At 36.4% G+C, this 72,089-nt stretch overlaps 1 protein-coding gene and 1 pseudogene across 2 annotated transcripts; one reads left to right on the top strand and one right to left on the bottom strand.

Annotated features, from left to right (window-relative positions):
* The first annotated feature begins 2,172 nt into the window (after positions 1 to 2,172).
* Positions 2,173 to 6,598, top strand: LOC143569649 (putative B3 domain-containing protein At5g58280). Its single transcript, XM_077055512.1, has 6 exons — positions 2,173 to 2,326; positions 2,416 to 2,511; positions 3,248 to 3,303; positions 3,376 to 3,535; positions 4,264 to 4,470; positions 6,225 to 6,598. The coding sequence occupies exons 1-6, from the start codon at positions 2,183 to 2,185 to the stop codon at positions 6,456 to 6,458; spliced, it is 897 nt and encodes a 298-aa protein (XP_076911627.1). The 5' UTR covers positions 2,173 to 2,182; the 3' UTR covers positions 6,459 to 6,598.
* Positions 6,599 to 28,675: 22,077 nt separating this feature from the next.
* On the bottom strand, positions 28,676 to 40,666 carry LOC143569650 (protein SABRE-like; annotated as a pseudogene). Its single transcript, XR_013141769.1, has 19 exons — positions 40,527 to 40,666; positions 38,764 to 38,875; positions 38,333 to 38,608; positions 37,751 to 37,968; positions 37,414 to 37,624; positions 37,152 to 37,322; positions 36,999 to 37,076; positions 36,668 to 36,913; positions 34,613 to 36,607; positions 31,966 to 33,712; positions 31,533 to 31,639; positions 31,079 to 31,435; positions 30,639 to 30,757; positions 30,260 to 30,509; positions 29,950 to 30,174; positions 29,735 to 29,874; positions 29,579 to 29,651; positions 29,391 to 29,492; positions 28,676 to 29,305 (listed from the first exon to the last, which is right to left on the bottom strand). The product of XR_013141769.1 is annotated as a protein SABRE-like (transcript).
* Between the last annotated feature and the right edge of the window lie 31,423 nt (positions 40,667 to 72,089).

The raw sequence follows: 72,089 nt of genomic DNA, 5'->3' as shown, positions 1-72,089 counted from the left end.
GAATAAGATGTATAAAATAATTATAATGAATAAAAAAATGTACTTGAAAGTCCCAACGGACATACCCGATACCCACGGGTATGCCCGATACCCGACAAATACCCGACAGGTAATGGGCCGGGTATGGGACACGGTTTACAAACGGGTATGTGCATGGGATTAACGATACCTTGCCCATTGCCATCCCTAGCAAAGAGCTTTAGATTGGTTGAGTTGATGTAATTTTGATTTCATGTAACTTATTTTCTTTTTGCGACTGTCCTCCGGGTTGTGGAGGCTTCCGGTGGGTGTTTTGTCGGTGTTCGTGTTTATAAAGTTAACCGTTCGGAAAATAAAATGCAAGAGCTTAATCAAATTAACCATTACACTTGATTTTTCATTTATCTTATCATTTACCTTCCACCTCTACTCTCGTTACTCAAATTAGATCATTAAGTCTCGCCCATTGACAACTATAAGGCTGATAAAACATGTCTTATCATGTTAAAACAAGTTAGAGACGATACACTTAACACAAGTATCAAACATGAATACGACTCATTTAACTATTTTATATCTCTTATCTATAACACAGTTTTAAGTTTCACGTACAAATTAAGTTTAATTATGGAGCCTAGCATACTAACTTTTGTTATTAAAAAAAATAAAAAAGTGCATAATATACCTTTTTGATTAACAGTTCTAATCGTGTTTTAAATAGGTACCCCTGACTCATTTAATCGTGTCTTAGTTATGTAAAAAAGTACATAAGATAAAAATAAACTTTGGTGTCGCAAGGATCTTATTGGTCCATGTGAAAACTTTATACGAGCCAGAACCTATTCGCAATTGGATACATCATGATAAACGAGAAGATATAGAACGAATATGAGCCGAATGATTGTTTCATTGATAACGATAACTAAATGATTACAAGATGATTCATACATGAATACATACATACTCGGTTAAGCTCGATCCGCCTCGATGTGCACCTCGAGGCGACCTATCATTTGAGAGAGAATCTGGCATGGCAAAAGTATTGAATAGTGTAAGAATGGCACGGATCTCTAGACAACATGCACTAGGAAATGGCTATTTATAGGCAACCCCCATTCGTTGGACACACACTAGCAAATGGGGCTTCTCAACTAGCGAATGGCCTCCCATTCGCTAAACAGACTTAGATAATGGGCTCTCTAGTAGCGAATGAGCTACCAAATCCTATGCGCATGGGCTCCAAGGCTGCAAATGGGCTGTCATACACTAACATCCCTACCGTATGACACTTAGTCTAACAAATGGACTCCATTCACTAAACATGCTTAGCGAATGTGCCATGTTACATTATAATACAATGATTAAACTACCCCTAGCCTATTCAATCAACTGCGAACACTAAATCATGCACTAACAGTCCACCCAGGTTAGAAAATTTAGTTTTTTTTTTCAAAAGATGTGAATTTCTTAGTTTTTCAATGGTTTTACCAATGCTCGGGTTTTTACCGACGCCCGAGTTTCCGCACTCAGGTTTTACTAGCGCCCAACTTTACTGACAACGCTCAGCTTTACCAACGCCATGTTTTAACCGATGTAACAAACATAACCGATACTGGCCGATTTCACATCGACTCACTGTCGTAACGTTCTGGTTTTACCAACGGCTTGAATTTACCGACCTAATAAACGTTATTTAAATATTTTAATTTTTTATATGTTAATTCGACGAAATTATTTTTCAATTTAGTTTTGCTACCGTAATAGAAACATAACAAATACAAACCGAGTTCGTGTTTACATGTCCTCGTAAAAAAAAAAAATTTGAAGTTGTTTAGCCGTACAAGGATCAAAAGTGTCAAGGGACTGAAAGTGTAACTTAGAAAGCTATTCGACCGCCATTTCAAAATTCAAACTTATTCTTTATCTGTCTGTCGAACGGCCTCTCCTCTCTCTGTGCAGTGGTTGTTTACGCCCCCCACTCCTTGACACCATTTCTGGTACGTTAAGCTTATTATTATTATTATTATTTGAATTATTATTATTATTATTATTGTTATTATTATTATTATTGTTATTATTATTTTCTGGCTCAAAACCTTCAAAGGGTTGTTAGGTTCGGGTCGGAACTTGATATTTGCATTTCTAGATATCAGGGCACTTTTTATATAAACCAAATCCGCCTCCTTTTATTTTGACAGGTTTGATGGCTGAGGCGATTGCATTCAACAGTTATGAAGAGGCTCGTAGGCAGCAACTTCTCGAGAACAAAAGGCGGTTCGACGATTTGGGGATCTTTAAAATCTCCAAAACTCTTTCAGACCTCTCAAAATCTGAAAGCAAGTCTAAGGTAGTGACTGACTGACTGTATTTTCCACACTTTGATTGCATATATGTTTGATGACAAATTTTTTTTTTTTAATTATGTGTTTCAAGCAGCAACACCAAGCTAAACCAAAAATCAGAAATGGTCCTGTAATAGAACCGAGGCGTTCAACTCGTGCACGCAATCCCATTGTTTCATATCAAGATGATGTAAGTTTAGTCTGTTGTTTACTACTTTAGTTAATAAGAAGCAAATAAGTTACATTGGATGGTGTTTGCAAGTTCGTTGATATTCTAAACGTGTGATTCACTAACTTGAACTTACTCCAATCATAGTTATCAATAGCGAATAGTGGTCAATACCGACGACCCACCTATACGCTACTTAGTGATAGCGATGAAACAGCAGGGGCTGTATGATGTTTAGCGATAAGGTATTAGAATTTTTTTATTTTTATATTTTTAAATAGGATTTTCATTCACAAAATTGAGTTTTTACGGCGTAACTGGTTGAGTTTGGTGCTCTTTAATCGATTTTAATGCCAACAAAATCAGTGTTTTGATATTTCAAAAAACAAAAAAAAACCTAATTATTGCTATGTCATGCTATTAAGGCGCTAAATACAAAATAGTGGGAAAAGACTTGTACGTTATAAAGCGCGCTATAGCGAGCACTATTCTTGCTATTGACAACTATGACTCCAATTAAAATCACACATAAATATCCAAAGTACATTCTAAAAAACCATTATCATTGCATCCAACATTTCAATAAACATGTGTTTATGTTTGTTCGTTTATTAAATGAACGAACGTAAACGAACTTTCCATTGAACAGTTCACTAAATGTTCGGTTCGTTTATAAGTCTAGAAGCATGATGTAATAGAAAAACATTGCATGAATTCAACTCCATTAAATTTGTTTCTAAATTTCTTGTTTGTACAGGTTGATATAGGTCTCCCAACAATAAGGAGATCAAAATCAAGTTCATCATGGGCAAGGTTTAAACTTTAAATAACTTTAATAAATTTGTGATAACATAAAATATTGCCACTCATTATATATGTTTTCAGTTATCTTGCGAGACCATTGGAAGAAGTTAGAATGGCTTCATATGAAGCAAGGGTTAAAGCAATGAAGTCTGCAGAAAAACTTCAAAGCAATTTGCAGTCTGAATATCCGTCTTTTGTAAAGTCAATGGTCCGGTCTCATGTTTACAGTTGCTTTTGGTTGGTAAGTAACAAACATTTTCAATTACAAAGCTCAAATCAGAAAAGGGATTCAAAATAGTTTAATACTGTAATCAGATTTGCTTTTTTGCTCATGGTTTACCTGATAAATTATGCATAATTTTTGTTTATTGAAAAATGGAAAGAAAGTGTTTGCAGGTCAACCCAACTAGAAAGTGATCAGTTTCAAGCTGCATTTTTGTTTTGACTTGTTACCTTACGCGTGCATAACGACACTTCTAGAATCTAGGAAGTTATAATCTCAGTTACTATTGTAAACAAACTGAACGAACAAAAGCGATTATACGAATAGGGTTTTCTAGTTCGTGTTTGTTCGTTCATTAAGATAAAATGTGTGTTCATGTTCGTTTGTTAACACTATAAACGAAAGGTTCACGAACGTAAACGAGAGAACATAACTGAACATAATAGCTTAACTAGTTACTACAAGTAACTATAAATGACAATGTGCTGGGCCTAAAAAGTCATCAAAACTAGACATGTGTTCATGATACGTACCCACAGATCTGGTCAACCCATTTGACTCAAATAGGACAGTTGCCTATGCCTTAGTCATTTACCATAATTGGAGGAGCTAATTATCTATACCTTCTCTGTTTTTAAGTATCACAGATGTTAAGGTTAGGGGAGTCTATGTTTATGTTTTGGGTTTCTTAACCTTTAATCAACTTATGTATTACCTGTTTGGTTAAATTTTACAAATCTTTAAAGGGGCTACCCCAAAGATTCTGCAAGACTCATCTTCCGAAGTCAACGGTGAACATGGTTCTAGAAGATGAAGATGCGAATGAATATGAAGCAGTGTTTATCAGCTCAAGAACTGGACTCAGTGGTGGATGGAGAGCATTTGCATTAGAACATAAATTGGATGATGGTGATGCTTTGGTTTTTGAATTGGTTCACCCAACAAGATTCAAGGTACATGTTTTATTACTTTAACTAGCTTTAAAACCCGTGTGATGAATGGGATGCTTAAATAAATTAAAATAAAATTAAGCTATATAAATTAAATCATCATCATCATAATCATCGTACTCAGTATATCCCACCAATAGCAAAGCTATGATAGAGTCTGAGGAGGGTAAGATGTAGACAACCTTACCTCCACTCTTTAGGAATAGAGAGGCTGCTTCCGATGACACCCCATAAATTAAATGATTATTATTATTTTTTTTAAATTTATGTCTTATCAGAATATATGGTTTTATAACTTCACCACGTATTCGTAGAATGTTACATTAGAAAATATAACTTTAACTTATATGTGACGTTGAATGAATATGTAAGGATAAAGCTGTTATTCGTTTGTAATTTCTATTGTATTTGTCATCTTAGATCTATAAATATCGTTCATTTAATTTGATCACATTCATCTCATACACTTAAAAGTGTATATAAATTGATTTAATAAAAAAAAGTAGATATGATTTCATCATAATATAAATTAATTTGATTATATGGGCATAAATACTCACATATTTTTAACTCGTATTATTTAGGTATTTAGTTATTTGATGAAATGACTGATTGATATTTTTTGATTACAGTGACATAAATATATTTTTGTTAAAAATAAAAAAATAGTTTGAGCGGGAAATTAGGCTAAGAATGAATCATCAAGTGACGTGTCCGCAATTATTTTCTTTTGCTAACATATTTTTGGTTTATAATTTGATCTTTAAAATGAGTGTAATCTTAATGCTTTGAAAGTTGTCCATCCAGAGTGATTTGTTAATGAATACAACATTCAAAATCTGTTCATTCAAAAATTAGTTTATAACTGTAAGTATATAGTTCTTGTAATGGGTTTCTATTATTTTTAATAACCCATCATAATTTTTCGTTTTAAATTTGTGAAGTCTACACTTTTACTATGTGTTAAAATGTCGATTTCTATTTATAAAAAAGTATATTACTAGATTGTAAAGCAGTTTTTAAAAGCATTTTTAAATTTTTTTACAAGTGACTTTTTTCTTTTTAAAAGAATTTAAAATTTTATCATTATTATGTTTTTCAAATGGCCTTTTAAGACATTAATATAAATACAGGGGTGTTCAGTATTCGAATCGGACTCGAATAACTCGAAATTTGATTCGACTCATACTCGAATTTGACAGTTCGAATTCGATTTTCAGTCATTCGAATTCGATTCGAACTCGATTTTAGTAATCGAATTTCGAATCGATACGAATTTATAATCATAAATTCGTATTCGATTCGAAATTAGAATTCAAATTATACATTTTATTTTTATTTTTTATATATATATATACACACACACTTATGAAAAGATAAACTATATAAATCTTTTGAGTTATAAAGATTTAAAATAAAAAGTTAATCATTTCGGTTAATAATTAATGTAATTGGACATTACTATTTTGAATATTTAGGTTGTGGTAACTTTAAATGATTTATTTATTTTATAGACTTGTATATTTTGTTGTTAAAAAACTCAAATTTATAGTGGCTTTGAAATTGAAATATATTTTTTTAACTAAATTCGAATTGATTCGAATTTGATTCGAACTTCATTTTCGAATCGAATCAAATTAGCTATCCTGAATTCGATACGAATCGAATTTGTCGAATCTATATCATATTACAATAATTAAAGCAGTATAAACCCTTTATGTAATCATTATAACATATTAATTATTTTAATTATGCAGATTTACATAGTCAAAACATCATATGATGATGATGATACATCTAATGAAAAGGAAGAAACTGATGTAACCGATACGAAAGCGGCATCAAAGAAGTGCAAAACGACACTTGACAACTCAGCAGAAAACGTGAAAACAGTCAAGAAACCAGCTACAAAACGCGGCGGTCAACCTGAAAAGTCAAAGGAAATTGTGACGGGTACACGGCGTTCTACGAGGAACCGAAATGGGAAGTGAATCTTAAAAATGGAATTTTAGGAAATTTTGATGTTGAATTTGTTGGTTATTGTGGTCATGGAGTTTCAAACTTGTAGTAGTTGATGGTTTTTGGTTAATTATGTTTTAAATTGACCACACACTTTCATAGTTTTATCTAGTATTATGAGAAAAGATCAAATAAGAAGTTTGGTTTTCTTAAGAAGGTTAGGAAGGAGGGTATTTTAGTCTGTTATCTTAATATTGAAACCCACTTAATTTAATTTCAAAAACCCATTTAATTAAAACCCACTTAAATTTTCACTCATCTCCTACAACTACCACCGTCCACCGCCACCACCTTGCCGGAAAAGTCTTCGAAAATTTCGCCGGAAAATAAAACACTATGAAAAACACAATGAAAAAGACACAATGGAAAAAACACTATGAAAGTAAAAACACAATGACAAAAACACAATTAAATAACACAATGTAAAAAACACAATACAAAAAACACTATGAAAAAATAAAATATAATTGTATAACACAATTTTGTAAAACACAATTATGATAAAGCACACTAATTATGATAAAACACACCTTGTAAAAACCCATGATTTTTTTTTTATTTTTATTAAGCAATATGATACTCATATAAAAGATAAAAAAACACTCGTTTTTATGGTGAAATTGTTTTGAAAAAAAAATGTCGTATAAAAAAGTTATGGACGTTTTAAAATGATGGGAGTATTTGACATGTGCCTTGTATGTGGAGAGAGAAAGTCAACAAATGTGTTATCTCTATTATGCCCTTACCCTTGTTTTACACTTGATCTCTCTAATCTAATCTCAACCATTCAATTCTCAAATAAATTGACAAGATTATTTCATATCCTTCCTAGAAAAACTAATCTTCTTGTTATAACTCAATTATATTATTATCCATGTGTTTCCTTTCCTAATATATTATTGATTATTTTAGCTTTTCTATCAATTGTTTTCTATCCTTAAAAATTTTTATTTATTAATATTTGTAAATAGTTTTTGCTTGACTTTCCAAATGTAGCTAGTAGTACAAATACAAAGAGATTTTAAATCATTATTGGAGCTAAAACAAATGTCAAGGTGAAAATAAAGATGACTCAAGCCATTTTTTTTATGGGACCATTTAGAAATGTAGGAATGAGGTTACTTTTAACAAGTGGTTTCAAGGTGGAGTTTTGGAGCTAATTAAGGAGGATGCGTGCCTGTGCCATTAGTTAAAAACTAGAATGGAGCTGATCAAGGTGGAGTTCTGGTAATGTTTTTTTTTTCCGTCTTTGTAGTTGTTTTGTTGCTGGTTCGTTTGGGTTGGCCCTAATTTCAGCTAACCCATTTGGGCTTTGTTTATAATATACGATAGTTCAAAAAAATAAAAAGAGTAAAGTGTCATTTTCGTTTTTGTGGTTGGGCAAATAATGCGAATTTAGTCTAAAAAGTTTATTTTTTGCATAAGGACCCTCCATGTTTCTCAATTCTTGCCAAATACATCGAAATCACTAACCCCGTTAAATTTAATCGTTAAGTCAGGGATAGACACGTATTTCATTCTTTCTTTATTATAATACTTATTTCAGTAAACTGCGGTTCCGTCCCTGTGGTTGTTCAAATATGCGGTTTTAGTCCAATTGTTTCAAGTTTGCAATATGCGTCCCTATCAAATTTGCGATTTTCGTCTTTATAGTTTCATTTCACTTGCAATAAACCCGAATTTTTTAACACCGTTAAGTTTGGTCGTTAACCCATCTGCGTGCCACTCACGTGATGATCAATTTTGTTGTTTTTCTCCCAAAATAAACCTTAGTCCTAATTCACAAGCCACCTCACGTGAGGGATTAAAGAGTATTTGGAAAACAAGAAAAAAAAGGACAAAACTGCCCTTCACTTGAAGGGCACGCTGGTGGGTTTAACGACTAGACTTAACGAGATTAGTGAAATCGGGTTTAATTGCAAGTGAAATGAAACCATAGAGACAAAAAATGCAAACTTGAAACTATTGGACTAAAACCGCAGATTTAGACAAACCATAGGGACGAAAACCGCAATTAACTGAAATAAGTATTATAATAAAGAAAGAGTGAAAAGACATGTCTCCCCTGACTTAACGATTAAATTTAACGGAGTTAGTGATTTGGATGTAATTGGCAAGAATTGGGAAACGTGGAGGGTCCATATGCAAAATTAATTTTTTTGAACTAAATTCGCATTATTTGTCAAACCATAAGAATGAAAATGACACTTTACACAGATAAAAAAAATAAAAAAAAACAAATCATCAACCAAACATTATTAGCGCTTGAAGCAAAAACTTTTACTTAATTTTGTAGATTTCATATAACCTTATCTCCCTGTATAATAAAAGAAGAACAAGTTTGACACATGTCACCATACCAAGCCATCTGTACACATGTGAACTTGTGAGTCACTTTGCTTATGTGTCATCTATTATGTTTGTACATCTCAGCTCATTTCAATACCTCACCCAAGTCTCTTCTCTCTCCTATTACCATCTACACAACTCAAAATCAAATCTACTATTCGTATCAAGAGTCATCGTCGTCGTTACAAGCATGCACGAGAGTTCGAATTTGTGACAATATTGGACGCGATTCATCACCATTACTTTCAATCGATCTGCGTTTCAATCATGTTCGATTTCTTACTTTGACATCCGTGTTTCAATTTATCGAAACTCAATACATAATCAAGCATTCACCTGAGATTCGTTGGTAAAAAATATAGAATAATAGTTTTTAATGGGTAAACTTCCTATTATTCGGTAGTGTATGAAGATGGCAGCTGCAGATAATCTCCATGTGAATGATTAAAATTTCTTATTGTGAATAAATTGTATACATCATATGTTTTTGTTTACTTCATAAATATGAGGTAAATTTTCTATTTTGTATATGCTTTTTTGTTGACCAACTTTGTGATTGTTAGATAGCATATTTGATAGATTCTCAAAATAAACATCACACTGAAGTATTTGCCTTTCTTTTTGTTGATTACGTTACGGAATTTTATCATCAAATCAAAACCATAACGGACTTCTCAAATATTGGGTATCGATTTCTAATACGTCTCATTTTCATAAATTTTAATGACGCATTTGAAGTTGACGAATGTTAAAATATTGTGTTTGATGACTATTATATTGGTTCTAGATTGACAGTTGACAATTTTAGTCTTTTGTGGGCAACAGCGTGGGTTTCAGTTTTCCCAGGTCGGTTTGCGGGTAAGTTGGGTGTTGTTCGTGTCAGGTTCTGTAATCGAGTTCGAGTAACTCTTATCATATTCCTAATGCACAAGTAGCATAAGAATATGTGTGTTTCAGTTAATGGGTTGGGGATCAAGGGTAATTTGGGTAATTCTAAAAAAAATCAATTTAAGCAAGATCTGAGGCTGTTACTTGTGTTTAGTTTGCAAATTGAACATATGTTCTTTTTTCTTATGTCAGCTTTCACCTTTTTGTTGTTGCTAGGAACGTCCAGTATTAAGGGGCCCATGGGGAGGATAAGCAGCAAAAATTTATGTAAGTGGCATCCCTAAGAGTAATTATGTAATTACGTCATAGAGTAATTACATAATTACTCTACTTGATTCTCACGTTTAGCACGCTAATTTCAATTATACGTTAACTTCCCCTATATACCCTTACCTTCTAAACCTCCTTATTATAAACTTATTGATAGGTGCCATATTTACAAAATTTTAATGATGTTGCTTTTTGATTAATGAGTCATAGGCAACTTTGGACGTCATACAAATCGAACAAACATTATGCAAATCAAAGATTAATTTTTTTTACAAAATATTGAAGATATGATTTGTGCATAATAGGTTTTGTTAGGGTTACTTTGGCTGGTGATGTAAGCTTGTTTTTTTTCTTTAATTATCAAGGTTGGTTACATTTTATTATTCTTGTTTTGGCATGTTTTGTTTGATTGTATTCTTGATTTTGTAGGATATAAGATTTAGCTTATTTGACTAAACAAAATACTGTGATGTCTCTTCTGTTGGAAGACACGAGTCGTTGGAGAATCACGATAAAAAGATTGTGTGGTCTTGCTTCAACCGACCACCTTATCATCTTTGTTGGTTATAGCACTCAACTTTATTTTTATGGATAACGCTTCCAAATGGTTCTTATGGGAAGGCTTCAAAACTTACAATCACATAACGTCGGTTTTATTTGGTCAGTGGTCAGCGGTGAACATCTATTTAGTCTTATAGTAACACTAAGGTCAGGATATGTATTTAGAAATTTATAACAAATTTTAAATTTAAATATTTTTTCATCTTTTATGTCATATTTAAGTTTTGCATACATATTTATTTGATTTTTAAAATATTATACTAATATGTTTTAAAAATATTCTTTTTAACCCGTGTGTCACATGGGTATTTAGACTAGTAATCAAATCAATCAATCAATCATGCCCAGTAAAATCCCACCGACAACAAAGCTATAAGTAGGGTCTAGGGAGGGTGGGATGTAGGCACACCGTACCTCCATCCAAAGGAATGAAGAGGTGGCTTCCAGAGAGACCCTCGGCTCTAAGTACATGTGTATGAAGCAAAATAAAGGAAATCAAAGTTTAACAGTTATATACAAACTACTACTAATTATAATAATATTAATAATAAGATCACAGCTTAACAGCTATATAAAAGCTAATAATAATTATAATAATAATACATGTAAGAGAAATACCATTATGGTATGCGACCTAAATAAGTTAAGTCTAAGCCCCAAGGTATTCAATTCTCTCTAAAAATCCTTAACTTTAATTCTACTTCTCCACGAATTCCTATCCTCAACCATGTCCTCGGAGAGGTTTAGGTCTATAAAATCATGCCTAATCCTCTCATCCCAAGTCAATTTCGGTCGTCCTTTACCCCTCCTCCCCTCTATAGTAATATATATATATATATATATATATATATATATATATATATATATATATATATATATATATATGATTGATTTCTTTTGAGAACCGCTTTAAGCTTTAAGAACTCGAAAGAACTCAACGTAACAAATTTTTGTTTCGAATTTTTTTTACACATGTGTAATATGTAAGTGCAAGTAATGTACAAAAATTACAGTATTTTTTTACACATCGAATCGACTTATTACACATGTGTAACTAACATTTAAACTTGTGTAATCATCAAAAATACTTATTCTCTCTCCTGATATATTTTTTAATCAAATTTAATCTCATCCACATATTCTAACTCATTTAATTAAATGTGTGGTCCAGAATTGAATTCATAAAGTTCTTAAAACTTATCAAGTTCTCAAAATATCCCTCCAATATGGTGTTGGGTTAAGTCCCGCAACGAGCGCAACCCTCGTGTTTAGTTGCCATCATTGAGTTTGGAACCCTGAACAGACTGCCGGTGATAAGCCGGAGGAAGGTGAGGATGACGTCAAGTCATCATGCCCCTTATGCCCTGGGCGACACACGTGCTACAATGGCCGGGACAAAGGGTCGCGATCCCGCAAGGGTGAGCTAACTCCAAAAACACGTCCTCAGTTCGGATTGCAGGCTGCAACTCTCCTGCATGAAGCCGGAATCGCTAGTAATCGCCGGTCAGCCATACGGCGGTATTGGAGGGATATTTTGAGAACTTGATAAGTTTTAAGAACTTTAAGAACTCAATTCTGGACCACACATTTAATTAAGTGAGTTAGAATATGTGGATGAGATTAAATTTGATTAAAAAATATATCAGGAGAGAGAATAGGTATTTTTGATGATTACACAAGTTTAAATGTTAGTTACACATGTGTAATAAGTCGATTCGATGTGTAAAAAAATACTGTAATTTTTGTACATTACTTACACTTACGTATTACACATGTGTAAAAAAAATTCAAAAAAAAAAATAAAATTTGTTACGTTGAGTTCTTTCGAGTTCTTAAAGCTCAAAGCGGTTCTCAAAAGAAATCAATCCTATATATATGGTAAGGATCCTAAGAAAACAATTTGGAAATTGAGAACTTTGAAGACCATTTTAAGCCACAAAAAAACCTTTAAAAAATATTTAAAAAAAATCATAAAACGAAAATAAACAAAAATTTTAAAAAAGTAAAAAAAACCAAAATTCTTATATTTCATTCCGATTTCATAAAAAAAACACTTTGTATTATACACATGTGTATAATTTCATTTAATCTCTAGTTACGTAATGTACACATATGTACATTATCATTTATCTTAAATTATACATATGTGTATAAAAAAACATGTATAAAATTTAAAAAATAAGTATTATACATATGTGTATAATTTTGTTAACCTGATATTTTTTTTAATATTTTTTACAAAACCGAGATGAAAAATAAAAAAATTAGTTTTTTTATTTTTTTTATTTTCTAGTTTTTTTTTGTTTTATAATTTTTTTTGTTAAGAAGAGTGTTTTTTGTGGTCTAAAATGGTTCTCAAAGTTTTAAATTTAAAAATAGTTCTCACATGATCCTAATATATATATATATATATATAATGAGAGGATTAAGAGAAAACTCATTATTAGAAAGATAACTAAAAAACTTCTAAAAATTTATTTTTTAATAATAATAAAAAAACATTTTCAAATTTTTGTTTCTTCCAGTCCTATATTTTGTTACTTTTCACCGGAATAAAAATAATAATAAAAAAACGTAATGCACACACGTATTACTGTACGAAACTGTTGTGTGACACATATGTAATACTTGTATTTTTATGTTCAATAGTGTTTAATTGCATATATTTCTAATATTTGTGTATTGCATATGTGTAGTATTGTTTTATTATATGCAAAAAATATATAGAAAAAATAAAAGTTGATGTAGTGTACATGTGCATTAATGTTGTATTACACATGCATACTAATATATATTCGATGTGTGCATTAGTCATATATTGCATATATACAATAGTGTGTATCAAATATGTGCAATAGTGTTCTATTCTGTGCAATACAACACTCTTCCATATATGCAATACATACTATTGAACATATGCAGTACACCGATGATGTTTTTTATCGAAATATATCAACATATAAGAATAATAGAAAAAAGAAAATACAACAATTTTTTTTAAAAGTAAAAATAATTCTTTAGGGGTTTTTTAAGAGGAGTTTTCATTTTACCACACACACACACACACACACACACACACACACACATATATATATATATATGGGAGGGTTCAATGGGGAACTGTGTCAGGACCGGATTTCATGACACAATTACAAGTAAACGGACACGAACACTCACACAACACAAATATGCGAAGACCTCTAGATTTGGCCGGCAAAATTAACCACAAATAGAAAATTGCTAATTATAGAAAGTAGAACAAACACACGAGATAACTCAAAAGATTTCCATTATATTAATAATCAAAATATACAATGGAAAAGTTAGGGTTTTAGGTGGAAATTTGTCAGGTGTGGCTGTCAATATTAGGTCAGAGAAAAATCAAAGGTGTTATCTCATTAATGAGACATATCATTCTATTTATATGAACTTGACAATCTTAAAAACAAATACAAATGTAAAACAGTCATCGAGCATACATATTCCTTATCGAGTAGAGCTCTTTAAGACTTTTTAATCCATGAGTGTGCTCAGAACATTAATTCGAGCAGACTTTTACTTAGAATAATTTTTGAGAAAATATTCCTCTCAAGCAGACTTCAATCTTCATAATTATACCAAACTTTGCTCGAAAAAATTCCACGAGCAAACAAGTTCTTGCTCGAATATATAAATGGATGTATGAAAGTTTAGAAACAAAAAAAGGGTAACATGCTATGTTTAAGATTGCCAAAGCTAGGGAGCGTAGAAACTAGAAAGCAAGATCTAGGGCCTGTGAAGTTCATAAAGGATACAGATGGACATGTACTGGTCATGGAGCAGGACATTAAGGTGCTGTTTGTTTTTCTCAGAGGTAAAATGTCTGCAGTCTGCGGACCACATCTGCAAACATCTGTAACAGAAGAGGTGGACCAAACATCTGTAGTTTGTAAGAGGAAGACTGTTTGTTTTTTAACGTCTGCCAATCAATTTCTAAAAACAAATCAAGTTCTATTAAAAATTAATATGTAAATAAAACTATTAAATAACTTATCGAAATCTTACATATTTTAACGTAGAATCAATTTAATTATAAAAGTAAAAACAATATAAAAAATTGTAAGAAATAACTTAATTTTATGTACAACTTTTATAATAAAATTAATATAATAGCTTTAAATTGGTTGTTCCTAATTATTAGTGAACATCAATAATAATGAAAACCGCTATATACAAAATAAAGAATTATGTATTGATTTTTATTTAACTCTTTGCCTTCTTCGTTTACCAATAGCACCATTCGTTTTCTTCGATTGCTTTCTACAGTGGCTGCAAAATCGAAATAAACGCTTTCTTTGCAACTTCTTCTCCTGTTTAATTCTTTACCTGTTGCTCTATTAGCAAAATAAGCATTGGCAGTAACCCGACGGTGGGCATCGACCCAATTGTTAACTAGTTGGAGCGGCGGCGGTGGAGGAGTAGAGCGCCGGCGGCGGTTGCGGGGGTGGAGGAGTGCGGTGGTTGCGGCGGCAGTGGACTGGAGGGTTGGAGAGGAGAAAAGATGGTTAGGGTTTGGACTTTGGAGTATGTTTGATGAAGGAGATGAAGGAAAAAAGAAGAAGAGAGGGAGAAGTGGTGAGAAGTAATATGAACAACACTTCTAGGAGAAGAGGACACGCAGAGGTTTTTTAATGAAATAACTTCGGAAAAAAAAACACACTGCTGACTACAACGTCTGCGCGGGGCAGACAAAAGTGATCAGAAGAGGTTTTGAGGAAAAACAAATAGCCCCCAAGCTAAGATGGCAAACCTACTTCCACAATCTTTTTAATAATGGGAGAGCTTACCAAGATGAATATGACAACACAACCTTCCAACGACAACAACCGAATAACTGTTACTGCCGACAAATCGCACGATAAGAGGTGCAGACTGCACTTATGGGGTGTTTGTTTTGCCACTTAATGGAAGCATTCATACTTTCACATCTTATTCGGCCAGAGATGGGGTGTTTGGTTTGTTTAAGGAATGCATCTGAATGGAAAGTTTTACCTCTTATTCGGTCAGCCAGAATAAGAATCTGAATGAGAAAGAGGACCAATATAACCCTTAACCTAATACCGCCTCTACACTCAACTACGATCCATCCCAAACCCCAACCTAATAATCGCCGCTCTTTCACTCCCAAATCATGACTGCCACGGCGTGCTACGCAATCGGCCGACCCTTCGAAAGATCTGCTACACAGATACTTTTTCTCCAATAGCCAATTTTATACTCGAAATTGATGAACCGTGGTTCGTTCTTTGTTCTCCATCTGCTAAGCATGTGTAGGTTTTGTGTTCTTTGTTCTCCCATCTTCATCGCAAGTTTTAATTTCAGTTTATGACTCATTTGTTTAGAAATTTGGAATGCTATTAGATTATGTGATAATATTTTGTATAATGTTATAATCATATACTGAGTGATTAGCATAACAAATGGATCATATGGGTATGTTTAATTTCTTAAAACTTATTATAATGAATTTAAATTATTATATTTCTATATGCAAGAAATAACTGTTATAAATATTAGAATAAGAGCTCAATCATATCATTGATTGGCATCATAAATTGTAAACCGCTCAATCATATCATTGATTGGCATCATAATATTGTAAACCATTTACTATAGCATAATTATAGGAGGATTCCTAGGATGACCATTGACTTGTAACCATTATATATTGATTGTAAATAATGAGATGAGATCAGAGAAAGAGTTACAAACTCTAACATGGTATCACACCTCTAAAACTCCTTTCTTCGATCCTGATAACCTTTCTTCTTGAAATCGCCGGCCACCATCTTCTGTTTTCTTTTCTTTACCCTAAACATGGACCCGAAAACACATCCCGCCATTACCGTGTCCAATATCAAAACATTCATACCTATCACCCTCGAAATGGACAACAGCCAATACTCCTCTTGGGCTGAACTTTTCAAAATCCATTGCCGGGCGTTTCAAGTTCTCCACCACCTCTCCCCACGCATCACAGCCACCTCTTCCACTGAAGCCACCTCTACCAACACTACTGATGATGATGTCTGGGATCGGCTTGACGCCATAGTTCTTCAATGGATCTATGGCACCATCTCTAACGATCTTTTAAGCACCATCATACGACCCGACTCCACCGCTTGCTATGCGTGGGTCGCCTTACAACGCATTTTTCATGATAACCAAGCCACTCGTGCCGTCCTTCTAAAACAACAATTCGCCATTCTGAAGCTTGCTTCCTTTCCCAACATGTCCGCATATTGCAAACAGGTAAAAATAACTTCTGACCAATTGGCGAATATCGGGTCCCCTGTAACCGAATGTGACTTGGTCATTCAACTCATCACCGGATTATCCGAAGCCTATAGTACCATCGGTGCAATCATTCAAAATACCAAACCATTCCCATCTTTTTATGAGGCCCGGTCCAAACTTATCCTTGAAGAAACAACTAAAGCAAACCGAGTCGTCACCGAAACAGCCCTACACACAGCAGACACTCCACCCGAGAACCCTCCTCCACAAACTAATACCACTCCTTCTTACACCCGAAACACTAGAGGACGAGGCCGCGGACGCGGTCGCGGTCGTGGCAGACACCAATCTTCACCACAATGGACTCATTACCCATGGTTTTCCCAGCCGACAACTACCCATAACCGCCCTCCAACTTGGTCGCAACCCACTGGTTATTTTTGGACCTCTCCACCTTGCCCCTATCCCACCATTACACAGTCTCGACCACCAACATCACAGCAAGGAATCCTTGGCCCTCGCCCACAACAGGCTTTCACGGCTTCAGAGACTCCATACATGCCTACAGCTCTTGACCAGGCCTTCAATACTTTCACTTTAAATCCACCGGATCAAACTTGGTACATGGACTCCGGTGCAACAGGTATAATGACTCACAACTCTACTAATCTCACTTCTTGTTTAAATAATGCGTATCAACGAAACATTACAGTCGGTGATGGCAAAACTATACCCGTTCATGCAATTGGTAACCATACATTACCACCACCCTTTCCAAACTTCAAACTAAATAACGTCCTTTTTGCACCAAAACTCATTAAAAATTTAATTTCGGTTCGCCGTTTCACCACCGACAACAATGTTTCAATCGAATTTGACCCGTTTGGTTTTGATGTGAAGGACCTCCACACTCGGAAACACCTCCTTCGATGTGATAGCACCGGTGATCTATATCCGTTAACTACACCATCAAGTTCCAAAGTTCAACCTTCTAATGCTCAAGTTTCTTCCTTTCTAGCCGTGACCCAAGACATTTGGCATCGACGTCTTGGCCATCCCGGAAATAATATTCTACGTTGTTTAAAGTCTACTTTAAATTTGTCTCGTAATATTCAACTTTCTTCTATATGTGAACCTTGTGTGTTTGGCAAACAAATAAAATTTACTTTCCATGACTCACATTCACATACACATTTACCATTTGACATTGTTCATAGCGACTTATGGACCTCACCTATTCTTTCCTCAACCGGATGTCGATACTATGTCCTATTTTTAGATGACAAAACAAATTATTTATGGACATATGCTCTCACTTCCAAATCACAAGTTTATTCTAAATTTCTAGCATTTCACAAATTAATAAACACCCAATTTCAAACCACAATAAAATGTTTTCAATGTGATAATGGACGCGAGTATAACAACTCTTCTTTTCATCAATTTTGCACTTCTAATGGCATGCAATTTCGATTTTCATGTCCATACACCTCCGCTCAAAACGGAAAATCGGAGCGTAAAATTAGATCAATTAACAACATCATGCGTACCATCCTATCACATTCATCCGTACCTCATTCTTTTTGGCCCCATGCACTCGAACACGCAACATATCTATTAAACATCCTACCCTCCAAAGTTCTAAACAACTCCACTCCCACTTTCTGTCTCTATCACCGCCACCCTTCTTATGACCATCTACGCATTTTTGGTTGCCTTTGTTATCCCCTTCTACCTCCCAACACAATCCATAAACTAGCCGACCGCTCCACTCCTTGCGTTTTTTTTAGGCTACCCTTCACATCACCGAGGCTACAAGTGCTACAACATCAAAACCAAACAAATTCAAATCTCACGAGATGTCATTTTTGATGAAACAGTGTTTCCTTTTGCAACTCAAACACCACCCACCTCCTCTTATGACTTTCTAACCTCCACTCCATATCCCTTTCACTGGTCTACTTCTACAACCCCAACTCCATTTCCTCCAAATACCTCGTCTGTCCCAGCCAACCCTCCTCACATCCAACACCAAACCAGCCCAACACCCACACCAAACAGCCCAACAACCAGCCCATTAACCACCCCTACGGCTCAACACCAACCCACACCATCGCCTTCACCTTCACCACCTCCACCCCCACCGACTCGCACCATGAACACCCGCTCCATGTCGGGTATCTTCAAACCTAAAACTCACTTTAATCTAAACATGTCAACCACACCTCTCCTCTCTCCTCTACCAAAATCAACCACCGAAGCCCTTTCCAATACGAACTGGAAAAATGCCATGACCGACGAGTTTCGTGCACTTATTGATAACAAGACTTGGGAATTAGTACCCAAACAACCTGGTATGAATATTGTTCGTAGCATGTGGATTTTTAAACATAAAAAGAAAGCAGATGGCACACTAGAACGATATAAGGCCCGGTTAGTGTGTGATGGTCGTTCCCAACAAGTTGGTGTTGATTGTGGAGAAACATTTAGCCCCGTCGTTAAACCGGCAACAATTAGAACAGTGTTATCTTTAGCTTTATCAAAGTCGTGGCCTATACATCAACTCGATGTCAAAAATGCTTTTCTACATGGGAACTTAAATGAAACGGTTTTTATGCATCAACCAATGGGCTTTCGTGATCCAACTTATCCTAATCATGTTTGTCTACTCAAAAAGTCTCTTTATGGCCTCAAACAAGCACCGAGAGCATGGTACCAACGGTTTGCGGATTTTGTTTCACAAATGGGTTTTCAACATAGCCAATGTGATCATTCATTATTCATCTTTAACCAAGGTCCTCAAATGGCATTCATATTATTATATGTTGATGACATTCTGCTGATAACATCTTCCGATGACTTAAGAAACAAATTCATGACTCGGCTTTCTAAAGAATTTGCAATGAAGGATCTCGGACCCCTTAGCTACTTCCTTGGAATCTCGGTTACACGGAACTCAAACTTTCTATTTCTTTCGCAAGAAAAGTATGCTCGAGAAATCCTTGAACGAGCCGGCCTCTCGGATTGCAACCCAGCAGCCACCCCGGTTGACACACAGAACAAATTGAGCAGTAATAATGGGACACCGGTTGACAATATTACACAATACCGAAGCCTCGCCGGCGCGTTACAATACCTCACCTTTACCCGACCGGACATCTCATACGCAGTTCAACAAGTATGTCTTCATATGCACGCCCCTAAGACCACTCATTTAAATGCTCTTCGAAGAATTCTAAGATACATTAAAGGCACAATCTCATATGGTCTTCACATTCAACCATCCTCGACATCCTCTCTCACTGCTTATACCGATGCCGATTGGGGAGGGTGTCCCGACACACGGCGTTCAACATCCGGTTATTGTGTATATATGGGTGACAATCTTCTCTCATGGTCCTCCAAACGTCAACCCACTTTGTCCCGCTCAAGTGCCGAGGCTGAGTACCGTGGCGTCGCTAATGTGGTTTCCGAAATTTGCTGGCTTCGCAATTTACTACTAGAACTCCATCACCCTCTACAACGCGCCACCTTAGTCTACTGTGACAACGTGAGTGCTATCTACCTATCCGGTAACCCAGTTCAACATCAACGCACAAAACACGTTGAAATGGATATTCATTTCGTTCGTGAAAAGGTCGCCAAGGGTGAAGTTCGAGTTCTACATGTCCCATCACGGTACCAAATAGCCGATATTTTTACAAAAGGGTTGCCAAAGGTTCTATTCGACGATTTTCGAACCAGCCTCAACATCCGTGATCCTCCCGTTTCGACTGCGGGGGAATATTAGAATAAGAGCTCAATCATATCATTGATTGGCATCATAATATTGTAAACCGCTCAATCATATCATTGATTGGCATCATAATATTGTAAACCATTTACTATAGCATAATTATAGGAGGATTCCTAGGATGACCATTGACTTGTAACCATTATATATTGATTGTAAATAATGAGATGAGATCAGAGAAAGAGTTACAAACTCTAACAATAAAAAACTTGAAAATAGTCAGCTAGATGGTCTAGATGAAACCTTAAGATTTAGTTTCAGATTCTGTTTGTTTGAAGCATGAATTTAATTTTCTAAGAAATCCATTTTGAAACAATATGAGGGTGATAATCATATATATAAGAAATCCACTAGTTTTCGTTAATAACAAAGTCGGTTTTTATTACCCGCTAACTGGTGCAGCACAGAACAAAACAGTTATAGCGGCATCATGGCGTCTATGAGCAGCTGCAACTGCTCCAGGTGATACCAGTGACAACCTGCACATGATAATAATAAATTTAGTAATGTAGTAAAACAACAGATTTAGCGTTACGAGTAGGATTTGAACAAACTAGGATATCGGACGCGGTTAAGTGATAAGAAATTGCACGTACACCCCAAAGAACTACTCATGAGCCGAGCTCGAGTCTTCTTAAGTTTAACCGAGTTGAGCTCGGGCTCGGCTTGGCTCGTTTACACCCCATAGAATTACTCATGGCCCGAGCTCGAGTCTTCTTAAGTTTAACCGAGCTGAGCTCGGGCTCGTCTTTCCAATCCCTTAAATGCAAATATATTGCATACGTGACAAGTTAGAGTTTTATGTGTTTACACCCCATAACACACTGCAAGATGTTGTCACTAAAGAGTTCCACACATATGTGAAATGCTTTTTAAATTTTATGAAATTCCAGAACATATAATTAGCTGTGATGAAATGGACTGTAGAAGATAGAGTATCTATAGATCATAGATGTGCTTGTGATGTTTGATGTTGTGGCAATAAGATAGTGTATATATAGATCATAGATAATAAATTGTTTTGTGTGTTTAAGTTAAATGAGGTGTTTTAGTGAAACAGGGAGTCTATTTTTTTTGCAGCTAGTAATGTGATACGATTCCTAAATAATCAGAATCAGAATATGTTTATCCAAAGTTTAAAAACCGATTACTGTAATTTTAAGTATTTTAGATATATTTATCTAAAGTACCTTTTGTTTATTCAAATTTTGTTCTTTATATAAACCTTCATTGTGGTAATTTGTTTTTTTAGAAGTGGCCCAAAAAGAAATGACCCATTGAAGTGGCACAAAAAAAGAGTAGGAGACGTTGGAGTCACGAGGGTATTGACAAAACATTTCTTAAAGCATGTCTTCATGAAATAACACTCTATGGACTTCAAGGAAGTAGCCTTAAACCAACATCATGTAAGAATGTAGCGAAGAAATTGAAAATAGAACACAACTTCATTGTGGATCAAAAACAAATGAAGATCCATTATGATTATTTTAAATCAAAATTTGTTGCTTGGTCAAAGTTAAAAAACAAAACCGGCAACGTTTATGATCCCGTAACAAACAATTTTAACTTGTCGGAAGAAGAATGGCAAATTGAGATAAAGGTATTTCCTTTGTATAAATAATAATTATTATTACATTTCTATTAATCTTATAGTATTTTATAATATTTTTCACACAGACCAACAAAGTCGTAGAATCTTTGAGAAATGTGCCACTTCTTTACCCCGAGCTTTGTATTCAATTGTTTGAGGGCTCTACTTCAAATGACTCTGACAGTTGGGGGCCATTTTCTAAACTTCCTCGTCCTTCTGAGGAAGTGTCTGACAAAAATTTAAATGATATTGAGGATTTTGAATTCACTCAAATGGAACCCCCGACTCAAGGTGTTAATGAGGAGTCATCCGGTCGGTCTAGGCAAAAACGTAGAGTTAAGGAAACATTTAATTCAAAGCTAATAGAAGTTGGGGACCATATTACCAAGGTGGCAAAGATTTTGATTGAAAAGCACAATCTTTCTAATGACATGGATGCATGCATGGAGAAGTTGGAGACATTGGGATGGGGAGAGCTTGATGCCAAATATCAAACGACGCTTTTGCTTTTTGGTGAAAGTGCCGATTTGAGGAAAGTGTGGTTACGACTTTCGCCACACGGTTGTGAGATATGGGTTAATAACGCGGGGTCGAAGTATGGATTGTTTTAATTTCATGTGTCATGGATAGGCTTTTTTTGTGGATTTTATGTTATGTTATGTATGATTTTCTTTGGATGTTATGTTATGTAGGATTTTCTTTGGATGTTATGTTATGTAGGATTTTTGTAATGTGATGTTGATCTTATGTTAGGATTATTTGGATGTTATCTTATGGATTTTATGCAAATGTTGGTAATTTTTATGACAGGTTGCTTATGGATTCGGACAATGATATTTTAGTGTTCATATTCCTTTGCTGGCATTGGCTAGGGTTAGCCTCAAGAAGAATTGAAAGGATAAGAGACCTGAATTCGGCATTGACCGGTCATGCATACACACAAGGATTGTTGCATGGATCTTCTACACAATGTTATGAGATGATGCGTCTTTCACGTGATGCATTTGTACTATTGTGCAATCATTTTAAGCAAAAAAATTGGTTGCAAAGTAGTAGGTCAATAAGTTTGGAAGAAAATGTGGCTATGTTTTTGATTGTTATAGGACATAATGAGCGTTTTCGAGTGGTTAAACAGAGGTTTCAACACTCAACTGAAACGATTCATAGATGTTTTCATGAAGTCTTAAATGCAATGATGAATTTCGCAAGAGAAGTTATAATCCCAACGTCTTCTAATGAATTTGAAAATACCTCAGAGCGACATAGAAATCTAAAACAAATATTTCCTGGAGCAATAGGTGCGTTAGATGGAACTCTTATACATGTGATCGTGCCTGCTGATTAACAAACTCGTTATAGGGGAAGAGGAAAAGGTGAATGTTTTCAAAATGTCTTAGCAATTTGTGATTTTGATATGATATTCACACTTGTATGGGCCGGATGGGAGGGTGTTGCACATGATTCACGAGTTTTAAAAGAAGTTGCATTTAACCCAAATTCCGGCTTTTAAAATCCCTGAAGTTAAAAACACAGCAGTTAACTTTGGTACACCTTCCTGTTTTACGTTAGTCTACTTGATTGATGTTTCTCTATTTTTATATAAAAATGATTATGTGATTTGTGGGTCACTGTCAAATTTGATCCAAAAATTTCATATATTAGCAGATGATGAAAATGCTTACAATCAACTATTATATGAGTGACATGAGTATTATTATATTTTTTTTATAAGTTACATTTTTGCCCATTATTGTGTAAATGATATACGCCTTTAACCAATGTAGCTATCACTTCATTTTAATTTTCACTAACCTGTGTTATCTTATTTTATAAAAAGAAAAGTTTCATTTTCACTCATTATCCTACACCTTTAACCAATCTATGCATTATAACTTCATTTGATTTTTACCAATTTGTGTTAAGTTTTTTTTTTGTTTTTTTTTTAAAGAAAAAGATGAATACGTGGGTATGTTGTTGTTACTATTGTTATTATTATTATTATTACTATTATTTCTCAATATTTAGGGATACATTTTGTTTAAACGAAGTTATGTTCAAAACATAGTTTTTTTTGTATCATAAGCTATATTGGTGTCGATATCATTTCGTTATCACGAACCAAACCGATTCCGACCGAACATTGATGCTGATGTCATAGCTCATACCGGTATTTTTTTATATGATTTTAGCAGTTATGTTTAGTTTTTTTTCTCTTTGATATAGTTTTTGTTTTGAGCTATAAACCGAATCCCAAAAATGATAGTGTTGATCTTGTTTAGGACCAAGGCTTATCTAGGTTTTGACTTGATAACTTATGTTATAAATTTCGTTTTTATGTTTAAAATGGTAGTTAGTATTTTTACATGTATTTATCTGGTTAATAATTAATGAGTTTGGATCAAATACCAATTTTTTGTATCATAAGAACTGTACAAATAACTATAATAATTATGTTAACACTAGAGTAATTGTTATTACACTATTAGTATGAAACCCACGTGATGCTGCGGCGGCAAGAATTTGCAGTTTGATACTTGTTTATGTTAGTTTATCAATCCTCTTGTGATATAGTGTATAGTATTTATCCATACATGTTCAAGTTATTTTACAAAAAAGGAGATAACATTGAGAAAGATGCAAATGATTTGTGCTCATATAAAATACCCTAAAAAAATAATAAAAATTAGAGAAAGAAAGAAAAATAATAAAGAATATAATAAACAAACTCATCACTCAAAATTTAAATAAAAGCGAAAAAAGTAAACAAAAAAACCAAAAATGTTCCTCCTGTCTTTCTCATTCTCAAAAAAAAAAAATGTTAAAAAAAATATCACTGTGTTTTTAATTTATTTACGTCATTGATTGTGTATTTTTTATTGATAGTCTTTTTTTTTAATATTGTGTTATGCTAATCAACATTGTGTTGTATTTTTCTCGGCATTATGTTATATTAGGTTTTTTTATAGTTTTTATTTATATTTTGAGTTATTATTTTTTTAATATTTTTCTTGAAATTTTTTAGGGGTTTCTTTCGAGGTCACAAATACTCCTCACACTATTCGTTTTTGTCTTATTTTATAGATTAACAGTTTTCCTATACTTATGATAGTTTTCTTAATCGTTTAATATTTTACAAAAGTTTATTACGTTAATTGTTGAATTGGTTCGATTGATACATGTATGTTGGGTTGTCAATGAGTCGAGCCGAGCCAAGCTCGACTAATACATGTCGAGCTAGCTCGGCTCGAGCTCGAAACAACCAACATGATTCAAACAGCAAAAAAGAAAAGACAGAAAACAATATAAAATATTTATTATATTATTTTCATATAATTTTAATTATGTTATTTAATATCAATCAGTAATAACAGATTTAGTATAGTATCTTGTATAAAATTATTCCATAGTTTTAATTATCTCTTTGTTATCAGTGAAACTATAATATTTTTTTATCAATGTCATTGAAAGTTTGGAAATTTGTTTTTGTCACTGCATTGCATTACGGTATTCCATACGTTATAATACATTATTAACATAAGAATGATTTTGTAAACTTTAACAAACAATATACAGTATTTATTTAGTAATTACTTTCACCAATAATAAAAACGAAAAAGACATGGTAGGTCCCAACAAGCCTGATAATAATAATAATAATAATAATAATAATAATAATAATAATAAATTTAAAGATATTGAGGGAAAAATAAATATATAAATTTGTCAAATTATTGACTAACGATGATGGTTAAAATATACAACAATTCCTAAATATTATGAAGTCATATAAAGTTTAAGGGTAGTTATTGTAACTATAGTTAAAGAATGTAACTTTATTTATAGGTTTATAGTTGCATATCTAACTTGTATATTAATGCTTCATTAACTTGTACATTATAATCTACATATTGGTGTGAAAGATTTTTTTATATCTAAACGTCGACAAAAATTAGCACGTCGTAATGGTATGTTTAGTTTTTTTTAAACATAATATATTTAAAGATATAGACAGAAACAAAAACATAAATAAATTTGTCAAGTTTTTGAATAAAAATGAGGGTAAGATGTGTAACTATTCTTAGATATTACAAATGTTATCTAAAGTTTAAGGATAATTTTTGTAACTATAGAAGGGTAATTATTGTAACTATTGAATTAAAATGAAAATGTACGGTTAGTGAGAGTTGAGTAAAGACATAAATACCCTCAAATTTTGAAAAATATAAGCATTCACAATTGTACATATTGCATAATTGATTGGACCTCTTAAAATTTAAGAGGTCCTTCACTCACTCATTATATATAGTAGAGATAACTTTTGAACAACAATAATTATTATTACACTATATTATTTTTTATAACATAACTCTAGTTTATAAATGTAATTACTCTAGTTATTTGTATGTTTAGTATGTTAATTTTATTTGTACAAGATATCTTATTTTCTTTCCAAGTTAAGTTTGAGCCAGTCAAAAATTCTCTTAGCCGAGTTCTTGTGCATAAAAACTCGATAGAATTGTCAGACCGAGTTCAAGCTTTACCTTAGTTCGATTGAGCTTGAACGATATCAAACTTGAGCCTTGCCAATTGAGCTTGTAACTAAGCACCCTAAATAAGAACTTGTAATATTAAAAAAAAAACAGCGAAAATTGGTTCCAAATTAATGAATTTAACAATGCTAACAACTGTAACGACTTTTTCGTCGATTAAAGTTCTAAACATGATTTTGCTTTTCAACGACATAAAGAAATTTGAGTTACTTTAAATACAAAATCACATTCAAATTAGTGGTCATCATGATATGACAACTTGTGTAAGATTTCTTCCAAATACATGTCCGTTAATGATCGACCGAAGAGCTTTGATCCATTCTTGAGATTGTACAACATCCAAGCGCTGCACACGCTACCATGAGAATGATTTCCTTTTTACAATAGACATTATTAGCAAGAGCTTGATCCAAACCGCAACCTTGAGAAGCATATCCTCCATTTAGACAGTTGAAACTTATGCTATAAATTTTCAATTTAAAACATAACATACAAAAGCGATATGCCAAATTTTTTTTGATAGTTATGCTTAGCGTGTGGATTTAGAGTATCATATGTCATTAATAACGTTATTATACGTTCTGTCTTTTGTACATAGACCCAACAAAATCCATGATGTTGGTAACGGGACTTGAGCAACGGTGCAATATTGAGTGAGACTTTCTTGTTCAGAATGGCTATAAACACCATAAAACAATGGTGGACACGAATCTCGTCTTCCTTAGCTAGGGACATGGCTATAAACACCATAAAACAATCTCATGATCAAGCCATATGGGTATGATGAAACAAAACTATAATGTATATACATATATTAAGAAATATAGATTTTCTCCGAGAGAGAAGTTGTAAAAATAGGTTAAGTTCCATTTATGCAGCTTACCATAACAAAAAAAAGAAAAAGAAAAAAAAAGGCATTTGGACCTCATTCTAGTTGCCATAAAAAAAAAAAAATTCCCTTCATCATATACAAGTCCCACTAAAAGAGGATCAAAATTGCAATGAGACAATATATATAGAAGCTACAACCTTCTCCTATCTAGCTACATGGTTCATACAAATACTCAACCTCGCCTGCTAGACAAAATCTCTATGAATCACTAATTTCAGGTTTGTTTTGGTCATCCACGTCAGCATTTTCCTGGGCAGTAGTAGCTTTCTCTTGGGCAGCCTTGTAGTCAAGATATTCCTCAAAAGGGTCACCACCCGAAGAATCACTGTCATCGTCTCTTGGTGAAGATACGGAAAAACCTGATAAATAAACGGTTAGTCAGAGTTTGACAAGTCATTGATTATAGTAATAATCTTAATCTAGCTAGGCTAACCTTTTCTTGAGTTAAACTTTCGGGTGTGACGTCTAATAAGTTGCTTAGTCTTTGTTATGGTAAGTTGTCGAGCAAAAGGAGAATAATCTTCATTATCACTCCATTCACCAGGCATTGGCTCTTCTCCTTCATTTCTCATTGTCCTTAACACAAACGCCTTGGCCTTACGCCGTTGTATAGAGAATAATCCTCTCACCGACGTCACAAATCCATCCCCTGCACCATCAGCAGTTCGTCTCAATCCAAGATTATCCTCACCCTCACTATCCTGATCAAGGGTAGGTACATTTGCCAGATTTGGTTCTTTGTGTGTTGTCTTATCTTTGAACTTCTTACCCTGCACCGACCAAATTGTTAATCAAAGGAAATCAAAGTATAACAATAACAATAATAACAACAATAATCACTCAGGTTCAAATTTACCTGCATTCCAGTGACTGACTTGAGGACACTCCAGATAACATGCTTTTGTACTCTGCCAAAAAGCTTTTTCCAAGTTCCGGTGAATTCAGCACGATGGAATGAATCCATTAGAAGTCTTAGATCACTTACAGCAAATCTAGGCCCTTCATAGGTCACTAGTAATTCAACCTGATGACATTTGCAAAATATTATTATTATTATTATTATTATTATTATTATTATTATTATTGTTATTATTATTATTATTATTATTATTATGAGAAAAATGACTTTTAACATCCACCTGACTTATCTTGATGTTATGAAACTCTCTCAACACTTCAGGCTTGTCTTTTTTGTCATTACTTGGTTTTCCTGACTTCTTGTCTTCTTGACCCGCTTTTGAAGCTTTTGAGTTTTTAGAAGATTTTGCAGTTTTTGAATCCTTGGACTTTGGTTTGTTACTTAATTCTTCCTGATCTAAAGAGCGCATTTCTTCTAGAAGCTCATTAGCTACGGATTCGGCCACACTTTCTTCCCATGTTTTATCAAAGGAAGAACTTCTTTTCAACTCGCTTGCTGGTTTCCCTTTCTTTGATGCCTGCAGCAAAATCATTAATAATGGCAATTTATTTAAATGCATAAGACATCATAAATAATTTTAGCTAAAGTTATAACTTAAACTGATTTTTTTTAAATTACTAACCAAGGGATCAACTGTGTTTGATTTGGTGGAGCCCTCTAACTCTTTCGTAACATCATTCCCTTTTTTTCCACGTCGTAAACCAGCAGTTGTTGAGACCTTCCAAACTTCCTATTTATCGAAAAGTGACATTCAGTTTCACTGTTTTCTCAAGTCAAAAGTAGAAATAATAGTATTTATGATCGACTATTATGACCTGGCGGCGGTGGCTATCTTGTTCCTCTTCAGGAAAGAAATACCCCCACATCATGCGGTACATGGTCTCAGTCAAATGTATTTTCAACGGGTAAACATCCGCCTGTTTATACATAATAAACAGTGTAGTGATTAAAACACAAAAACCTTCTACTTGCTTTGTTCCATTCCATGAAGTGTTTTAAATACCTGAAAGAGTTCAATAGGTGAGGCACCATCCTTTGGAGCACCTAGTTTTGCATCTACTCGAATCATCACTTTCCTGCAGCAGCGCCACAAAAATATAATAATTGCTATTGTTAAATAAAACCTCGAGATTATAAGAATAAAGGTTTGTTCACATACTTTCCCCATTCTGAAGGAGGATTCCATGCTGCTAGAAGAGTATCAGATTTAGCATTAGGCAAACAGTTTTTAATAACACAATACTTTATTGTGAATCTAGCAACACCAATATCTTTGTAATCTCTGTCAAAATCATATATCTGCATGTATGTTTGTTTAGAAGTCTGGGTAAATAAAAATTACAAAAATCATATGTTTGTTTCGAGGAAAGTTACCATGTCATTTATCTCAATCTCTGAGATAGGTTTCCCATCCAAAAGCATGCTCCATGCAACTTTTTTCAATTTGAAGGATAGGCCCATAGCACATGGTGGACCCTTATTCTTCTCTTTCTCCATTAGCCTTTCTTGTGCAGCTTTCCTCGAAACCACCTTCAAAGAAGCAGCCGCGGCCTTTCTTGCTTTCTGTGCATTTACCACTTCGTTCCTAAGTTTTTGTACCTGCAAGTTTATACCCAAAATTCAAAAAATTACAAAATAATATAATGATACAACATATGTTTTATTTTAAGAAAAAGAATGTTACCAGTATGGATCTGCTGCCAGTTACCATCCACATATCACCTTCTTTTTCCTTAGACACATCTATAGTAGTATCAGTAGGAATAGCAAGATTTCTGATGTCATCATAAAGCAAGTTTTCGGCTCGTTCCTTTTGTTCAAGGTTGACGCGCTCTATGTCTACCTCTTCAACACCATCAGGAATCACCTCATTACCTTCATCCTCTATCTCTTCATCATCTTCTGCTGCTTTTGTAACATTGCTTTTCTCATGCCTATATTACAAACTTATTCAAATCAAAGCTAGGAATCTCTAATTCTGACCATGATTATCAAACACTAGCAAGTTTATATTACAAACGTTAACTTCATTGACATGGTTTCTTGATGAAAAAGAAACTTACTGTGGAGGCCGGGCCATGAGCGTATTGCTCAAAGAATCATTAATAACTTGAAACTGGCGAGATGTCATAGTCGCAATTATATTATCAGAATTAAATGCAAGTTCCTTCAAAGGTTTTACCTGCAAAACAAAGGTTTTAACTTAAGCTTTAGCATTGATTTTATTGTCTAAAATTAAATGCAAATTCCTTAAATATCACATTGTTCTTCACTCAAGTTCAAAACCAGGTTATCTTTGATGGCCAAGCGGGTTAACCTATAATGACTTACTCAAAAGGAAACGGGTCAAAAGTTGTCCAAAAATGAACAATATCACGTCATTAAAAAAATGATATTGTAATCGTGTGTTGCACATTTACAATTTTTAAAAGAATAAGGTAATAAGTGTTTGACCCGCCCATTTTAACTCGTCTCAACCCTGTAGTGCAGATGTATTATATACCTTTAAATCCTGAGTTCCAGGTTTGTTCTGGGTGTAGCGGAAGTACATAGAACATGGCATAAACACTTGTTCAAGTAAGGTCCCGGTACGCTTTACTTTAGGTGAGCTTTTACGTATCTTTGTTAGCCACTGTACCCCAGCCCCAGGGTCAACATCAGTGGGCGCCACGTGAGCCTGCACATGTTCCAACATCACTGACACCTCTGACCGGTTCCATATCAGCTCAGGTTGCTTTTCAGCATTAACGCCCCCTCCATCACTCACTGCTTGCTCAAGCACCTCTATGCCAACATTTACAACTTTATGAAACGAACGAGATAAAACTCGTCCACTAGCAGCAGCAAGCAAAAATCTACCCTGTTCACCGTAATATATCCATCCTTTATAAACCAAATGATTACAAGCAATAGAAAAATTGTTTTAAAAGTGCAGTTCTAACACCTCAACAACTTACATTGGCCTCTTCAGAGTGGAAATTGAATTGTGGCCCGATAACATTTACCATGAAATTACATGTGCCCTCCTCGTCCTCCTCAGAGCCATCGACACTAACATGTTTTGCTGTAACAAAAACACTACATACTGAGTGATGTTCTATAAACAAAACCCTAATTATGATTACATTTCGAGGTGGTCGTTTCGTTTAGTTTATGTATGAACAAGTTGATATGGGTTGTGTTTTATCTCCAAAAGAATCAAGAAAAAATATTTAGCTAAAAAGAGAACAAGTCAAACGAATTAAAAGTCACTAAACATCCATATTTTATAGCAATAATGTTATGATGAAAAAACACTTGCAGTAAACCTGTTTTAACATGTTACTCAAAGCAGCCCATGTGTCAATAGATACTTGTTAAACAAATTCTTTAACGCGGCGTTGCACGTACCAATATCATCAAATGTCTGATGTTCCACTTTATTTGGATTTGATGGAGACTGATCTGACGTTGGTGCTTCCTTTTGATGTAAAGGACTTCCTGTTTGAGCAGAAGAAGGTGCCTTTGAAACATCTTCTTGAGCAGGTTGACAACTGCTTTGATCGTGGGTCTCCTCAAGTAGTTTCCTCTGGGCATATTGACGAGACGGAGACGGTTTTGTTGGTGCAACAACTTTACTTAACTCACCACCCCATGACATCATACCATTTCTGTTTTCAATAGTCAAAAGTAGCTTCAATCCATATACAAAAACCCTCTGGCAATTATCAGCCACCACCACATTATATCCATCATCGTCACTTGGGTCTCCTTCTCGTTCATCATTATCGGATACTGGTGTCGCGTATTTCATTTCAATACTTTTGTTGCAAGCTTCCTGCCATGCTAACAATCTAGAACAATCTGCTTTCGGGGATTGTTTTCTGATAATAAAGTACTCAGACGACAATATAAACCCATCATCACGATACCGATCAGTGGTTCCAACCGCATTACTAGAATTATCATTAACAACTCCATCTTGCGAGGCTGCTTTTTTAGATGTTTGAACTTTAATAACACATGTGGAATCATCTTTATTCAGAAACACCTTGGGCATATGAAGATCAATCCCTTGGTAAACAACAACAAGAAGATCGCGCGGGCTATCAAATGTGAACTTTTGCTTTCCACGACCCAAATACATTTCAGATTTTATCTTTGACATTTTAAAAGTCAACCCTTTAGCTGGATCACTTTCATCCAACGACATATGCCTTATAACGGTTGGAGTTGAATCGACACGAACCATAAACTCTGTCATCACTTTGTCTAATGACAGGTTGCCAGATCTCGGAACTCTTGGTATACCAAAACGAGGGTAACGAGAGAAAAACCGTAATTTAACTGGAGGGAGGTAATTTAAGTTCATGAACTTTATAAGCCAAGCAACATCATGAGGAGCTACATTAATTGTAGGTGAATGATCAGTTGGTGAGTCAGTAGAAGGTCTAAGTGCCAAATTTACCCTCATGGAGAGTGAAGTAGTTCTAAAAGGATCATATATATATTCACGCGCAACGCCTTCAGAAGGAAGCGCAAACAGAAAATGATTAAGTGGGGTACCAGAATCACAACCCCAGTCCATTGCAACTTCAAGAATAAGAGTTGGTGCAACTAAGAAAGCACACATTTCACCTGCTGGCGGTTTGGTGGTTGAATTCCTTAGCAAATATTCTAAACTGGTTGTCAATATCTTCAACTCTTTTGCAGAAACATGAATACGCCCATCGGATTGTTGGATTTCCATGTATCTAGAACACATTTGGAATTTATCTGAATTTTCATACGGGTCAGTGGTAGCAAGAATATTAAATAATGTTTCAGAGAAAGTTAAGGTTGTGTTTCCATGGATATAGTTTCTCATTTCGTCCCACCATGGCAGGCTTTTTTCTTTCTTTGGAGGGATAATAAAAGGATTCGGGTTTCTAACACTTAAGTTGGCCCTGCGTAAGGCTACCGTGAAGGAATAGCTCAAATCAGCTAAAGTTGGTTCAAAGCCCACACCAAAGGATACTTCACCTTTCTCAAAATGAAAAGGTAAATCCAGAAACGTTTTCATTGGGGGGGTTGTGCCGCTAACAGATCGATACATTTCCACTTTCCTCCATTTACCGATATAAACTTCACTCAGAGTTTGAGGCTGAAAAGGTGTTGCCTGCAATCATTCAAAAACTTAATTATTTACTGCATACATATTCTAGTTTTGTCTCTGACATATTATGAAAACAATCTGTCTCTATAACTAAAACACATATATTTCTGGTACAAAAACTATATACATATTATCAACATTATACATTAAACAATATAGGCACACTGCTAGGCATCATTAACACTAAAAAATCTTGTACTATGTTGTGCCCAACAAGTTTATATTTTAGACGCTCTTTCTTCCAAAATTTAGGCGCTGTGTCTTTGTAGGTTTTGTTATTCTTAGGGATGGTGACCAAACTAGTAAATTTGACCAACCTTTTTAACAAAATAACCAAAAAAAAGGCCCCAAGCCCTAGGCTGAGCCCTAAAAATTGCTGACTAAGCCTTCTGGCTAAATACAAAACAAAGCACCTAGCCGCAGGCTAAAAACTGAAAAAAGCCCCTCAACGGCGGCTAAACATTACCCTAGCCGCCAACTATACCGTACCCCTGGCAGTCAGCTAAACACTAAAAGAAGCGTCTAGCCGCCGGCTACGCCTTATGTTTCAGTTGCTATCATGGAATTATTCTAGGTCAACTTGACTATTTTGGTAAATTTCCCATAATATCATGGTAAATACCTTGTATAAAGTGCCACAAAAGGCCCGTATTACCTATACGAGAAATACAATTATAATTCTGTTTTCACTACACTATCACCAATGTGGAGAGTTGGTCAGCAGTTAGCATTTTAAATATCATTTTGTTTATACAGCATTAGATGCATAAACAAGATATATATCACGGCGGTTACCTTCCCCTTACAGTGTTTGTCAACAGTGATATAGACAAAAACTTATTGTGTTTAGTTGCAGCCCACATGAAAAACTGAATAATTTAACAAAAGAAAAGGAAACGCGACCTGTTGAGCTAGCACGAGGCGACCTTCACATTTACCAGAAGTTGCTGCAAGAAGGGGATATGAATAGTCTCTTAACTGAACAACAAGCGACCCCGCCTGCAAATTAAGGTTGCATCCATAAACACGAGCAAATGGAATGTTGCTTTCACGAGCAACTGGATCAAGTTTCTGTACAACTTCTATCATCCCCGCCTCACCCCCTTCGATTGCTGTTAACGTTAAATCAAGGGCTGTAACAGTAACGGAGAAAAGAGACGATCTTGATGCACTCAACTTAAACCCCGACTCAAATCCTTCACGACACGCACCTGAGCCTTCTGAAATCACAAGATTTTGACACGCTTCGTAATAAGACCGGAATGACTTCTTATAAAGTTCCTCCTTTTGTTTTTCGATTGATGATGCATCATGCACGCATGCTCTATCTTTACCATCATTTCTTTCTTCATGTTTAGGGGCCACGGTATCTGCAACAGCAGGAGATTTGGATAAATTATCTAGAAAGTCTAACCGAACCGCCATTTCATGAGCATCTTTCTTCCTTAAACGATAGTGTTCATCAAGCCACCCTTGTAATGGTTCCTCCTCAATTTCAGCGGTTAACTTCCGCACATACAATTTCACACGACCAAGTTTTGAAGAGCTCGGTTTTTTTGCACTGTTAGTCTCACTTTCTTTCTTGAAATTAGGAAATATTATTTTCTTTTTGGCTGCAGCAACAAGCTTTAACGCTCGGATCATTTCCTCAACAGAATCATCAATCGCACGCAACTGCAACCTAAAGGGCAAGCAAATATGCATATCGAGGCCTTGAACCACGTAATCCCATTTGACAGCTGGCTCAGAGCCACTCGGGATTCTCGAAAGTTGCATTCGACCACTTGTGAAAACTCGCACTGAGTTGAAACTAAACATCAATCCCTCTAGCAGTACACCTATTTGTGCATTTTCAGAGAAAATCGACTGAACCTGAATCATGGTCTCGACACCATCTCCGGCTTCAGCAGTTACAGTAAGCATCTCCACGTCAATGGCGAAAAGAGAATCTCTCTTCTTCTGACTTCTTTTAACCGGAGCTTCTTTCGTGATCTCACGATCCTGAAGCTTATGATTGTGCATGATGAGCTTCAACCGTAGCCCCAGTTCAACCAACGCTAATTGAACATCCGGCTCCCACCTGGCGGTTATACTAGTCGCACTGAAAAGCGAACAAATGGATGTCCCTCCAGCTCGCTTTACAAACTTTGCTTTCTGCATTTCAAACAACGCCACGTTCGGGGTACACGTGTCTTCTGTAATCTCACGGTATGCGGACGTGACAGTATCAAGCTCCACCTGAGTCAGCTGTTTCTCTTTGTTCAAAGACAAACTCAACTGAACAATCTCTAATCCGATGGAACATTTTACCGTTTTGTACTTAACGGATGCTACTTTTGCAGTCCGTAGAGTGCCATCAGGCAGATTAGTAATAAGAACACGGCCACCTTGCGATCCGTAATTCACACGTTTTGGGTCTTCAACGATTTCATTATCCAAGCTTACGTCGCCACACATATTTACAGCACACCGTTGGAGATTAAACTTTACCAGTCGGACCCCTTTCCCCGATGATTTAGCCGCAGGGGCTGGCTCACTTTGAACAGAAGAAGAAGAAGATGGTTTTTTTAAGAACGTCTTGAACCATAAAGCTGTAGATAATAAGGATTTGACGCGTGCGAATGTTAAGCACATGCCAATACCGATGACATCAACGGATAGCACTAACTGTTGAGCTGAATCCACTTCTTTTTTGCCAAATTCGAGAATAATCTTTGATATATGTAACACTGCATCCGTATTTGTTTCCACAGCAAAAAAGGTTGATTTCAGAGATTCTTGGAAGTCATCGGCCATTTGCCAAGTTAAATCACCGAGTTCAAAGTGAACTGCATTGGATGTGTTGTTGGCAAAGGCATGTGAAGACTGCAAACAACCCTGTAACCATATGGAAACTAGTTATTCGACCATCAAAAGAAAAGTAATAATAAATGGTACAGTTTGAAAGGAACCAATTACTTGATAAAGCAGCAATCCATCCATATTAACGAGTGCAATGGCTGTTTCTGGAGCTGAATAAGTGAATGTCCACACAATGATCTTAAATTCATCACCTACTGGATGCCCAGTTTGTTCCTTTGGTGCTGCAGTCTTTTTCTTCTTCGGGGGCTGCAACTGCATCAATGGCTTTAATCTTGCCATAATTATGTTCAACTGTGTGCCTCCAAGCTTAATATCGATTTCAGATCTTATAGGAGAGGTAGGCTGCAAAAGAAAATTAGTTAGTTTATAAAGTGGCCGGCCAAGTGATGCACATCTTCAAATTAGTTTAAATTTGAAAAAAACTGACCTGTAATGGAATATAAACAAATGAAAGAACTGCAAGCTTCTGTAAATTAAGAATACAACTGCCATCTTCTTTAAGAATCTAAAAAAAAAAGATATCACAATGAATATTAATTAATTGTACTAGAAAGGATGAGAAGCTGATGCTTGTACTTACATGAATCTCACTGAAATCTAATTCAAGATCAAGACGCGTGCTTTCTACAACATCCTCAACAAATCGACTCTTAATGCTCTTGAATTGGAAGGCAGTGATGCTGTTCTCCATTACAACACGATGCTCTTTATGTACAAACTTTACATCTAACTTTGGCAGAGTGAGGGAAAACTAGCACACACAGAGTTTATCAACTATCATGCTTATGATGATTAATGACCCTATTAAGGTTTGACATATTGGGTCAAAAGCACTTACTAACCTTTTCAGGGAACAAAGGAGTGTTCTTTGTGATGGCTGCAAGCGTAGCGTGTTTCTTTTGCTCCTTTTTGGCAAAAGTGTCAGATTGACTGATAGGTTCATCAACATGAGTGCCACGTGATTTCTTGTTTTTGGAAATCAGATCTTTGTTTAAGTCTACACTAATCTCTCCCAAAGATATATCTACGTTTTTAACATTCACACCCGTTTCCCTGCAAAAAGAAGGTAAACCATTTAAGAATCAGCTAGCTAAATACAATAACACCTTTCTTACAGATAGATGTCGCCAAGTGAATATTATATAAAATTCAAGTACTTGAAGAAAAGAGAAAACAAACCTATGAGAACCAAACTCGAACAAGAGACCAAACTCTTCACAAATAAAGTTAGCAGAGGACTTGTCTATTGTGGATGCATCTCCTGTAACTTCATGTGGTTCTCCTAGGTTGACAGCTATAGGCAAAATATGCAACTTCAAATACATAGAAGGCTTGGAACCCTGGTCTTTAGACATATCAACCCCCAATTCTTTAATTTCTAGAGTAGCTTTCGGTGTCTGTCTCAAATTCAAACCACTTAACATAACAGGAAATCAAAGCCATTTATACTTCTAAATGAGTCCACATGTGGCAGAATAGGTGAGTTGGGTAACGGGCCAAAATGGATGATTTGATATGTGTCACACATGATAAACTAAATTTTACTACAACATTAATATTTTTTTCTGTGTAAAGTGATTTAAGAGGTTTTATAACATTTCGTGTATGACTACGTAATTTTAAAACACGATAACAGTAGTATCAGGACTTTGATCATGCAAACATAAAGTCTGTTGAGTTATATGACCAAACATTCAAGGTGCATGCAACGCAATTTGATGAACCATAAATGAAAACAGGCTTAATGAACAAGAAAGTTACCTTCACGGCTAACTCTCTAACAGAAAGAGACAAAAATCTTGCAATGTTAGCCACAGCCATCACCTTTCCTTTCCCTGGCTTACTGCCAGAGCTCTTTTTGGGTTTCCTTGATGTCGGCTTTTTAGAACTTTTGTCGGAAATTCTTGTAACAACTTCTACGTCGGCAATCAGCAGCTGCAGTTTTGGGTCCCTTGAAATAAAATCACCTCCTAGATTAACCAAGGATTGCTGCAGGCAAAGTTTGATTTCACCAACCGAAACAGATTCAACAGCCCCCTGTAATTTCCAATAAGATGAATTGAAGTAATTTAAAAAATAGAAATTTTAACAGGAGGGACTCACTTATTATTATTATTATTATTATTATTATTATTATGTTCAGTAGATGTATTAGTTTTAGAAAGGGATGATAGAAAAAGAGGAGTGCCCACCCTTTGAAACTTGATCCTAACATCTTTCAAGCGTCTGAACCCGCAAAGTCTAAAACCCACAGATGCTTTGAGGACCCGGCTCAAAAACAAAGCCACTATCCTGGAAGCAAATCTGAAATAGGCAGGTTGTAAAAAGTATATTAATTAAAGTAATACATATGTTTGTTTGATTGATGTTATAATTATTAGTATGATAACCAAATGTCCGATTAAGTTATTATTGTTGAGTTGTTGATACTGAAGTTGAAAGTATCCATGGACCAATCATCATCACGTACTTAGATTAGATAAAAACCAAGTCCTCAAAATCAAATTAAATTTTACTGAATTATATATATATATATATATATATATATATATATATATATATATATATATATATATATATATATATATATGAGTATGACTAATCAAGTTGATCGAGGGCATATATAAATGGCATGGATACATGCATGCATTGAATGGAAATTGTTACTACTCACAATAAGAAGAGCCATAAACCGAGTGATATGAAGAGGAACGTGAACAGGAATTTGGCCGGAGACATAATAATAATAATAATAATCGTTTCTCCTATTTTTGCACGGATTACATTAATTTCCACGATGGCCTAAGACATCAGGATGATGGAATGGAAGAGGTAAAAAACGGACATACGATTGAATGATTGATTGATGAAGGAGGGAATGCGTTGATCCGTAAAATGCTCAGTTGGGCGGCTAAATATAGTCACCAATCAGTTTCCATTCCATTCTATGTGTTTAAACAAATTACTTTATGTGTTTCTTTCTTTTTAGGTACACTAGTAATGACTTTCTAATATACGCTCCTCATTATTATGCATTCAATTTAATATATATTTTTCCATTTTGGCATATATTACATATGACATCCTTTGGCTAACTTTTTAGAAAAATGCTTCTTTGCTAATGGTTTTTAAAAGGCCAATAAACCTAATAAACGTTCAACGTATTATAAAAATGCTTTTTTTTTCGCTTTCCGTTATGAGTTAGAAAACTGTAATTTAGAAAACCATAAATCCTGACTTTTGTTTCTATTTTAGCTTTTAAAATATCAAATTGCAAATATATCAACTCTTCTTTGTTTGCATTCACTACTCACTAATATGTTTTATTATTATTATTATTATTATTATTATTATTTGTCATTTTACCTGTAAAACAAAGCCTAACAATTTTAAAAATTAACTTATTAAATTTTTAGATTTCCCAACCACAAAAGTTTATTCAAACACTATTTTAAAAACTCCTTTTAAAAATCCGTAACTTAATAAGCACTTTTGATAATGAAAACACTTTTGGAGTTAAATAAGCTCAGCCAAACATCCTTGTGACTTCTATCTGTTTGCTAATCAAAAAATTAACCATAACCAAGTTATAACTAATTAACTGACCATTTTGTTATAGTTATGGTTAATGCATCTTCGTTAACCATCTTTTGAAACCAAACCATTAATAGATGGTTATGATTAAGTGAATCTGGTTAACCGATCATCAGCTATGGTTGTGGTTAATGTGTCAGACGATTATAATTTTTTTATTAACAACCAATTTTATATAAAAAGACGATGGTTAGAAAAAGCTAACCAAACATCGTAAAAAAAAATCACATGAAAAGAAGAGGGGTTTGAAGCCACCCGGTCCACGGAATTCTAATGTTTTTGTTTATGGTAAACCGTTGTGTCAGCAGCAATAGCATAACTTATCCGAGATCGTCGGATAAATGCGATAATATCTCAAAACATGTCCTCGTCAGCAAAATTCTCTTGAACAAAGACACAATGCTTTTTGTCAAAAGGCAACATCGGGATCTCAGGTTGTTGTTGTTGCTGAACCTGTTGCTGATCAGCTACTGGAGCATCTTGGACATTCTCATCTGCCATATATGAAATTATATAAACCCAAAGATTAGTAAAAACGAACATTAAAAATTAAATTATTTATCAAATTTTGAAAATAATTAAAAGTGTCACTCGTTATTTTTCTTGGCTCATTCGTTATAACGAATGAGGTTAAAACAAGGTTTTAAGATGTTCGAAAATTCTGGGGAAATTGGCCAGAGGGTTGTTAGAGAAAGACGAATATCGATGAGTACGAATGAGACGTTTCGTTACTTCCCTGTTCATTATATATGACAAAACTCGCACACATCCCCAGACAACGATAAGCAAATTCGTTAATTTAAAATTAATGAATGGGCTAATTCGTCACCTCATTCATAAACTCCGTTAACAAATGAGTGATACGTTAAAGTTCATAACGAATTAGTGTAAATTAGTGGTTCATTCGTTATTAAAACAGATGACGAATGGGGTCATTCATTATCAATGTAGCGGAAACGAATTAATGATGACGACTTGGACTAATTCGTTATCCAAGTAATTATAATAATGACCCTCATTCGTTATCCAGATTGATAACAAATGAACCTAATTCGTTATGAAATCTCATAACTAATAGTCATTAACTTAAAATTAAAATCATTTTCATTTTAAATAAAAGAAATAAATAATGCATTGAAACACATGTCCCGATGAACTTACCTTACGAATCTTACCCGTCGGAGTAAGATGCAATACCTTAACGTTTTTTACGCTCAAAACACTTGATTTAAAATCAAATAATTAAATTAATTAAATAATCCAATTAAATAATTAAATAAAATCTTTTTGGTATTTTTTTTCTTTCCAAATATTTACCCTTAAACCTGAAATACGAAAATATAACAGAGAATCAAAATAGAAATCAAAATATATTTAGATTTTTGAATATTTTTAATTATAAAGAATAATAAAACAAAAACAATTATAAAAACTATTTTACGAACGCAGTCATATTTTTGTGAGTTTAAGAAGAGAATCATATTGACCAAATTGCCCTTCCATCGCAGTTTTATATTTCAGTGTTATTATGACTGGTGTTAAGTCGGTCATTGATATTGTTGTCTACTTAAATCTTATAACAAACCTTCAAGTATTTTTGTGATATGATTTAATTTTCAATTAAAGCACATAATATCAGAAACTATCAGCCTCTAATCTCGGTTCAAGCTTAATTTGATTTTTACCTTATCACCCCAACTTGACTTAAACCATTATGTTGCCGATCAAAATTAGAATTTTTATAGAGATATTTGAGTGATTCACCAAGCTTCCTTTACTGTAAATGAGTATGCACGAGTTCATCTGTAGGCTTACATACATTGTGTCCCCTGGGGTCCGTTTCTTATTGGTATCGCAAGGGAGGAATAATGTATGACTAACAGCGGATTTTGATCAAGTCAGTAATTCAATTTGTACGATGTATAACAATGATCAAGTTTAATGACTTTGGCTTTGCTCTAAAAGCTTTTGAAATATTCATGCTTATGAATACCCAGATGATTAAGCCCCATAAAGACTCACAGTGCCCAGAAACCGATGCTTTTTATTCAGACTTTTTGCTTTTGGTGATCAGTCAAACATAAGGCTTGAGTATGATAGGCTAGTACATTTCTGCCATCATTACCGAGATTTTTGGTAGAGACTAACACCTATTTCAATTTGGCATTTCTATATATTTATATCACATACTTTACCCTTACAACTTGTTTAAGACCTATCAATGCACCAATGCAATTAAGCACTCAGCCTTTTAAACTTATTTCTTTCTGGATATGGGACTAGATGATCAATGTACTATCATATTATCTTTTTGTTTCAAAACTCAATTTTAAGGAGCATAAAAATTCAATCGCCCTAGTCACTTTCAGTCTATAGATTAATGGCTATCCCATAAATCTACAAGTAGATAACGGGGCCAAAACAAGTAAGCATGTTCCATAAACTTAAATAGCCGACATAATTTTCAGTGAGAGAATTAAATAAAAACGCACAACAATCGCCCCAAGTACTTTCATTGTCAGGTAAATGGCTATCCCGAATATCTACAAGTAAATATCAGGACCAAACATATACATGTATATGTTCTTCAAATCTGAGTATCTGGCATAATTTTAAACGAAAGAGTACAAAAAACATTTTGAAAATTTTGAAATATTTGAATGTTTTTTATTTTTCTCTATACATACAAAAATCACAATTTTTTTTACTTTTCATATTTTTCTATACAAACAAAAACACAATCTTTTTAAATTTTCAAATTTTCCATGTTTTTGGATTTCAATTTTTTTTTTAATTTTTTTAGATTTTCTCTGTACAAACAAAAATCACAATATTTTTGTATTTTTCATTTTCACCCCCAAAACCCAAAACATAAAAATAAGTAAAAGAAAATAAAGAAAATAAAAATAAAAAATAATTATCCTTGCTTAAGGATATCATTAAGAGTTTTTAATCCGTTTAAACCAAGCAAAAAGTTAAAATGCGTTTTGTCAAATGCTTTGATAAACGGATTGGCTTTTTGAAAATCCTGTGTACCTTTTCAATATTAATCAGTTTCTTTTCAAAGAAATCACGTATAAAATGATATGGAATTTCGATATGCTTTGTCTTTAAGTGGTGCACGAGATTCTTGGTGATACTTATTGCAGCAGAGTTATCAATAAAGATGTGAGTAGTAAGAAACTTCAAACCATAATCCCGCAAGTGTAGATGGATCCCAAGAACCTGTGAACAGCAACTCGAGGCTGCCACATACTCCGCTTCTGTGGTTGAAGTGGAGACCGTTGTCTACTTCTTACACTAATAGGAAACAAGCCGGCTTCCAAGAAATTGACAACCCGTTGTAGTAGATTTGAAATTAATCTTGCATCCTCCACAATCAGAATCGAAAAATGCAGTGAATTCAAAGCTATCATCATTGGGATACCATAACCCGGTGTCAGGATTACCCCTCAGATAGTGAACTATACGTTTAACTGCAGCCAGATGAGTCACTCGGGGACTTGATTGGTACCTGGCACACAAACAAACAACAAACATTATACCAGGACGAGAAGCAGGTGAATAGTTTAATGAACCAATCATTTCTCGGTAAAGGGTTAGATCAAGGGTATCCTCCAATTTGTCCGGTGACAAATTATGACCCACGGTAAGAGGCATCAAAGGGATTTTTATGGCAGTTATCTTGAATCGGCTCAAGACATCATTCATGTATTTGGTTTGATGAACAAAAATTCCTGTGTCAGACTGATGAACTGGCAACCGTAAGAAGAAATTCATCTCCCCATCGAGCTCATTTCAAATTTTGTCTACATCGACTTCTCAAATTTCTTACATAACTTGTCATTTGTTGAACCAAATATGATGTCATCGACATATATTTGGGCAAGGAGTAGATCATCACCAACGTTTTTATAAAAGAGAGTACAGTCCACAGTTCCTCGTTTGAATCCATTATCAGTAAGATGGTCAGCAAGCGTGCCATACCAAGCTCTCGGGGGCTTGGTGTAGACCATGAATGGCCTTGTTTAATCGATAAACACGGTCCGGATAATCTGGATCTTCAAAACCAGGAGGTTTCAACACAAACACCTCTTCATGAAGTTCCCCATTGAGAAACGCACTCTTGACATTCATTTGATAAGCCTTAATGTTTTTGAAAGCTGCATAGGCCAAGAATATTCGTATAGCCTCCAATCGAGCAAATGGAGCATATACTTCTGTGTAATCTATGCATTCTTGCTGATGAAAGCCTTGAACAACCAATCGTGCTTTGTTTCTAACAATAACCCCCACGATCATCTTTCTTACACTTAAATACCCATTTTGTTGGAATTGGTTTCTTAACTCTAACGGGCTTGTCAATGAGATCCCATATACCCACTCGATGAAACTGTTGCAACTCTTCTTGCATCACTTCTACCCATGATGGATCTTCAAGTACCATACGAACATTCGTAGGTTCCATTTGAGACAAAAAGCAAGTGTATTTTGTGAGATTCATGATTCCCGATGTTTGCATATCGGCATACGCGCATGTAACATCCCGTTTTCTCGTTTCGGTTAATAAAATAAAAGATGAGTTAGTATGAGTCGGGCTTGTGTTGGGTTAAGTAATATGAGTAATGGACTTGGACTAATAAGAAAAAGAGGAAAAGACCATGGGCTTAAGCCCATGACCCATCATATATAAACAATAATTACTCCATAATCCATTCATTTCACATATTCCGTATACCAACCAAAACACACAATTAAGCTCTCTCTCTAGTTCTCTCTTTATCCTAGCCGAACCCAATAGGAAAACTGAGCATCGACCCGAGGTAATGATAGTATGATATTGTATGGATCCAAACCCGCTAGATCTAGTCGCGAAACGACGAGCCGACACCCTAAACCGTTAAAGTCACGAGATCCGGATGGAATCGGGTATAAACAGATCAAAAGATGAGCTTAGGGGTCACCCTAGCTCAGATCTGGATCGAACGGGACGAAAAATGGTGAAAACGGTGTAATATGGGGTAAAATCCGTTTTTCCGGCCACCACCCGTTTTTCCGGCACGACGGCACCGGAAAGGCTGCGTACGAGGTAAGGATGTCAGAGAATGTTCCCTGACATTCTGACCTAACCCTAGGTGCGTGTGTAACGAATTCTTTAAGCAATTCTTTACATAGAGTTAATTCGTTACGAAGAGTTAACTTGTAACATCCCGTTTTTCTATTTTTGGTTAATGAGTGAAAATACGAGTTATTATGAGTCGGGCTAGTGTTGGGTAAAATGGATATGGGTTATGGACTTGGGTCATGAAGAAAGAAGGAAAGACCATGGGCTAAGCCCATGATCCATAAATATATAAACCTTTAATCACTAATTTAATTTCATTTCACACATATTTCATACACCACAAAAACACACACTTAAGCTCTCTCTCTAGTTTCTATTTCTCTAGCCAAAATCACCAAGGAAAACCGATCCCAATCCAAGGTAATGATAGTATGATGTTGTTTGAGCTTAAATCCGTTAGATAGAATCGCGAAACGACGAGACGACACCGTTAAACCGTTTAATTCACGAGATACGGGTAGAATTGGGTATGAACCGAACCTAAGATGAGCTTAGGGGTCACCCTAGCTCAGATATGGATCGAACGAGGCGAAAAACGGTGAAAAACGAGTTAAAACTCATTTTTCCGGCGAATCCGCGGTTTTCCGGCGACGTCGCCGGAAAGGGGTACGAGGTTAGAGGAATGTCAGAGAATATTCTGTCATTCTCTGACCTAACCCTAGTTCGCTAATGGGAATTTAACGAATTAAAGGTGATTCGCTAGCTGATTCGTGTAAGGGAGCATAACGAACTAGCTACAGTTCGTGTTCAATTCGTTAAGGGGAAAGGATAACGAATCACCCTTGATTCCTGATAGTCAGTTCGTTAAAGGAGATAACGAATTAGATGGACTAATTCGTTACATGGACTGGTTCGCTATGGACCGATTCGTCCAGCCAGGGGCTCTGCCCCTTGGACCCCGCTAGGGGCTGCCGCCCCTAGAACCCCGCGGCCAGGGGCGCTACCCCCGGACCCCCGTTCGTTGAGGGTTATAATTAGACTTGAAACGAGACATGGGTAGTGATAGTTAATTAATACGTGTAATTGTTATACAGTTATTCGTGCACAGCTAAGGAAAGGAATAACAATTAACGGTGAACGTAACCGAGTTCAGGTGAGTTTCTAGCCCCCTTTCCTTGTTATGTTTTGGGCCTGTGTGCATACTCGATGTGATTAGTTAATACACTTACCTTAAGTGGTAAGTGTATGCCTTATATGATTATGTATAAATGAATGCTTGACTGTGTGTAAACGATCTTCGGATATTGCATGTACCGTCGGGTGATAGTTGAAGATATGAATGATATATATATAAGGTATGAATGATTTCTTGTCGGTACGTGAACGATCTTCGGATATTACACGTACTATCAGAGTATAATGTTATGTATAGTGTACGAATGATATGTATGCATGTTATGAATGAACGTAAAAGATAGTCAAGTACAGAGGAAAGGGACTGAGCCCTAATAATACTCAAGGTAGACAGGGACCGGACCCTAATAATATCCGAGGCAGAAAAGGGACCGAGCCCTTTATAAATCTCGAGGCAGGAAGAGACTGAGCCCTAATAATACTCAAGGCAGAAAAGGGACCGGACCCTAATAATATCCGAGGCAGAAAAAGGGACCGGACCCTAATAATATCCGAGGCAGGAAAAGGGACCGGACCCTAATAATATCCGAGGCAGAGTAGAATAATGTAAAGTAGAGTTTAGAATAAAGTACGAAGGCAAGTACGTATATTATGAACGAATTATGACAGTATGAAGTACGTATGGAAAATACGTAGTTATGAATGTATTGAATGTTGTATGATTAAATAGAACTCACTCAGCGTAGCTGACTTTTAGTATGCACACAGGTTAACAGATTGAGACAGATGGTTAAGATTTATCGTGATGTTTGAAATACTATCTTTTATGTTATGTTTTTAAAAGACAAGTTATGAATGTTGTAATGAATGGTTGACTTTTATATTATTCCGAGAAAGTTTTAATTAACTATGATATTTAGGACTGTGTTTATGAGTAAATCCAAAGTTAAAATGAGGCACCGGTAACGGGGCCTTACAATTAACGAATGAGGTCTCATTCGTTAGGCTGATTCATTATGTCAATTCGTTAAGAAAAGATAACGAATTAGAATCAGTTCGTCCAGTAATTCTTTAACGAAGATATAACAAATGAACCCTCATTCGTTAGAAGGTTCATTCGTTACAGAAGGGTAATTTGTTATAAAGGTCCAATTCGTTATAAGGGTCATTTCGTTATAAAAGACCAGTTCGTTACAGAATCTCCATTCGTTAAAGAACTAAATAACGAATTAGAATTTGAGAACTGAATAACGAATTAGAATATGAAGAATGACAGAATGGTCCCTGGACTTAGATAAAATGGATTAAATACAAAGAAGCCCTCGAACTTTATGAGCTACCAAATAAACTAATAAATTATAATTCTAATGAAAAATGTGTTACGATAGTTAATGGAAATAAAATATTTTCAAGCTGACCTGGCAGCTCGACCCCAGCCAGGGGCTCTGCCCCTTGGACTCTGCTAGGGGATGCCGCCCCTACAACCCCGCTGCAAGGGGCGCTGCCCCGGACCCCCTTTCATTGGGGGTTATAGTTAAACAAGAAACGCGATATGGGTAGCGATAGTTAATTGATACGTGTAATTGTTATACAGTTCGTTGCGCACAGCTAGAGAAAGGAATAACCGTAAACGGTGAACGTAACCGCATTTTGGTGAGTTTCTAGCCCCATTTCCTTATTATGTTTTCGGGGCTGTGTGAATACTCGATGTGAATCGTTAATACATTTATCCTAAGTGATAAGCGTATGCCATATGTTATATATGTGAAAGGTATGAGTGAATTCTTGACGATGCATGAACGATCTTCAGATATTGCATGTACCGTCAAGGGATAGTAAAAGATATGATTGTTATATATATGATGCATTAATGATGCATGTATGCATGGTAATTATGATTATGAATATATAGACATGTATGATATGGTTGTATAGAAGAAAGGGAACCGAGCCCTAATAGTTCTCGAGGCAGATAGGGAACCGAGCCCTAAAAATTCTCGAGACAGAAAGGAAACCGAGCCCTAATAATTCTTGAGGAAGAAAGGGAACCGAGCCCTAATAATTCTCGAGGCAGAAAGGGAACCTAGCCCTAATTGTGACATTTGTTGTAACACCCCGTAACCGCAGCGGAAACGTAAACGGGATGCAACAGACACATCTGATATCTACAGCATTGCTTATAAAGAAAACACCACTACATTAATTTACATCATATTACATTGTTCCAAGTTTAGTTCCCGTCTAGGCGTTACACATAAGTTTTACCAACAGTACATTAACATATTTAATACAAAATGATCACTAAGCTTCCACAAAAAGCACGCATCATCAAGCATGTAGCACTTATTCCATTTTGGGAGTACCTAGAAAGCATGTAAAGAAAACGGGTCAACTACGAATAGTTGGTGAGTTTCACTAATTTAAGTAAACAGTGATAAATCATTATCATAATAATATATTAGCGATGTAATTATGCTGAGCCCACAAGTGAAACCTCTGACTATCACACACAACCCCCGTGGCATATCCCCCGCCCACGGACCTGCCCCAAACCGCTATGTCTAACATTACATAGCAAAATATATATAATAACAAAATAGACATGTGCAACTGGCTGGGAAACATCAGCAAATCCATGCCGGACCAGTTGGGTTTGTCAGACCAATAGTACTATCCACACTCTACCGGCTTTCAGTTAATCACTCGTGTTCCTGGGCCTTAGAATGTTAGCAACTCAGACAATTACCATCTTAGTACATTTCCGTACGATTCCCGTACAATAAAATATATATAAATCCACGCAAATCCATGCGTTCAGTATGTACTTAAACATTTCAGTAATAGCATGCTTTCCGCCCCGGGAAAATATTCGAAAACAATTCAGAAAAAGGGGCTCGTGAAACTCACCTTAACGTAAGCAAGCAGTAACACAATACACAGCTACTAATCCGGATCTGTAATACGATCCCTAAATTCGTTACTATTCAATCATTATTAATATAACTTTAACCGTGTTAACCGGTACATCTGGGGACACTGTTAACCCAGTACTGTAACCGTTCCGGGGGCAATGTTAACCCAGAAACACTTCTCAGGACTCAGATTGTGATATCGTTTAGAGTTCCATGGTCACAATTACTATTAGTCGTTTTTCTCGTTTTGCGTGCCTAGCACGGTTATCCGTTTTTACGTTTCAAAAATGAGTTTGGTCACACACGACCTGAAAATAGTGGTTGACTGCTAATTTAGTTAAAGTTGTGAAATTAGAGCTCGGTTTAGACGCCCCGATTGGCCGCGGGACCCGTTTCCGTCTTTAATGCACCGGAAACTGTTAAATCAGGTAAAAATTACTCAAATCATCCGAATTATTTTCGGATGATTCATTTTTACTTATTTAACTCATTTATATGAAAATAGTTCATTTCTAGGGTTTTTATACACCAGTCAGCTCGCTTATGCGAACTTTACCGGTTTACGCGTTTTAAGCTTTAAAAGTTTGTTTTTGCACCAATAATTATCCGTTTAATCCCGGATCTTGAAATTTTGCACAAATCACTTTTTGACAGTGGGGAATTTTATAAAAATATTTCCAAAATTAATTTTTATATTTAAAATTTATTTATCTAATTTAAACACCATTTAAACACTAAATATGTCGTAAATACCAAACGATCTTAGAAAAATCCCAAATTTTTCCTGGATGACCCCTGCCATCTCCATAGTCCCCTGTAATTTTTCCAGAACCAAAATCTTATTTTACATGCCATTTTCACTAAAACCGAGCTAGAAAACCCTAGAACTCGTTTAACCAAAAAGCCTACTTAGACTTCTCCAACTGATCTAAAATTTTGTGTGTGACTTATACACGTTATAAAAAACTTATCTGAAATTTTCCAGAATTTTTCATGATATTTAACTATTTTTCACCATTTTTGGCCAAAACCGAGCATTAAATTCACCAAATATTCATCCTTTGTCCAAAAATTACCAAAAATTCACAGAACTTATATTTTCATATATCTAACTCCTCTGTAAAATTTCATGACCTAACTCTGCACGTATCACAATCTGTCCAGATTACAAACATCGTACAAAAACCGAACTACCTTGTGTTTCTAGCTCCAAATCGCAAGGATCTCGCTTTCTAGCCTTTGCTAACAACTAGATACAACACCTACAAGCACAATAACACCACACCAAGCAAGTTACACCCACAATCAAGCCATTTCTTTCATGGTTTCAGTTATGCTTTAAAAACAAAGATTTAACCGTAAAAATTCGTTTTTGGTTCGTTTAACTCCTTTCTTGGACCAAGATCCCTTGTATAACCCGTATACATCACTTGATCATGCAAGAATCAGTTTTCATCTTTGAAACCTCATTTTCTTGCAAATACATTCAAGAAACGAACATAAACACGTACATAACACGATCATTACCTTGTTTTCTTGCTAAAAATTGTCGGTTTTGGATCATAAAGTTGAGAGAGATTGATGGATGTTGGCTAGAGTTTACAAAAAAATGATAAAGCAAAGGGGGTTACACCCCTTTGTTGCGACCGGAGTGAGAGGGAGGTGGGGTGGGACCCACCTCTCCATTTTTAGCCACACAATTGGATATCGGAGATCTGGATAATGTTTTGGATAATCTGGTTCAGTTCGTTTTTCGGTTAAATGTTTAATTTGGCTTAAAACGAGGCTAAAACGGTCGTTTTTCGGCTAAAAAATGAAATTTATATAAAACCGATTTAAAAACTTTAAAAACTTAAACCATGACATTTATTGACTTGAAACATCATATTATTAATAATTGTGCATCTTTTTCGGCTTGATCGATCGTCTCTTGCTTGGTTTGGTATTAAAGGTTTCGTTTAACGTACCGACGTACCATTAATCGAAATTTCTTTTTCTGTGCTTTAATTCACTTATCCCGAAGCTTTAACACTTCGTAAACATTACTAAATATTATGTATCTCGTCTATAATGTATCCTCGATTCTTTCGGGTTTCAATAATCGTTCATCGGTTAATCGTATTTCCAATACGATTAACTGTATAAACGTGTATAATCCGTACTGTGAATCATACATACTTGTATAAACACATTATAATTCACATATTCATTATTAAATAACACATCAATAGTATATACCGGTTAGGGTATACTTGATTCTGCCGGAATTGTTACATTCTCCCCCCGTAAAAGAAATTTCGTCCTCGAAATTTTACGCGTCAACTACTTCCTTTTGAGGAAATAGATAGGGGTATTTCTTCCGGAATTCGTCTTTTCGTTCCCATGTATATTCTGGGCCTCGTTGCGAATTCCATCTAACTTTGACCAACGAGATCTTATTGTGTCTAAGTTGCTTGATTTTCCCGTCTACTATTTCTATGGGTTCCTCTACGAAATTGAGTTTATCATTTATTTGGACACCCTCTAAAGGTAACACCGATGTCTCATCCGCCAGACATCTTTTCAAGTTCGATACGTGAAACACGTTGTGAACTGCACTCAGCTCATCGGGTAGTTCTAATCGGTATGCTACTGGACCAATTTTTGCAGTAATATTGAACGGTCCAATATATCTCGGGGATAATTTCCCCGCCTTTCCAAATCTGACTACACCCTTCCAAGGTGATACCTTCAAATACACTTTATCACCTTTCTCAAATGACAACGGTTTTCTACGGGTATCGGCATAACTCTTCTGCCGATCCCGCGCGGCCTTCAGATTGTTCCTAATTTCAAGGATTTTGCTGGTCGTTTCCTGGATCAGGTCTGATCTAATAACCTGAGTGTCGCCCACTTCAGTCCAGCAGAGTGGTGATCGGCACTTCCGACCATACAATGCTTCGTAAGGCGCTGCCTTTATACTGCTATGGTAACTGTTATTATAGGAAAATTCAACGAGTGGGAGATGTTGATCCCAGTTTCCTTTAAAATCCAGTACGCATGCACGAAGCAAATCCTCCAGGGTTTGGATAGTCCTCTCAGACTGACCATCGGTCTGAGGGTGGTAAGCTGTGCTTAGATCAATACGCGTTCCCAGCGCTTCTTGCACAGCTTGCCAAAGATTGGAGGTGAAATGGCTATCCCGATCGGAGATGATTGAGATGGGCATCCCATGACGAGACACAATTTCATTTATATAAATTTGCGCAAGTCTCTCAGTGTTATAATTATTCCTAATCGGGATAAAATGTGCCGATTTGGTTAATCGATCCACGATTACCCAAATTGCATCATGTCCTCGGGACGTTTTAGGAAGATGTGTCACAAAATCCATCGTGATTTGCTCCCACTTCCATTCGGGAATTTCCGGTTGTTGTAACATTCCCGAGGGTTTCTGGTGCTCTGCCTTAACTCTCGCACAAGTCGTACATTTACCGACATACGTTGCGATATCCTTTTTCATACCCGGCCACCAGTAGAACTCCTTCACATCCTTGTACATCTTATCCGATCCCGGATGTATGGAATATTTTGATCTATGTGCTTCGTCCATGATTAATTCACGAAGATCATGGAGGTCAGGATCCAAATCCGACTTTTGAAATTGAGAATTTCGTCCACACGCTGTTCGAAATTCTTCTCATTGCCGTAAAGACCCTCCTTTTCCAATTGATCCTCTTTCAACGCCTCACGTTGAGCGACTCGAATCAAGTCAGAAAGGTTCGACTGGACTATCATCCCCAGTGCTCGCACTCGCAATGGCTTAACCCGAACTTTCCTACTCAAAGCATCGGCTACGACATTAGCCTTGCCGGGGTGATAACGGATGTCACAGTCATAGTCGCTTAACAACTCGACCCATCTTCGTTGCCTCATATTCAGTTCTTTCTGATCGAATATGTGCTGCAAACTTTTATGATCGGTGAAGATGATGCACTTCGTACCGTAGAGATAATGTCTCCAGATTTTAAGTGCGAAGATAACCGCTCCCAGTTCTAAGTCGTGAGTAGTGTAATTTTTCTCATGTACTTTTAACTGCCGGGAAGCATAGGCTATAACCTTATTATTCTGCATCAACACGCATCCTAACCCTCTACGCGATGCGTCACAATACGCGACAAAACCATCGTCTCCATCGGGGAGACTTAAAATCGGCGCTTGGCACAATTTTTGCTTTAACGTTTGAAACGCGGTTTCCTGCTCTTCTCCCCATTCATACTTTCGATCCTTTTGAGTCAGGAGAGTTAAAGGTTGGGCGATGCTGGAAAAGTTCTCTATAAATCGGCGATAATATCCAGCTAAGCCTAAGAATTGGCGGATTTCCTTTGGCGATTTAGGCGCTTGCCAATTCTTAACTGCTTCAACCTTACTCGGATCAACGTGTATTCCTTGATGGTTTACAACGTGACCGAGGAATTGCACTTCTTGTAACCAGAAGTTACACTTGGAGAATTTTGCATACAACTTCTCCTGATTCAGAAGCTCTAAAGTTATTCTTAAGTGTTGCTCGTGCTCTTCTTTACTTTTCGAGTAAATCAGAATATCGTCAATAAACACGATGACGAATTTGTCGAGGTAGGGTTTACAGACTCGATTCATGAGGTCCATGAACACTGCCGGCGCATTTGTTAGCCCAAAAGGCATAACTAAGAACTCGTAATGGCCGTAGCGAGTCCGGAATGCGGTTTTTGGGATATCTTCTTCCTGAATCCTAACCTGATGGTATCCCGATCTAAGATCGATTTTCGAGAAATAGCTCGCACCTTGCAGCTGGTCAAACAAATCATCAATTCGGGGAAGAGGGTACCTATTTTTGATTGTTAACTTGTTCAACTTCCTGTAATCAATGCACATTCTAAGGCTCCCGTCCTTCTTTTTCACGAATAATACAGGTGCACCCCACGGGGAATGACTAGGACGTATAAATCCTTTATCCAACAATTCTTGCAACTGATTGGATAATTCTTGCATCTCGGACGGTGCAAGTCGGTAGGGTGCTTTAGCAACAGGGCCAGCTTGAGGTAATAAATCGATTCTGAATTCGACCTGTCGGGTTGGCGGTAATCCAGGAAGTTCTTCTGGGAAAACTTGTGGAAATTCGCGTACCACCGGGATATCATCCACCCGTTTCTCCTCAGAATCTGTGGCCATCAAACTCGCTAGATACGCCACGCATCCCTGTCGTATATATTTTAACACTTTGAGATGGGATATAATTGGTATCATTGTGCCCGACTTCTCTCCTTGCACTAACACCTCTTCGTCATCCGACATCCGGATCTTGACGATTTTCTTTTCACAGTTTATTTCTACTTTGTTACGTGCTAACCAATCCATTCCCACTATCACGTCAAAACTACCTAATTCTACCGGTAATAAGTCAATCAGGAAGGATTGATCGTTCAGAATAAAAGGGCAATTCCGAACTATCTGATTAACTATCATGGTTTTACCGTTAGCGACTTCTACGGTATAAGGTTCTATGGGTTCACTAATCGGAAGGTTTGCTATCGATAGGAATTTAACAGAAACAAAACTTCTATCGGCGCCTGTATCAAATAATACAGAAGCGTAATGATCAGAGACGAGGAATGTACCTGTCACTACGCTGGGGTCCTGGCGTGCTTCGTTCACCCCCATCACGAATGCTCGGCCTCTCGCCGGATTGGACGACGATGCCTGACCCACGGTTTGCCTTCCATTTCCTCCCTGGTTCAGTTTCGGACAGTTTTTCTTGAAGTGATCTGTGCTGCCGCATTCAAAGCAAGCACGGCTGGTGGTCATCATTTGTTTCCTTGTGGGTATTGTTGTCGGGCTGGTTGGGTCATAAATGGCTGCGCACGGATAGGTTGCGGTTGTCGATTCAGATTGTTCAGGTTTGTCCTACAACTCGGTGCGTAGTGCCCATTCCTGCCACACCGATGGCACACTACCCCCCTGCACTCGCCACCATGCTGGTAACCACATTTCCCACACCTAGGAAACGTCCTTGTCTGCGGTTCCTGCCTTCCGCCTGAACTAGTCATGGCGTAGTTCTGGGCAGCGGGCCTAGCACGTTTATCTTGCTGCTTCCCCTGGGTCCTGTTATCATACGTACCTCGCATTCCCCCAGCAGACTCTCCTGCCACCTTCAGTGACCCACTCCTCACGAAATGGTATGTGACAATACCAGCTTGCGTCACCGCACCCTCAAACGTCTGGTGTCCCCCAGCGTTGACTATACTCCTTACTACTGGGGTTAGTCCCCATATATAACGCTCAACCCTCTTTGACTCCGGGGTGACCAACCACGGCACCAATCGTGACAACTCGTTAAATCGGTTCGTATAACCCAAGTGGTCTGCCCCCTGCATCTCCAGGTTCCACAATTCATTTTCTAACTTCTGCAGTTCGTTTTTCGGGCAGAAATGTTCCAGCACAAGGGCCTTGAGTTCTGCCCAGGTCATGCGGTTTGTTGCTGCCTGACCGCGAGTCTGCACTATTGTGTTCCACCATGTGAAGGCATGGTCCGTGAACGTGCAGGTAGCATACTTAACAACATAATCCTCAGGGCAGTTACTGATGTTCACAACCGACTCTATTTTCTCAATCCACTTAACCAACCCATTGGGTCCCTTAGACCCGCTAAATTCTAGGGGTTTGCACAACATAAAATCTTTAATTGAACATCCCCTTGTTGCAGGAGTCGGTTCAGTGCGGTTCGTTTCTACACTGGGTATAGGGCCATTACTGTCTGTAACGACCACCCTAGGCGGCGCGTCATTACTCGGAATCGGGTTACCGTTCGGTGGAGGATTAACATTTTGTTCCCCAACATTATTGGTGGTCGTTTGATTGCTCTCAGGGTCTGGATTGGTCGTATTGTTAATACTGGCGGCGATGCGCGATACTATATCCGGTATCGCCGCCTCTAACTGTCGAGCAATCAGACGACTCACATCCACTTCTGACATTTGAGCTGACCGCTTTGGTGCCATTCTACACAACATTAAGAAAGTACATTTAATTAATACAAATTCCAATCTCGATACACAACACATATTCCATTCATTAATAAACATCAGTACATATTACATAAACATCAGTACACATTACATAAACATCAGCCCATAGATTAAGTTTTCATACATCAGTCCTACATCGGCATCATTTCGACATAACCCGCTATGGGTCAGTGCTTGAATGATACATCAAGAGTATCTACAATGACATCCCCAAAATCGACCCCTTATGGGCTAGTGGCTGTACTATAACTACCCAAGATTCACTCTATGTTAGCATCACCACTAACTGCTTACACAGAGTATCAAAAAGCGGACCCTGACTACTACCACCCTAACATGACTAAACATGGTGGTATACCAACCATACCAGCACTGCCACCATCACCACTAACACCGCCATCAGACCCCGGATCCGTGTCTCCATCCGGTCAATCATCCACTGGGAGTATGCGTCCTCCCTCCTCAGCTGAGCGATCGCATACTGGCTGTCCAGTATGCAGTCCGCCAAGTGATTCCTCCTCTGGATACCCACCGTCAAGGCGGTGGTGTGCTCATTCATCTGCTCGGTGAGCACTCGGAGCCATGCAGCCTCGGTGGAGGGACGTTCATCCCTCTCCAGCCTAGGGGTACCCCACACGGGTGGAGGCACAGGCTCGGGCTGGGGGCGGGAGGACTCGCCCCTGTGGTAAATGGGTCTGGGTGGGGTAAAGGTAGGTGGGACATAAGGGGCACTGATCCGTGCCGTGAGGTGGGGACCGGGTCTGGGAGGGGTAGGGGTGACCTGCGGTGCGGGTGGGGTGGGGGATCAGGCAACCCTAGTAGGGACGGACAGGCTAGCACTCCTACGGCTAGTCTCACTAGGCTCAGTGCTGGAAGCTAAGCGTAAGCTCCTAGAGTCCCCGGAACTGGTCTCCACCGGGTCCTCCTCCACTGACAGACTTTGTGATCTCGACATCCTTACCTGTACACAAGTTAGCAAATATATAGTTTTTTCCATAATGTAAATCATAATTAAATTAATATTCACACACTTATACAACCTTGTCACATAAAAATATTATCATATACTTACACGTATGTTGCCGATTTTACCTATTAATGTTCCCCGTGACCTCCCCTGAATTCCCTCGTGCGGACAAGTCTGTTATTATGTTCCGGACCATAATAACTCACTTGTCCATCCAAGTTCATCCAGATCTCGTCACTATAAATTATTAGTTGATATTCAGATCCTATAATACTTGAGCTGCTGGTTATATTTTAGGTATCTTTTAAAGACATCCTAATTCTTTATAACCAATGGCTCTGATACCAAGTTCTGTAACACCCCGTAACCGCAGCGGAAACGTAAACGGGATGCAACTGACACATCTGATATCAACAGCATTGCTTATAAAGAAACACCACTACATTAATTTACATCATATTACATTGTTCCAAGTTTAGTTCCCGTCTAGGCGTTACACATAAGTTTTACCAACAGTACATTAACATATTTAATACAAAATGATCACTAAGCTTCCACAAAAAGCACGCATCATCAAGCATGTAGCACTTATTCCAGTTTGGGAGTACCTAGAAAGCATGTAAAGAAAACGGGTCAACTACGAATAGTTGGTGAGTTTCACTAATTTAAATAAACAGTGATAAATCATTATCATAATAATATATTAGCGATGTAATTATGCTGAGCCCACAAGTGAAACCTCTGACTATCACACACAACCCCCGTGGCATATCCCCCGCCCACGGACCTGCCCCAAACCGCTATGTCTAACATTACATAGCAAAATATATATAACAACAAAATAGACATGTGCAACTGGCTGGGAAACATCAGCAAATCCATGCCGGACCAGTTGGGTTTGTCAGACCAATAGTACTATCCACACTCTACCGGCTTTCAGTTAATCACTCGTGTTTCGGGGCCTTAGAATGTTAGCAACTCAGACAATTACCATCTTAGTACATTTCCGTTCGATTCCCGTACAATAAAATATATATAAATCCACGCAAATCCATGCGTTCAGTATGTACTTAAACATTTCAGTAATAGCATGCTTTCCGCCCCGGGAAAATATTCGAAAACAATTCAGAAAAAGGGGCTCGTGAAACTCACCTTAACGTAAGCAAGCAGTAACACAATACACAGCTACTAATCCGGATCTGTAATACGATCCCTAAATTCGTTACTATTCAATCATTATTAATATAACTTTAACCGTGTTAACCGGTACATCTGGGGACACTGTTAACCCAGTACTGTAACCGTTCCGGGGGCAATGTTAACCCAGAAATACTTCTCAGGACTCAGATTGTGATATCGTTTAGAGTTCCATGGTCACAATTACTATTAGTCGTTTTTCTCGTTTTGCGTGCCTAGCACGGTTATCCGTTTTTACGTTTCAAAAATGAGTTTGGTCACACACGACCCGAAAATAGTGGTTGACTGCTAATTTAGTTAAAGTTGTGAAATTAGAGCTCGGTAGACGCCCCGATTGGCTGCGGGACCCGTTTCCGTCTTTAATGCACCGGAAACTGTTAAATCAGGTAAAAATTACTCAAATCATCCGAATTATTTTCGGATGATTCATTTTTTACTTATTTAACTCATTTATATGAAAATAGTTCATTTTTAGGGTTTTTATACACCAGTCAGCTCGCTTATGCGAACTTTACCGGTTTACGCGTTTTAAGCTTTAAAAGTTTGTTTTTGCACCAATAATTATCCGTTTAATCCCGGATCTTGAAATTTTGCACAAATCACTTTTTGACAGTGGGGAATTTTATAAAAATATTTCCAGAATTAATTTTTATATTTAAAATTTATTTATCTAATTTAAACACCATTTAAACACTAAATATGTCGTAAATACCAAACGATCTTAGAAAAATCCCAAATTTTTCCTGGATGACCCCTGCCATCTCCATAGTCCCCTGTAATTTTTCCAGAATCAAAATCTCATTTTACATGCCATTTTCACTAAAACCGAGCTAGAAAACCCTAGAACTTGTTTAACCAAAAAGCCTACTTAGACTTTTCCAACTGACCTCAAATTTTTTGTGTGACTTATACACGTTATAAAAAGCTTATCTAAAATTTTCCAGAATTTTTCATGATATTTAACTATTTTTCACCATTTTTGGCCAAAACCGAGCATTAAATTCACCAAATATTCATCCTTTGTACAAATATTACCAAAAATTCACAGAACTCATATTTTCATATATTTAACTCCTCTGTAAAATTTCATGACCTAACTCTGCACGTATCACAATCTGTCCAAATTACAAACATCGTACAAAAACCGAACTACCTTGTGTTTCTAACTCCAAATCGCAAGGATCTCGCTTCTAACAACTAGATACAACACCTACAAGCACAATAATACCACACCAAGCAAGTTACACCCACAATCAAGCCATTTCTTTCATGGTTTCGGTTATGCTTTAAAAACAAAGATTTAACCGTAAAAATTCGTTTTTGGTTCGTTTAACTCCTTTCTTGGACGAAGATCCCTTGTATAACCCGTATACATCACTTGATCATGCAAGAATCGGTTTTCATCTTTGAAACCTCATTTTCTTGCAAATACACTCAAGAAACGAACATAAACACGTACATAACACGATCATTACCTTGTTTTCTTGCTAAAAATTCTCGGTTTTGGATCATAAAGTTGAGAGAGATTGATGGATGTTGGCTAGAGTTTACAAAAAAATGATAAAGCAAAGGGGGTTACACCCCTTTGTTGCGACCGGAGTGAGAGGGGGGTGGGGTGGGACCCACCTCTCCATTTTTAGCCACACAATTGGATATCGGAGATCTGGATAATGTTTTGAATAATCTGGTTCAGTTCGTTTTTCGGTTAAATGTTTAATTTGGCTTAAAACGAGGCTAAAACGGTCGTTTTTCGGCTAAAAAATGAAATTTATATAAAACCGATTTAAAAACTTTAAAAACTTAAACCATGACATTTATTGACTTGAAACATCATATTATTAATAATTGTGCATCTTTTTCGGCTTGATCGATCGTCTCATGCTTGGTTTGGTATTAAAGGTTTCGTTTAACGTACCGACGTACCATTAATCGAAATTTCTTTTTCTGTGCTTTAATTCACTTATCCCGAAGCTTTAACACTTCGTAAACATTACTAAATATTATGTATCTCGTCTATAATGTATCCTCGATTCTTTCGGGTTTCAATAATCGTTCATCGGTTAATCGTATTTCCAATACGATTAACTGTATAATCGAGTATAATCCGTACTATGAATCATACATACTTGTATAAACACATTATAATTCACATATTCATTATTAAATAACACATCAATAGTATATACCGGTTAGGGTATATCTGATTCTGCCGGAATTGTTACATTTGTCAATTTTTCGTATTCGTATTTGTATTTTAATTTGTTTAATCGAACCGTTTAGTCGTCTCAATATATTCGTATTTGAAAGATTATTGATTTATATCAATTTCTATGATAAAAGTATTGTTTATGTTTATTTTCTATTTGTATTGTTCGATTAATGGATCTCCGAGCCTTAAAAGTTTATAAAATAATCAAGTTTAAAACTATACGAGTATATAACGTGAACAAATCAAAAATGTTAAAGTATAAAAAGTTTTATCAAGTCTAGTATACTTATAAAGATCAAAGGTTAAAAGTAAATAAACTTTAAAATTAGTTTTTATGTACTTATAAAGTTGAGGGGCCAAAATATAAATTTAATTTATAATAATAATATAAAAATCCAGCCCAGTCTCTTTTCCCGTTCGTTTTTCCGGCCAAAAGGTCCGGCGACTGGATTCCGGCGCCGGCGACCTATGAAACAACACAAAATGGTTCGTTTCAATCCGTTATTAATCCCAAATGACGTTTCCACTAACTCTAAACAATAACACGCGATTTATTTCATCATTTACAACCTAATTAACACCAATTAATTCAACCCGTTGGAATTAAAGAGATTGAATCCTGTTAACTTGATTAAAACACCAAACGACTTAATTGAAAGTATAAATAGGTTGATATTATTTATCTAAACCTTTTTCGAACATAATATCTCCCAAACAAGATGTTTATAACCACTAATTCGTTCACCCACATCCGATTTTTCGGCCAAGCTCCGTTCAGCGTCTTTCCGGCATTATCTAAGGTAATTTTTATATTGTTTTGATTCGTTTTAACCCGAAAAACAAAACCCCTAACATAAATCGGATAAACAATTAGTAGATTTAAAGTGTTAGATCTAGGGTTTGAATGAGGAAGATGACGAAGATGAACTTGTGTATAAAAATTATATTTTCCATCTATTAACAACCAAATTGATTGGTCCAGTGGTTGTGTAAGTGCACTGTGGTCATGAAGACCCAGGTTCAAACCCGGGTCACTGCAGACCCAGTTTATATTTTTGCTACAAATTGTTTTAATAACTTTAACAAATCAAGTATAGATTTATAAATTATTATAAATAAATAAAATCATTTCTTTTTAAAATAACAATTGTTTAGATTTGTTCTTAATCTTTTTATTCAAGAATCCAACTTTTACAAACCGAACCAACCGTTACAACTCGTAAAATAACTATATAAATATGTATATAAATAATCTAATAACGTTGTAATTTTATAAATCCTAAAATAAACCAACAAACATTCATACTAAAATAAAATAATACCGGTAACGCTCAAATTTCCGTAAATATTATTATAATCAATATTCATCTTATAAGAAATATTATAATACTAACTTGTTAAAATATGTTAGACTTAATTATTAAAATACTTTAAATTGGGTAAAAGTATATATATATATATATATATATGTATGTATATATAAACAATAATACATGAACTCTAAGATCGACATGTTAATTCCATTATATAGTTAGTAATTATCGTGTTTATTATTTTAGCTCGCGAGATTCGACCGTTCGGTTTCATATAAAGCGCTTACCATTTTATTTTCAAGTTATCATCCAATTGCAAAGGTGAGTTTCTCACACCCCCTTTTTATAACGTTTTTACATAATTTGGGGGTAGCATATATATCCTATCAACAATTCAATTTCGTTTACATATTATTTACAAACTACAATTCGTTACATGGACTTGTGTGTTTATTTGCTTACTTGCTCAAAGATTACTTGCTCATGGTTTCCTCAATAAGTATGATCATACGCCCCCCTATGCACTCAGGACCTCGATGTTATGAGTGGAATAGGGACCCCCGATCTGAGTACGTTGGTTGTTACCAACAGAAAAGACACTTACTTGCGCTATTATCCGAGTACATTGGTGCACAATCTCAACTGGAAAGGACCTTGCTTGCTCATTTACACTTGTTCATGGAATTGTATGGTTTTTATGTACACATATCAAAACTTGTGTGAACTCACCAACTATTCAATTAGTTGACCTTATTTTATATATATGCTACATGTACTTTCATTAAATGATGCAATGACGAAGATAATAGAAATTAGGTTATTTAAATAATAAACAAGAAGACATTTGTTTTGTTCCTTCTTCTTTGTGTTTGTTCACTTGATAAACTTGTGTACTTGGGATTTGAATGAATTAATGATATTATTGCCACTTAATGGTGTCACATGTGTTTTGGGCAATATGTGCATCGCACCCGGGCGTATTCCGCTTTAGCCGAGGTGTTAAAGATTGGTATCAGATCCCTGACTATAAGATAGGACGTTAGACGTAGTGTTCTAGTTAATTATAGTTTATTTGCTTAATTGCTTTGGTTGCATAATTAGAAATTATGTGAGCCATGTGTGTTTGTTCAAAGCACTTAGTTGTTGCTATTATACTAATGATTCAATTAATTCAATTACACAAGCACACACAAGTTCAAGGCTTATGCCTAAAAACAAATATTTTCCAACATTTTCAATTATTGATTTTTATTGTGGTGTTCTGATACTTTTCTTCTTAAAGATGGTTCTTTATGGCGGGTATGTAGTAACTGTAAGGGGGACGTGATTGTTTTCCGAAACTCTTGACACCAAGGTTATTAAAACCTAAGGATAAGCAATGCGCATAAATCCCAATCAGACGCGAGACCCGATTGCTTACCTGGAGAGTTAGGAAAGGGCATGAACTCTATTAAGCCAAAGCATACCACTTTCTACTCCATATGAATCACAAGTTTACGTTTTCAAACGTGACCATGTTCCCTTTGTGAAAAGAATGTGGTTGCATTCCTAAGGATGTCACGCAAGTCATGGTGGTTCATGCGACGTGTGACACCGACCCGCAATGTTCTACAATGTGTTTTAACTGGAAGTCTGTGCATGAATACTCAGCTTTCAGTTCGATTTTATTTCGAGTTTCTTTGATGTTTGGGAAATAAGAGTCCATGGTGGTTCATGAAAACTCTAAAGTTCCACACAAGATTTATTACCATTGTTACGATTATTTATTTATATATTTATTTATGTCTATTTATTTATTTCTTTCAAAGCAAACTTTAACAAAGATTTCTAAACCATACCCCACTCCGAGTCTCACGATTTTCGCCACATTGTTCGTAGAATGTCTCTCCGTTTTAACAAGCGCCGTTCTTCTAGCTGCAAGTTGACCGCTCAGATCACCAAACAACTAGCTGCGGTCCTTCCCGACATGATGACCCAAATTCACTAGAATCTTTCTGCTAATAACGCATCTGCTTCAAGCGAGCCTAAATCATCTCACTGTTCGTTTAAGACTTTCACCAACACAAAACCCCCCAGAGTTTGACGGGACTAAAGGTGCCACTGCCCTACTTCAGTGGTATGAACAAATGGAGAGAAAATTTCTCCACATTGAGTGTCCCGATGACAAGCGAACCCGCTTTGCTACAAGTTTCTTTGCAAAAGGGGCACTTACCTAGTGGGTGAAGGAAAAGACAACCCGCGGTGCCGAAGTTGCTATGGCTATGCTATGGGATGAATTGAAAGAACTGATGACCAAGAAGATCCGCCCTCCGAGCGAGCTTATGAACTTGGAAGCTGAATTTTGGAACCTCAAACAAGAGAGTGGTGAGCACGCAGTTTACACTTCTCGTTTCAATGAACTCACTGTGCTGGTACCTCACCTTGTTACCCCAACTTCGCGTGCCATCGATAAGTACATTCGGGGACTACCGAGACAAATCCAAGATAGTGTTTTGAGTAGTGCTCCCAAAGAACTTGGTGACACGATCAATCTTGCTTCAACATTAACTGATAATCATGTTAAAGCCGCGACTTTGACATTAAAGAAATCGAAGAAACCTGCTGATAAACCTCTATCGAACCCAAAGAGTCGAAACCCGAGTCATCCAAACCTGCTTCCTCCTCACACCACCATAACAAGAAGCGCAAGAACTATGCGTTAACTCAACAAATCACACCTCAACCTCAACTTAACCTTGCATCACCACCCAAGAAGCTCTACAACAGACCCCATCCGTATTGCAACTTTTGCCGACGTCATCACCACCCCGCCAATGCTGCTTGCCGCCAATGCAACCGTTGCAACCGTTTTGGGCACCTTATTACCGTTTTTCGTGAGACTGCTATTATACCAGCTGCTCCATAGCGGCTTGCTTAACCCAAACCTCATCCCGTTCCATATGTTCAACCAATAAATCAGATGCGAGCTTGATATAATTGTGGTGATCCTAACCATTTTCGCAATACGTGTCCATGACTCGCACATGTGAACACCCTTCAGCTTGCTTGGTTGTACCAGGTCCAGATGTACCAAACCCAGTAAGCTTATCAGCCACAAGTTCCACCATTGTTGGCTAACCAAGCTCAAGTTCAGCCGCATCCCGCCATCTTAGCACCTGCACCACAAGGTGGTCAATTCAAGCTGCTCAAGCTCCTCAAGAAAATAGTGGGCGCTATTTTATGATTAACGCTAATCAAGCAAAACGACGATGTGGTGAAAAGTACGTTTCTTGTGAATGACCACTTTGCAACCATTTTATTTGATACCGGTGCCGATATGAGCTTTGTGTCTTTTGAAATTGAGCCTTTTCTTTCTAAACCTCGATGTAAGCTTAAGACCTCGTATTATGTTGAAGTAGCTAATGGTAAATCTATAACAATTGACTCGGTTATTTGAAATTTCAAATTAAATCTAAATGGCCACAAGTTCTCAATCGACCTTATTCTTATGCAATTGGGAAGTTTCGACATAATAGTAGGCATGGACTGGTTATCTGTTCATCGTGCTGAAATTGTTTGCTTCGAGAAATTCATTCGTATTTCGATTGTCGATGGTCAAATTCTTCGTGTCTCTGGAGAAAAGCCTTCTTCCTCGAGCCTAAATTTTATCACTTGTTTTCAAACCCAAACGTACTTACGCAAGATGTATGTTGCATTCGTAGCCCATGTGGTGGAAAAGAAGGAACGAAAAATTGAGGACATTCCTGTAGTTAGCGAGTATCCTGAGGTGTTTCCTGATGATGTTTATGGTGTTCCTCATATTCATGATGTGGAATTTCGAATCGATCTCGTGCCTGGTGTAACCCCGATTGCTAGGTCTCCCTATTGCCTTGCTCCCTCTGAGATGCAAGAGTCGTCTAATCAACTCCAAGAACTTTCGGACAGAGGGTTCGTTCGCCCTAGTTCATATCCTTGGGGCGCACCCGTGCTTTTCTTCAAGAAGAAAGATGGATCTTTCCGTATGTGCATCGATTACCGTGAGCTCAACAAGCTCATAATCAAGAACCGTTATCCTTTGCCTCGTATCGACGATCTTTTTGATCAACTCCAAGGAGCTTCATGCTTCTTAAAGATTGATCTTCGTCGGGTTATCATCAACTACGCGTGCATGAATATGACATACCCAAAATCGATTTTCGGACTCGTTATGGGCATTACAAATTTATGGTTATGCCTTTTGGGCTAACCAATGCACCCGCGGTGTTTATGGATCTCATGAACTGCATATGCAAACCTTACTTAGATAAATTCGTAATTGTTTTTATTGACGACATTCTTATTTATTCCAAGTCCAAAGCTGAGCACGATAAACATCTTCATTCCGTCCTTGATCTTTTAAGGAAGGAACAACTTTATGCTAAGTTCTCATAATGCGAGTTCTGGTTGAAAGAAATTCCGTTCTTAGGACATATAGTAAACGAAAAGGGTATCCACGCTGACCCGGCCAAAATCGAAGCCTATATGAATTGGAAAACTCCAACCACTCCTACCGAAATTCATTCATTTCTTGGACTTGCGGGTTACTATCGTCGGTTCATTCTTAATTTTTCCAAGATCGCTTTGCCCCTAACCTCACCAACTCACAAGGACAAAACCTTATGTATGGGGGCCAAAGCAAGATGAAGCTTTTCAAACTCTTAAACGCATGCTATGCGATAAACCGATCCTTGCACTTCCCGAGGGCAATGAGGATTTTGTTGTCTGTTGCGATGCTTCCAACCAAGGCCTCGGTTGTGTCCTTATTCAATGAGGTAAAGGTATCGCTTATGCTTCACAACAACTTAAAGTTAATGAAAAGAATTATACAATGCACGATCTCGAACTCGGTGCAGTTGTATTAGCGTTGAAAATTTTGAGACATTATCTCTATGGCACTAAGTGTGTGGTATTCACCGACCACAAGAGTCTTCAACATATTTCCGACCAAAAAGATCTAAACATGCAGAAACGACGATGGGCCGAACTACTTAGCGACTACGACTACGAAATTCGTTACCATCCTGGTAAAGCGAATGTTGTAGCTGACGCCCTTAGTCGAAAGATCCATGTGAAATCAATTCTGCTTCATTGTGTGACTATTCAAACCGATCTCCAACTTTGTATCATTGAAGCCCAACATGTCTCTGTCACCGAGGGTAATATGTACGATGAAATTTCCTGTGGTGTCAAGAATCAACTTGAAACTAAGCGCGATGGTTTGTTGTATTACCTCAATCGTTTGTGGGTTCCTAATCGTGACGATCTTCGCACATTCATCATGGTCGAAGCTTATAAGTCTCGATATTCCATTCATCCTAGTGCGGATAAGATGTATTTCGATCTACGGTCCACATTTTGGTGGCCCGGTATGAAGAAAGATATCGCGTTATATGTGTGAAAATGCCTTACTTGCGCTAAGGTTAAGGCTGAGTACCAACGAACATATGATTTGCTCGTTCACCCACACATCCTTGTTTGGAAATGGGAGGTTATCTCTATGGATTTTGTGTTAAAACTCCGGATTACACGAAACCGTCACGACGACATTTAGGTTATTGTTGACAGTTTGAAAGTCCGCGCATTTCATCCCGATCAACGAAAAAGTTTTCGGTTGATCAACTCGCTCAGATTTATGTTCAGCGTATTGTTTGCCGTCATGGTATATGCCACACCCCGACCGAAGGCAGAACATGTTGGGGCGTAACGTATTGATTGAACAGTAGCTCAAAAGACACTAATTAAAGTGACAATAATTATTTAATTCATTAATATCAAAACAAGTACATAATTATAATAATCAAAACAATTACATCATATTTATTGTTTGGATAAATATCCTAAGGTAAAAACGAATATCTTCAATCTTGATCAATGTAAATTTCTTGTATCTGTAGCATGTATAAAAATAGAGTTTGTCAACACGAATGTTGGTGAGAATACATAAGTTTTAGTTTTATATATATAGATGATAAATCACAATTCATATGTAAATGATGAGTATTACAATTCTTATGAAAATGTAAACAACTAAATAGATGTGGACCCGTTCTTATTGATACAAAATCAACATACTTGGGTGAATGTATGATCATACTAGATGAGGATAGATGAGGATGAGATACCAACCGCCAAACATAAAATAAACAATTAAGCACATAAAGCATTATCATAGAGCATGCAATAATTACACATAAACATATGTTGAATTGTTTTATGAATAGATAATTAAATAAAAAAAAGTAATTTAAATAGGGAATACATGCCACCCCAAAGTTTAAAAGATGAAAACGGGGGATATTTAAACTCACCTCAATGATGAACGAAGATGATTAAGATAGTGAGAATGAGGAAAAGAGTCACACGCGAACGTTAAAGCCTTGATTGACAACAAGAAGAAGGTTAATCGGACTAGACAGGGCCAGCGCAAACAGGTTACGAATGAGCCATTTGATGACCAAAATAATCTAATTATTTATAGGGTTATTGTTTGCTAGGGTTTAAAGAACGTAACTGTGAATTTAATTGCAATAAAACGAATGATTTCGCGATCAAAAGGCTGTCAAGGGTGTCGGCCAGGTTTAAAAAGGAAAATAGATCAATCAAGCATATACTTAGTTTGAATAGACTGTCGGTGAAGCCGCGAAATGACCATTTCAACGATTTCCTTTATTAAAAACTTGATTACAAACAATAATTAACAGCTAATTGATTGTTTGTTGATTCGGGTACAAGAAAACCCGTTTAACTAGGGTATGGGTAAACGAACTATCCAGGTAAGGAGGTGGGTTATAACAAAAGTTCATTTTTAGCCTTTGGGGTTTAAGGATGGGTACACAAAAGGGTAAAAGGTTATGGTTTGGGTTAAAAGTGCCAAAACAAGAAAGATATAATTATAAATAATTAAATAAAATTTTAATAATGATATATTAATAATTAAACAAATTTAAACTTGATAAAACAATAAAAGTTAATAAAATAACCCAAACATCGAACGAGTCGGGTTTTCTGGTCCAAAAATTGACGAATGTTACAGTATACCTTTGCGTATCATTTCCGATCGTGATACCCGTTTTACTTCTCACTTCTTGTCTTCTCTTCAAAACTCATTGGGAAATCGATTGGATCTAAGCACCGCCTATCATTCTCAAACCGATGGGCAATCCAAACGCACAATTCAAATGCTCACGGATATGCTTAGGTCATGTGTCATGGATTTCGGTGGAAACTGGGATTCTCATCTTCACTTGATTGAGTTCTCGTACAATAATAGCTTTCATTCGAGTATTGCTATGGCTCCGTTCCAAGCTCTCTATGGTCGTAAATGTCGATCACCTATTTGTTGGATTGAAATTGGTGAAACCCAAATCACCGGTCCGGAACTTGTTCAAGAAATCAATAATTTGATTGCTCAAATCCGACAAAATCTCTTGACCGCTCGTTGTCGTATAAAGAGTTACGCCAATAAACGACGAAGATATCTCGAGTTTAATGTTGGTGACCGTGTCCTTCTCAAGGTATCTCCTTGGAAAGGTGTTGTTCGTTTTGGCAAGAAAGGTAAACTATCTCCTCGTTTCTTTGGACCTTTCAAGATTCTTGCTCATGTTGATAGTGTTTCTTACACACTCGAACTTCCTCAAGAGCTTTCTAACGTTCATCTGATATTTCATGTTTCATCCGACACTTAGAAAAGAATGAGATAATTACATGTTAGTCCTTGGACTTTGATAAATTATGAAAGATACCTTTAAAGGTTAATGAGTGGTGATTAACTAACCGGTAAAGATTCAATGAAGTAAAACCGGCTTAGACACGTAAGACTAGTTAAGTAGTAATGAGAATGGCTTGAGTAGTGTTTGATGTTTCGTCTATTAAACAGTCAATCGCGCACAACCAAATAAGGAATAATTAGTAACGCAAGAAGTAACCGAGTTCAGGTGAGTTTCTAGCCCCACTTCCTTGTTATGTTTTCGGGGCTGTGTGCATACTCGATGTGTTAGTTAATACACTTACCTTAAGTGGTAAGTGTATTCCTTGTATGATTTATGTATGATGATTGTTTGACGATGCATGAACGATCTTCGGATATTTCATGTACCGTCAAGTGATAGTTAAAGGTATGAGTGATGTGTATATATAATCTGTGAACGATGTGTGTATCTATGATGTTAGTACATGAACGATCTTCGGATATTTCATGTACTGCCAGGTGATAGTCAAAGACATGACTATATAAATAAATTTGATATATGAATGATTGATTGTCGTACGTGAACGATCTTCGGATGTTACGCGTACTGTCAGTTTATAAATAAAGATATAAATGTCATATGTAATGTATGGATGATGTATGAACATTACAAATGAACACTTGTCGGGGCGTGAACGATCTTCGAATATTGCACGTATCGACAAGGGGTATGACTGTTAAACAAAGGATGTGAAGAACGCCTAGCGTGTTCTTATGCTATAGTGTACTTATTGTACATGTATATAGGTACATGAATGGTATGTAAGTTCTACGTCCGACATAGTAAGTTAGGACGGCAAATCCCTCTAACTTCCATGGGACATACACTTGGCATGTGGTGGCGTAGTTAAGGACTACGGGGCTTTTATGTGATATTGTTGATATATGTGAACGTAGATAAGGACGGTGGGATTTATATGTATTATAGATAATTGACCTCAACATAGATAAGGACTGTGGACCTTATACGTATTGTAGATAGGCCCCAGCAAAGGAAAGGACTGTGGACCTTATACGTACTGTATTGGTGTTGTGGTAGCATAGGGGAGGACTGCGGAATTTGTGCGTGCTATGATTTAGGTTGCAACATAGGGAAGGACTGCGGACCTTATACGTGTTGTTAATATCGGATGGTATAGGGAAGGACTGCGGACCTTGCACGTACCATAAATGGTGAACACAGGTAAGGACTGTGGACCTTTTACGTGTTAATGACATTGAGTACAGGTATAGACAGCGGACTATGAACGTACTCTCGGTAGACTGAGGTTAGTGATTGTAGATATGTATGTATGTATGGTAGTAGGGTAACTGATTAAGTATGGGTACGTATCTTCGGATATGTATGTAGGTATGATTTACGTATGTTTTGTATGTCGCTTGATTAACTAGAACTCACTCAGAGTAGCTGACTTTTAGTATGCACGCAAGTGATCAGGCTGAAGAGTTAGCATGAGGATGGCATGTGGCATGGATTGAACGGCTGGTATCTGAAGATGAAATAAATGATGTTTTAAATATAATGTTTTATGTTATGGTTTTTTAAGAAAAGATTTAATGTTTTGAAATGAATGATTTAAGTTAATGTTTCCGCGAAAGTTTTATATAACTCTGATTTGTAAGAACTGTGTTTATGAGTAAATCCAATGTCAAAAGTGAGGCACCAGTAACAGGGCCTTACAAGTTGGTATCAGAGCAAAGTTTGAGAGATTTAAGAATCCTACATGCTTAGACTCGAACAGAGAATGGGATTTTAGTAAGAAAAGAAGGAAGATGCCAATTCAAGATAGCCATGTGTCACTCAAGCAAGCTCAGTAATGGTAAATTAAATGATGTATAAATATGTTCGCTTAATTGTTAAGGGAAGGATATGCAGGTTAGGGATATGATTTCATGAATGTTTGATTGATTAACTGTTTAAAAGTAGAAACTAGCACAAGTGAAATCACGAAGGGAAGTATGTAGAACCTGAGGAGTAATGCAAATAGTTAATTACACTTCATCAATGTCATTAGCTACTTACCTAACGAATCATGTGCTAAGTAATTCCTTGAGTGATGACGTTTGTGTTTTCCTTTTTAGAATACGATGGCTGGAGCAGGAGAGATTGCTGGAACGGGAGGACGTATGGGGCGTCGTGGTAGGCCATGGGTGGTCCGAGAACCCTTTGTTGAATCAGCTGCTAACGCCAAAGGAGAAGAAAGTGCTGCTGAGCGAAATCCGAGCAACAACGAATGACATCAACTTGACCCTGCTGTTCAAGATGCCATTGCCCAAGTTGTGGCAACTGCCATGAAGGATCAGAATCCTAAGAAGTCT

Source organism: Bidens hawaiensis, unplaced genomic scaffold (genome assembly GCF_021521415.1).
Source record: "Bidens hawaiensis isolate Kalapana, Puna unplaced genomic scaffold, B.hawaiensis_p1.1 tig00024628_1, whole genome shotgun sequence".
Lineage (NCBI taxonomy): Eukaryota > Viridiplantae > Streptophyta > Magnoliopsida > Asterales > Asteraceae > Bidens > Bidens hawaiensis.
Note: the sequence above shows the minus strand (reverse complement) of the source record. Positions and strands in the feature narration are given on the sequence as shown.

Bases quoted from the DNA above. Each gene is read 5' to 3' on its own strand.
- LOC143569649 (XM_077055512.1), top strand. From the start codon at position 2,183: ATGGCTGAGGCGATTGCATTCAACAGTTATGAAGAGGCTCGTAGGCAG. The intron at 3,536-4,263 runs GTAAGTAACAAA...AAATCTTTAAAG, and splicing joins TTTACAGTTGCTTTTGGTTG to GGGCTACCCCAAAGATTCTG. The intron at 4,471-6,224 runs GTACATGTTTTA...TTAATTATGCAG, and splicing joins TTCACCCAACAAGATTCAAG to ATTTACATAGTCAAAACATC.